At 39.6% G+C, this 72089-nt stretch overlaps 1 long non-coding RNA gene across 1 annotated transcript; it reads left to right on the top strand.

Annotated features, from left to right (window-relative positions):
• Positions 1–21710: 21710 nt before the first annotated feature.
• LOC126469969 (uncharacterized) lies at positions 21711–68462 on the top strand. The gene is made up of 3 exons (XR_007586101.1): positions 21711–21980; positions 47191–47260; positions 68191–68462. It is a non-coding gene; the product is annotated as an uncharacterized LOC126469969 (long non-coding RNA).
• The last annotated feature ends 3627 nt before the right edge of the window (positions 68463–72089 follow it).

The following is a 72089-nucleotide window of genomic DNA, read 5'->3' as shown; positions in this document are numbered from 1 at the left end:
TCAGAGGTCATGTGTTAGTTGATGCAACATTCTCTACAACACAGTTCATTCTTTCAAACTCTATAAACTGCACTTTAACACTTCTCGATGTATTTTCAATCCATACCACAACACACCAGACACCGTGCACTGATGCTTCTACACCAGTATTTAAGTGCTTTGATCTGCTAGCTGTTAAATTATAAGTCAAAGTGAAAATCAGTAGAGCAGTGGGAGAAATTGGCAGCTTCTCATCCACCGCATCAACACTCTGCCCTTGCAGTGACATTGGAATGTTCTGGGATGGTGCGTATGTCGGAGACCAGTACTGACATGCACTGTGTGATGTTGAGTCCCAAGCACAGTTCTTCTGAGAGTCAGGGACTCGTTGCGTGTCTTCATTAGATAAATTAATGAGCAGGATAGATAACAGCAGTTCGTTGTCCTGCTCCAACATGTTGCTCAGTTGAGGTAAAGGATCCCATGGTGCTGCTACCACTGCTGGTCCAGACATGCTGGATGTTGCTGCCACTCCAGACACACCAGAGGCCTCTGAACAAAGAAGAAGAAACAATAAGCGTCCACAGACTATGACATGGAGTTAATCAAAGAAAGAAAACTTGGCAAAGAAGAGGAGTAACTCCTACATGCGGTGATAGTAGCAACGACTTATAATGAGTACTAATTTTTGTGCTTCTTCTGTGAAGATTGATGAGTTACCATGCCAGGCCTTATAGCCCCTACATTACGATAATGTGACTGGAAATTAATTAGTCAATCAACTTATTGACTTCAGCAGTCTTTCTGGATCTATTCCCAGTCAGGCATTTGCCTCGGAAGGAGTTCTCATGTGCACCAGTATCCTGCAGGCTTGGGGGTTTCTCAGGTAATCGCTACTTTGTTTGCAGTTTTGTCCAGGCACAACTTATAGCGTGTGCAGGCCCATCAGTGGCATGCAACAGGAAATGGCCCCTTGAGGCGTGCTAATATCGCGAACCTGAGTGGGTGTACTGCAGCCTTTTGGTAGGCTCAGATACTGGCGCATGGTGTAGCACAGCAAAGCGGCCGGTGTGCCAACTGAAAGTTTTTTAACAGTGTAATTACGTGCAGTGAGTTATGTTGATGTCGATTTCGTAACGATATTCCTTGAGCGATCAGACAAAAAGGCGATCTATTTAATTACTTATTTTCGATGTATTTTACAAGACCTGCATATTCCAAAATAGCAGAGAAGGATGAGCTTTTCCCACCAAATAAAAGAGAGAACCTACCCCTGTGAACTGAATTTTATAAAAAAATAGCCTGTCAGTTGCAATGTAACAGACACTGACTTGAATTTCTTGTCGTGAGATCCTTCTTCTCAAGCACAGACTGAGTCCTTTTCCCGCCAGTCTCCAAATGAGGGGAAGGGGGTGGAGGGCAAGTGGTGGGCAGGGGGCAAGGACTGTAGGATTTCCCAGAGGGGGAGGGGTTACTTAATTTTTCGATTTAGTTAATGGATCAATTAATTTGATATCAAAGATGTGCTTGTATTGGTGAGTGGATTTCCCAGAGGGGTAGGAGAGGTGGAGAGGGAGGGGGTTAGGGGGGTTCTCAGAAGAATGGATTATCCCCAGGTGGTCATAAATTAATTAACAGGGCAAGGGGAGGGTGTCACAAATCAATCAAGTTTGCCTCCGAATGTGAGCAACCTGGACTGACAACTTGTTTCAAAACATACATTATCCTACTATTCTCACACACTCATTTGCTTCTGTATGCAACACACTTTCTTCGTTTGGCATTTCAGATACTTAAGACTTCGCATTTACACATGATATTGGAGCTGACACTACTAGATTACTCTCTGTTATTTCCACACTGCTAGTACTTTGTGAATGAAGTAAAGTTACAGGATCTTCCACAATCCTCGATTCGATTCCTGACACCTGTTCGCATTGTCTAGTCTCATACGAACGTTTTGCAACCGTAATTCCTCCTCTCTCTGTCCTCTCTATTACTTCTTCCCATCTTCTCTGTAATAATCTTGCTCTTCAAGTCCTGGGGCCCAGTTTCAATCAACGAGTCCTCACAACCTCTCTGCACCTCCTCTGCTTACTCTGGCATCTTGCAATAGGCTATTCCCTTCTGACTCTCTTCTCCCACAATTTTCCTCCCTCTAAAACTGTGCAATCTGCACCTGTATCCTTTACTTTGTTACACATATCCTAGTGCTTACGAGTTGCCCTGCAATGCAATCCTGCAGCTGAAAAATCCTCAATGTTTCCTCTCGGGTATCACCCTCCAGAATACTGGACTGCATATATGACGTCTTTGCAAATAATTCTTGAGCTTGACAATTCTACAGCTCGAGTTGTAGCTTAGCTTTCAATATTACCTTCTATTTTATGCTGATTTTAAGTAGTGATGCACACAAATGGAGCTTTCTTGTGACTTAACGTTCTCATAGATACACCATTTGCTTCAGATATTTCTCTCATATGAATGATGTTTTCTGAAAGTTTCGAATCTCATTTTCTATAGTAGATGAGATGATTCATCGTAATTTGCATTACTTAATAGTTCTGGTTCTACATTTACACATATGTATTTATAGTTTTCTTTGGATCTTCTGTCTGTGACTCTCATGACATTTTGTGTGTTCTCATTTCGATCCAATGGCATCATCAATTATGAATGTAATGACCACATGGTCATTGAGATTGGACCATATATAAAATGAAATGTGTTGCCTAGTTGGATAAATCACGTTTACTGTTACACGTGGTTCGTGGTTGTGTCAGGAAACACTATCGTCCAGGTGAATGGGTGCTCAAAATATGCACTGTACCACAGATATAGGACAATGGGGTAAGTATTATGATATGGGGGATCATCACCGGGGCTACCATGTGATATGTGGAAGTAAGCTAAGGCACAAGACAACTGTGGACTACATGAGCATTATTGTGGATAACCTGTATCATTCATGCTCGATGTCTTCCCTGTCAGAGAAGGCATCTTCCAGTAGGATAACTGTTTGTCTCACAAGGCCATAACTGTTGTACAGTGATTTAGGAACATAATAGTGAACTGATATTGATAACTCGGCCACTAAATTGGCCCGATCTGAATCCAATGGAACACATATGGGACACAATATGGACACTAGCTCTATGCTCACGAACCATCGGCCCGTAATTTACGGCAACTGCGTAGCCTGTGCATAGGAATCTAGTGCTATGTACATCTGGAAACCTATCAAGAACTTGTCTAATTCACACCACGTAGGATCGCTACCGTATAGTGTTTCAAAGGTGCACCAATACGGCATTAAGCAGGTGATCACAGTGTTCTGGCTCACGAATGAGTATGGTGTAACAGAAAGATACCGACGAAGTTCGAGAGGTTGTAGAGGGTGGCTTCAGGAATAAATTTAGGACGAGAACCTACTTCCAGAAACCTCATCCGCACGACGCTCAAGATCAGAGAAGTTATATGGGCCGTTGCCTACCTCTAGGCCACCCTTCTGATAATAATTGTGAGCCTGTATGCTCTAAAGAATTTTAGATAGACGGTTGGACACTTTCGTTGCCGTCTAACTTAATACTGTTAGGCTCACTGCGAGGAGCTGTGTTTGTTGTCTACCAGTGTACAAACTCATGTTATCTACCACTGTGGTAGCCCAGTGGCAACTGTTGACCCGTATAACCATGAAACTTTGTAGTGTTGTCAGATGATGTTTCTGGTTATTAATTTATTCCTCAAGACCCCTCAAAGTTTGCCATTAATGTTTTGTTACAACCTGTATATTTAGAATTAACTGTGATTGGTATACTGTTGGATGTTCCACAGTATCTGTCTCGTTACAGTAATCATTTTCTACACACGAATCCAATACATTCCTACCACTTCACTCAGTTTAGAGACAGTGTTGTGGCACTGTAATCTGGTTTTATGTTCTTTAGCAGAAAATCAAATGTTCTATTTTTATTTTATTTATTTATTTATTTATTCATCCTTAGATTATTCAGTACAATAGTTTCAGACATGTCAGATATATCAGAGAAATAATCTACACATCCTTCAAACATGAACAAAGTAAGAGTGGATTAGCTGAGGAGTGGGCAGGAAGTCAGCCATGGCCTAGTCAAAGGTATCATTCTACCATTCACCTTAGCAATTTGGAAAACCATGGAAACCCGAAGTCAGGACGGCCAGACAGGGAACAAACCCCATTCCTCCCAAATGCTCGTCCAGTGCATTAAGACTGACAAAGTCACCTCACTCGGTACATGAGTGGAAGAGGAGTCACAAATACATAGACTACATTGCAACTGCCACATGCGATAGAAGTAAATCAATTATATAACTAGAACATAAAATTTTCAAATAACAGTAAACTAGTTGCAAAATACAGGTTTATTAAACCTTAACCATGGTTTCAATAGTTTATTATAGTACCTATTAAAAGGATTACGACATTTATATTTATTTTTAGGGTATTTTTATTCTACCGACAACATCGTGATTTTGAGGCATTTACACTAATTAGCGAGGCTCAGTTTACTATTGTACTAGTTATTTAATAACACACAACCCGTCCTAGTATATTTGTTCATATAGCATGCTTTATCAGTATGAACACTCCCCTTACTATGATACTTTATGAGTGATCTGTCCCATTACTTCCACACCAGTTCTCTCCGTAATTTGCATTTCTCTATCAATATTTGCAGTTTCTGTGTCATAGTGTGTCCTTTTATAGTAGTCCTGTGGGGCAGGGCTCAATTGGATATGTCTAATGTTGGGCCCCTTATACAATGATAATGCTCCTTGAAGCAGTTTTGCTGAGATACACATGCTTGTGTTGGTTACATATTCACACACAAATGCTTCTTGTGTGGTTTGTAGAGTCTGTAAAGAATCTGCTATGTTAACCTGAACCTGTGGGCTCTTTATAAGCTATTCAACTGAAATGGCACTCTCTTTACCACCTCCTCTCCCTCTTTTCCACTATTTGGTTAAGATATTAATTCTGTTAATAATATGTAGTAGTGAAATCACACATGCTGCTCATTGAAGCTACATGCATATAGGACACACAGGAACGTCACCAACCAGAGGTGGCATAAAGCTAATGCCTCTACTCTTTAGCCAGTTGCTGCATGTCAATAGCTCTGAACATGACATATTTACGCTCTGTAGGATCTGATGCCACGTTTTATATTTAAATGTCAGTTTTATACAAATCTTTCAAGTAGCATATTATATGCTGTTGTATCTGGCGTAAAATTCGTGATATTTAGAAAAAAAATTACGAAAGTTTTAAGACGAATCCATTCAGTGGACGGTGACTACTTCATGTAACGTATTCTAAATGGTGATAAAGTGGATGACATGTACTAGACAGAGTCAATGACTCCCACATTGACTATAGATAATGTGATATTATATGAGTAAACATTTCCTCTAATTTCGTTTATTGTGATGTTCCTATATTTGTTCCATACACAATGCTGTAATCTTGTTAATAGGTACTACATCTTCAGAAGAAGACGGTTTTAAAACTGTTGAAACCTGGCCAAGGTACAGTAAATCTGTATTTTGTAACTGGTCGGCTGTTATTTCTAATCCACTGAAGCTCTTGCATGCATAGTAGCTGAACCACGGCCATATTCAAAATCTTGACATGACTTTTGATAAACGCCACTGAAAAATGATAACGCATAAATACATTATGTAACACTGCTAGAAAGTACAATATGCATAATAAGTAGATCAATGATATAACTAGAATGTGAAACTTTGATATCAAACACATCTGAAAAAATAAAAACACACTAACATATTATATAACACCGCTGAACAGTGTAACACACGAATACATGATACCTGCAGACACTATATCCATCACAACTAATGTAGCACCAGATCCCTTCTCAGAAGAGGGTATCGCACTGCATCTGAATCAGTGGAGAAAGAAAACCAGCAGCAGGAACATTCTTTTGCAAAAACAAACGTAACATAGATGGTGCATCAGTTAACAGAATCAAAAATATACAATTGATGAGGGCCTAGTATTACTGCAAGCTAACTCATTCACTTACACTATAGAAACACTATTCAACAAGAAATGATTTTGACTCTTCCTTAAAATCCTTTTCCTTCTCCAACCTCTTTATGTAAGTTAACATTGCATTATGCACTTAACATTTGCATTATAAAAAATGACATCAAAGTGTCTCGCAGGTCTTTGAGTATGGGTTGTTCTAACTTGTTCCATATGACGGGTCCCACAGCTGTGAGTATTATAACTGTGGTAATCACAGTTGGTTTCCAGGTCACCAAATCTAGCTCTCCTCATCAACTCACATTTGTATATTAACAGGGAGGGTACAGTAAGCAAACAGAACTTTTTAAGCAGGGGCTTCCAATGAGCACTAGCAGAGCTATGTGACAAGATTCGAAAAGCCCTTTTCTATAACGCAAAAATTTCATTTAATTGACTATTAATTTTACCCCAAAAACTATTCCATAAGCTACAAGGGGCTGGAAGTAACCAAACTATGTCATTCTAGCAATGTATCAGGAGTAAATTTAAGAAATAATTCTCAGGGAAAAACGTAGAACTGACTCTCTGGGAGAGTTTAGTTACATGGTCTTCCCAGTTTACGTCTTGATCAACATATATCGCTAACAGTTTTGTGCATTGTACCCTTTCTAACTCATTTACATACAGCACCAGTTAGAGATCTTGGTTTTGATTCATCTTTCCAATTTGAATATAATTAGTTTTCTTCATGTTAAGGGCCAGCCTGTTAACACTGAACCATGAATACAAGTACATGAGGACTTGATCAGTTGTTGTGGACAGAAATTCTTTAACATCACTCATTATTACACTAGTGGCAGTTGCAAATAACATGAACTTGATGTAATTCTTCATGCTTTCCAGGCTTTCAATACCGTTAGTCATGATATTCGTTTAGAGAAGTTGGAAGCATTGGGAATAAAAGGGATAGAAAACAAGTGGTTGCAATCACATTTGAAAAACAGTTCACAGTTTGTGGAACTCATGTCAACTCATTCTGATCATACAATCAGATTAGTATCTGATACAAAGAAAGTCAAAACACAGTGTAGTATGTCAAGTCCTCTTCTGTTCCTTATTTATGTAAATGATATACACATGTCAGAAACTCCAACCAAGTTCATGTTGACATCTTGGATATTTGGAAACCCAAGGCTCTGTTGAAGGAGACGGGCCTGCCTGAACAAGTCGTCAAGAAGCTGCATCCCAAAGTGCGGGCACCACCAAGACTGTATGGACTCCCCAAGGTTCGCAAGGAAGGGGTTCCTCTGCGACCTATTGTCGGCAATATTGGTGCAGCAACTTACCCTGCTGTGAAATACCTGAAGAAGATGTTGACATCACATGTAGGTAAATGTGCACATCATATCCGGAACTCAGAGGATTTCCTGCAACGGCTGAGCCAGCAACACATCACAGACTCAGACATCATGGTTAGTTTCGATGTGGTGTGTCTCTTCACACGGGTACCACTGAAGGAGTCACTTGAGCTAATTGGAGGGAAGTTCAATGGGGCTCTCCTTGACCTATTCAGGCATGTACTGACCTTGACATACTTCCTATATGGGTGTCAATTTTACGAACAAACAGAAGTGGTGGTGATGGGTAGCCCTCTATCACCAGTGGTGGCCAACCTATTTATGGAGAGGTTTGAAGAGGAGGCACTCTCTTCAGACACATATCAACCCAAGTGCTTTTTTTAGGTATGTGAATGATACCTTTGTCATCTGGCCCCATGGTAGGGAGAAGTTAGATGAATTCCTGCTACATCTGAACTCTTGCCATCCGAACATTCAGTTCACAATGTAAATGGAGAAGGATGGACTACTTCCGTTCTTGGATGTTCTAGTGAAGAGAAGGGCAGTTAGCACATTTGGACACAGTGTGTACCGCAAATCTACGCACACTGACTTATACCTACAAGCCAGCAGTTGCCACCATCCGGCACAGAAGAATGGAGTGCTGAAAACACTGTTCCACAGAGCACAAGCTCTGTCAGATCCTGATAGTCTGGCCACAGAAATAGAACACTTACGATCAGTGTTCAGCAGGAATGGTTACTCCTCTAGAGATATCCAGAATGCTCTTCAACCTGCCAGTCAGCCAAAGAATCCAGAAGAAGAACCAGAAGAGCCAAGAAGATGGCATACCCGCCATACGCCAGACCTATCTCTGCCGAAATCAGCAGGATTCTCCAGAAATATGACATCAAGAGCATATTTTGCCCACCCACCATAATTGTGGCTGTGCTGGGGAATGTAAAAGATGTCCTGGAGCTATGCAAGTCAGGTATTTACAACATACCATGCCAGTGCAGGATGTCATACATTGGCCAGACCACCAGAACTGTGGACATCAGGTGTAAAGAACACCAGAGGCACACCAGAGTCAGACAGACAACTAAATCAGCCATAGCAGAGCATTGTCTGGAACTTGTCATTCAATGGATTACCATTGTGACACGGACCTCAAGATTTTGGGACAGTGTCATTAAAGAAGCCATTGAGATGAAGTTCACAGACAATATAATCAACCGTGACTCGGGATACCAAACCAGCACTGCCTGGAATCCAGCGCTTGAGCTTGTGAAAACTCAACGCAGGACACACCGGGATTCTACAAGAAATAGAACTGGAGACCGAGAGAACAGCCGTGAGAAAAGGTGTCGGACATTAGAGACCAGATTTGACACACCCCAGATCATGAACTCCATTTCAGAAGACGGCCAGGTCGGGCGTGGACGGCGGTCGGAACACCGGCGACCAAAGAGGGCCAATGTAGCCGCGTCTGGCGGGCGCGGACCGCAGACAGAACACACGACGCGGCGCGGACCGATTAGGGAACGCCTAGCTCCTTCCAGGCCAGTCTTAGGTAGCACCTGAAGAAAACAGCGAGGCATGCTGTTGAAATATCGTGCGAGAACGACGCGAACATCTGGCTGGATTCCCGAATATCCAAGATGTCAACATGAACTTGGTTGGAGTTTCTGACATGTGTATATCATTTACATAAATAAGGAACAGAAGAGGACCTGACATACTACACTGTGTTTTGACTTTCTTTGTATCAGATACTAATCTGATTGTATGATTAGAATGAGTTGACATGAGTTCCACAAACTGTGATCTGTTTTGCAAATGTGATTGTAACCACTTGTTTTCTATCCCTTTTATTCTCAATGCTTCCAGCTTCTCTAAACGAATATCATGACTAACAGTATTGATAGCTTTAGAAAGAAATCTTGATGACTTCAAAGAAAGCTTTAGAAAGATCTAAATTAACTCCTAAAATACAATTGTTGTTATCAAAGTTTCTAACTATTTCATCTATGTAAGCAGTTACCACTCTTTCTATACTTCTACCTGTTTTAAAGCTGTACTGATTATTATTCGGGAGACTATGGTCGTTTCAGTTACTTTAGGAGTGCTGAAAGGAGTGAAATGGATCATTAATTTTCTATTTTATGTTACCAATCTTGCATAAAAGTATCCCTTTCTATATTTGTAATCTATGGGGAACACTCTCTCACCAAACGATAAATTAATAATTATGAACAAATGACTTTGCAATTTGTAGAGAAATACCGATTTTCAGTGATACTAGTAAATCATTTACATCTGCTGACATTTTGTGTTTGAGTATTTTAACCACCTTCACTACTCCATTCATGTTCATTAGTTAACTAACCTCATGCTGTATGCTTGTGTATGATAGCTAAGTTTAACCAGATTTGGGAAATTAAGCTAACTGTTTGGAAAGGATTAATAAAGTAATCATTTATATAATTTGACAGTTCTTTTTTGCCAATATTTATATTATCAAAATGTGTAGGTGTTATTTTGTACTCTTCATCCATCTTACCTGTTTTACTTTCTAAAATATCCCATTGATTTATTGCCTGGCATTATTATTACACTATTGTTAATAAGTAGTTTTGGCTTTACAATTGCCTGTCTTTTCTTATAAGACTTTACATAGCCTATAAAATGGAGACATGCGGATCTTTTCATCTCAGAAATCAGCATTTTTAAAGTCCTACAGAAAATTTTAATTCCCGATGTAATACAGGAGCTATATTTAGTAATCCAACATGAATCGTCTCTGGTCAGTTTCTTCAGAAAATATGTTTCTAAATTGGACATGAATATTGAAGCAAAACATCACAAGGTTGTTAGTACTGCATCGTGAAAGCAAGTTTAAACAGGATTCATTACTTAGACTACCAACAAAACTAACACAGTTTTGTGCAGAAAAAGCTCTTCCATACGAAAGAAGTGCATCCCTTTCTTTCACTAGTTATGTCTGGAATTGCAAGGATGAGGGCGTTATGATCATATAGGCCCAAGTCAGTATTAATAATTTGTATCTGCAGGGTGTCTGCCTTTGAATGTGTTGTCTATAAGACTTTCCATTCTATTTGTTATTCTTGTGGGGCTATTTATAAGAGAAGACTTGTTGAAGCTTTGTAGTACAGTGAAGAACAGCTTCCTTGATGCAGAATCGTTCACAATGTCTATATTAAAGTTCCCACAGACAAATATAGTGGCTCTTTCAGTAAACAGTATGTCTACCTAAGACTCCAGTTTACTAATGGAGGTGTTTATGTGCCCACTAGGTGATCTATATATTGCTATATTTATTACTTTAGCGAGCTCTGCATGTGACTGAACAGCAGCAGCTTCCAACTGCTTTTTAATACTCAGTGCTTCTGCCTCACACCTCATTTTATATTCTACATTGGATTTAAGAGAAATACGAACTTCACCACTTTTGTCATCCTTCCTACAAATGTGACTAGGCAAATTATAATGATTAATGTTAACAATGCTTAGTCCAAAATACCTTCATCAGTGCTCCATGTTACAAATACAGTTATTATTAGCATCGCTAACTGTTAACTTCATGTTCAAAAGATTTATTTCTCAGAAAACCTCCAGAACAGAGACTGGTAAAAGCTGTTTTCACACTTCTCTGTGTCATATAGCTAATCCTGTTTTGAGGAAGGGTACCAAAAATCCGTGAACACTGTGGGTTTTCTGTGTCTTGAAGGTCTTCCCTTTGGCTGCATTGTAATGCTCTCTGCAGCAGCTACTGGTGAGGCTGGATCAACTTCTGCCAGCGAAGGGTCTCCTTCTACTACTGCTGGTGTCTGATTTCCAGCTGCCTGTGCAAGTCCTCTGGTGGAAGTGAAGGGTCTCTCACTGCCAGTAATGTGTCCTCTGCTACAAGTGAAAAGTCATCCACTAACAATGCAGGGTCCTCTGCTGCCAATGCAGGGTCCTCCAATATCGATGCAGGGTCCTCCGTTGCCAGTGTAAGATCTTCTGCTGGAGGTATCCCAACCTCTTCTGTAGGTGACCTGGCCTCTGTTGTGGATGATCTGACTTTTTCTGCCAGTGACCTGACCTCAGCTTGTGTCACCTGACTTCAGCTGCAACAGTACATGATTTCTAGCCCCTTAGAATTTCATCTGCCATAGGTTCCTTCCCCTTTACATTCCAGTGAAAACATGTTAACCGAAATGGGAAATGTGCTGCACGATACTCATTAGATAAAATGGCACCATTACTAAAATATTTATCTCTTTCTTTAATTAGCGTTTTTGAAGTGTCAGTATGTATGAACGCACTGATTCTAATTGTTTCTATCACATTTGTGTATAGCCATCTGGGTTTATTATTGTTTTGGTGCCTCAGATTCCTGTGCCCTGTAGTTATATAATACAGTGCTATAGACAGTGAGAGTTTCCTAGTAATTCAGTTAATATTTCGTGAGCAGCTACTTGAAGTAGCTTGTTAAAGATCTGTTTCCTTTTTTTTCCAATTTAAATACACCAGTGTTACATTTCAGTCTCTGAATCTTCTGCCTTTCATCTTTTTTTGTTTCTTTGTCACCTCGTTCCTTTTTTTTTAATTTTTACCTTCCATCTTCTCCCTATTGCATAAATAAGTATCGGAGTAACAGATTGGACTGATAATATAGTTCTCATAAAGAGGACACATGAAGACTGAAACCGTCTCGTGAAAAGTTTCTTTAATTTCGATAGGATAATTACCTACTCCTTGCTGTAAGGGATTCTGAAACGCTCCTCAAAACAAGGTATTACCATAGAGTATGTACTGCATATCTACAGAGTGAGCATAGCCTACTGCACATGTTCTCACCCTGCACCTGGCCTTGTCACGTGATTATTTTTGGGACGACACTGCTTGTCTACAATTCGCGGCAATATTACACGTATTCACCTTGTTTTATATATGTTCCTGCACATTTGAGCTTTACTAACAGCTATGGTGTAGTACTGTCATTGCTAGAGATATTAAGGGAAGTGTGTGACAGGAGGACCAGTCACTTTTCATAGGTATGTACAACAAACATATAATTGTGAATGCTGTACTGATTTGAGGCACTTTATATGACGAAAAATATCGAAACATGGTACTATAAAGTCTTTTATTGTAGATATAATTTGTGCGATTTTATGGCCAGGTGTTTATGAGACAGATGCTAGATGAATTTGAAAGTGTGTCTGAGTAAACATCCAGTCAGTACATACAGACCAGTGCTATGTTCATATGCAAATAAAGTTTATACATGACAGTTTGATTAATTTCATCTTTATGCAGGTTCTTAAAGTCTTATATGTATCTGAGTATTTCTACATGAGACAGTTTCCTATACAGTGTCATTGTAATGTAATTAATTGGAACAAATTCGACAATATGAATCAGTGCAATAGAAAACGTAAAAAAGTATTTTTGGCTGTCACTTCTGCCATTACTCCAAAGTTCGATCCCTGATTTAGTATTTGTTTATTGTTTAGTGTGTAGGGTATGATTTTACTTTTCTGATGAGATGGCGAAAAAAATGTTATAGGTGTTTTACTTGTCTATAAAAAGCAGAGAGGTAAATCAAGAAAAATTGAAAAAATAACGGACAAGCAGGTGGCGCAAATGACTTGCTGTGTTTACTGTAACAGTTTTATAGTTCCAAACGAGTTGTTTCTCCATGACACTTTGGCACCGTCTACAGTGTCATTGAAATATTGTTAATTAGAGCAGAGATTCGACAGTATTAATAAATGCAATAGAAAACGTAAAAAAATATTGTTGGCTGTCACTTCTTACCCAGTTACCAGAAAAACGTAAATAAAGTGGAATCTGCGCTATGATACTGTGGCAAAAATCATATCATTACTCTTTACATCTTTAAGCCAACGTCAGTTCTTGATACCAAATTGTTACGATGTCTATAAAACATGTATACGAAGTTTTACTGTACTTCTGAAGGTTACCTATCGGTAGCAGCTAAGAAATAACACTCAAATACGCTAAGCGCTATATGGCCTACAATGCGCTGTACCAAAATCACGTGACTTGAGCAGTAGCAGATGTTGCAGAAACAATGGGTATATGAACGCTCAGTTTATAGATATTTAAGCAGGGATCACACACAAGACAAAAATGTCACCACAGTAAGTGGCATATTGCAGGTATATGTGTGGACTCCCAGTTTTTAGTGGCGCAGTTCGATTTTGTTGAACTTTGTTGCCCCACTTTCCTTCCACCACTCCTCCCTGGTACAGTATTTCGGAACACGAGTATTCTGTTGCAGTTACCGTGAATTAATTGTTGCTGCACTCCATTCAGTTTCAGAGGAACTACAGGATTTTCTGCGTCAATATATGTATGTGTGTGTGTGTGTGTGTGTGTGAGAGAGAGAGAGAGAGAGAGAGAGAGAAAGAGAGAGAGAGAGAGAGAGGGAGGGAGAGAGAGCAATATTTGCAAACCAATAACATATCTCAAATTCCAAAAGATTTTTGAGTCAATAAATAAATAAACATAATATACATACCTAAAAAGTGAGTTGTATAAACTTTGTGATTTTTAAGACAAAACATAGTATAAATTGTTGATTATATGTAGGAGAAAGCTGATGTGATGTGGCAGCTGTTAACTGAAAGCTGGTTATCAGAAGTGCCTATATCAGCGAATACAATAAGATCTAAAGTCTTGGAAGAGCGGTGTGTCTGTAGATGGTATTTGCATGTCAGGATCCAAGATTTGGGTTTTGTCTTCCTTGAATTTAACTCTTGTCACAGCTCTAGTGCCATGACCTTCACTATAACATCCACACCCGCCCACGCGATTTCAGTTGAAACAAAACTGAAAGCTATGCAACTACATAGAATCTATGGCGTGAACGTAGCTCAAGATGTCATTACAAGAAACCACAAACTGTGGGGCCACATTAGCTGCATTTGTGAACCCAGCTTTATGGGCATTATTTGCTAAGAGTATCTTGCACTAATGAAGTGCCTGGCCACATAGATGTCTCGGACCAGAAACCAGCATCACATGACTAGCTGCTAGGAAAGGTGGACAGCTAATGTAGAACTCTATGTCCGAATTGAATATGATTGTATATTCATAGCTATAAAATTTGTGCAAGTTTCTTCGAACAATACTGTGTATGTATTAACATTCAAAGGTTAACAGATAAATTTGGTATGTGCTGGTTTCATAAAAGCACCTAGTTATTATGGGTATAGCTCAACACTGAATGAACTCTAATCTCATTAATTTAACTTGTATCCCAAATTTTAAAGTACATTCTTAGTTTTGCTGCACAAATGAAAAGAGAGACTACTCTGTCATTTTAGTTAAGAATCATCTCAAGCCGGCCGGTGTGGCCGTGCGGTTCTAGGCGCTTCAGTCTGGAACCGCGTGACCGCTACGGTCGCAGGTTCGAATCCTGCCTCGGGCATGGATGTGTGTGATGTCCTTAGGCTAGTTAGATTTAATTAGTTCTAAGTTCTAGGCGACTGATGACCTCAGAAGTTAAGTCACATAGTGCTCAGAGCCACCAATCATCTTGCATCTGAACCATGCCTATTATAAATAATTCAGCTACCAAAGAATTTTTTGTAGTGTCTGCCCGCTACATTTAACTTATAAAACAGCAATTATTTGTATTTACAAAACCCCAAGATTACACAATAAGAAAAAATTTCTCAAAATATTTGAGACACTCTTAAAATACATTATTTGTAGTGAAAGTGAATATAATTATAATGGCTGATTTTAATATTGATTTCAACCTGAGTAATTCAGATAATTTATAACTAAATAGCCTAATAAAAAACTATGGTTTAAACAGTATGCTGAAAAACGGTGTAACTAGGCCTAGCCACATAAACAGTGGAACTTGTGCACATAATATTATTGCTACTTTTCATCCCCCAAAATATTGCACAAACATTATTCACACACTGTATTCCAACCATTATTCCAAGCATTATGAATGTAAATACAGAAACAGTTGTTAGCAATAATTCCAAGTCATCTATGGTGTATAAGATCAGCAAAGTATTAGTGACTACGATATATCTGTAATATTAGGCCATCCCAGGCAAATGAACTGGCTATCTGTGTATGGTAATGATGAGACAGATGAGCATTTCAATAGGTTCCTTGAAAATTTTAAGTGGGCAGATAATTTAGTTTTGCGACTAAAGAACAAAATTGTTACAACAAATAGTGCATCAGTTACTAAAAATATGCATAGGCGGTACACACCAGGATTACAAAAAACTTAAAGACCAGTGTGTTAAATAGTACTCCTTAGCAAAGAACTCTTGTTTGCTTGCCTCAGCAAAGTATCAACAACTGAACCTGAAATACAGAGTGGGCATCATAGGATGTAAATTAGAATATAATTGCCAACTGGTTGCACGGGCTATCAGTAACCTAGACAAATATGGAAGATAATGACAATTTAAAGTAAAGTAGCAGAGATCCTGATTATGTCCAAGATTAGTGCAAGAACTATTATTAATCACTTTCTAAATAGTGTAACCAATGTTATAAGTAATATATCCAATAGCAAATTTGAAACTAGCTATTATTCAGGTGTGGCCTATAAAATGAAAAATGTTATGCAAAATATGTTTCGTTTTGAAGATGTGCACTCAGCCATTCTTTCAATTAGTAACAGTCATATTAATTCGTAGATACTGACACTTAGTAGTTGTATTATGGCAGAGGTCTTTGTCACATAATTAATAAGTGCTTTGATGAATGCCATTTTCCAAAAAACTTAAAGTTGTAAAAGTAATTCCAATCCACAAAAAAGTGACAAAAATATGGCTATCACCTTCAGCCACTTGCACCCATTTTCTCTAAAGCAATTGAAAAGTTCATGTGTGCTAAAATAATAAGATTTTTGGAAAATAATCAATTACTCCCGAAACCATTTCAGACTTAGGAAAAATTTATCAACCAGTGATACTGTTGTGAACTGCATAGCTAATTGTCTTAAGGCAAAGGAAGTAAAATTTGATGTAAATAGTAAGTTTTTTGATTTAACAAACTTTGTTCACAATGCTTCCTAGAAGATTCTACTATTCAAACCAAAAAATGCTGTTATGAACTACATAGGTAATTGCCTTGAGGCAAAGGAAGGAAAATTTAATGTAAATAAAAAAGTTTTTTGATTTAACAAACTCCATTCACTTGGTGTCCCAGAATACCATACTGCTCAAACTAAAAACTGACCCTGCTGCTGAAATTATCAAGTTATACTTATGGAATGGAACTCAAACTCTTTTCTTCAGCAACTTCCTGTTTCTTCTGTGTCATTCATGGTGTACCACAAGAGTCAGTCCTGGGCCCCTCCTCTTCTTATTGTGCATGAATGACCTTCCAAGCAATATGACAGATGATTTTTCAAACTGCTGTTTATGTGCATATGATATCTGTTTAAGTGTGACATCCAGTACTCTCAACAACAGCACTGATGACACTGCCTTACTTAAAACAAATATACTGTCTGACTGGTTCAATTCCAATAAACTATATATGAATAGAAAAATGCAGGAATTAAATATTTCCTACAAAAAAAGAACAACAGAGAATGCAGAGCTGTCCATTAAGTTCCTTGGGATAGTGTTACAGAATAACCTCAGGTGGCAGGAACATATTAATTATTTGATGTCAGCCATTTCTAAGTGTATTTTTATGATTATAATATTGCAAAAGACAGTAGATGAAAAAGCCCTGCTTTCTGTATACTATATCTGCATTCATTCCCACCTGACCAATGGGACTACCCTGTGGTATAACAACTGTTACTCCAAATGACTCTTTATAGCACAAAAAAGCAGTCAGACTAATTTGCAAAGTACATCAGCGTTTTTTATACATCAAGAAAAACTCGTCCACTTTTACTGTAAATTCTGATGTATACAGCTATAACACAAGACAATGTAATGATATTAAAAAGAACACAGTTTTTATTCTAAAATATAACACAGGTTTAAGATCACATCAGTTTTTCTGTTCAACAAGCTACCACACTTAATTAAGAGCTGACGAACTTTAAGGACTCTGTCAAGAATTTGTTGATTCAAAATCGTTTTTATACTCTGTAGGAATTGAATGGCCATAAATTCTAAATGTACCTATTTATAATTTTATCATGATTTAAATTGTATACTGTTGCATACATTTATACCTTGACATTGCTTATGCAATCTGTACATCCATGTATCGTTCATTGGAAATAAAATAACTAAATAAATAAATAATAACAACAAATTTGTTCATTTCGATCCCTAAGTTATCTATAGGCACTAAAGAAATTAGCGAGCATACTAAAATGGCTGACTGCTACTGAAGGGAAAAATATTCTGTGAATTATGTTTTAAGTTGTGCATAAGACCGTTCACTTGGCTGAAAGAAACCGTGTGTTCATCACTTCTGTAACACTTGTGTAACCTTGTTGTAGAAGTAGACCTGAGATCAAATGAAGGGCTTATTTCAATAGTGGTCCAAGCCCCATTTTTGTTGATTGTGAGACACAGAGCCCTAAAGTTAAATGAGCGCTGAAAAATCTGGAGTTGAGATACCAGAAATATTCGAGCATATGGCTTCTTGCTAGAGATGAACCTTTCTTTCTGTTTGTTTGGATCATTAATTTCAGAAGCATTATAGGCAGAAAAGTGGAGGTAATGGACTTGTACCACTATTGAAATAAGCCCCTCAAATGGTAGTCAACATCTGTTGTAACGTACATAGTCAAGTTAATTGTCTGCATATTAACTACTGAGAAATGTATTATGGCATTGGAGATATTCACACAAAATTAAAACAAGACCATACAATATGCTGCTGGCACATTGAGAATTACTTTAAATACATTTGATGGATATTTGAAATGTAATTATAACTCTATGCCAAGAAATTACTTTAATATTGTCTAACTGAGTGTCTAAACCAAGTAAAAAATCTTCAAATTTCATAAACACGTCTCTGTTAGCGTTTGGTGCCTGTCATATGTAGAGTAGTGTCTATGTACACTACGTTTTTGTGATAATCACTCACCTAATTTTGTTGCTTTTGGAATTAGGCATTTTTTAGAGTACAGTGGTAATATAATTAATGTTGTAAATCACTGAAAAGAGTGCTCTATATGATTCAGTCACGTATTTAATATTCCTTAGATAGCTCTGGTTGTTTCCTTTTGCCACAGGAATACTGTTACTGCTCAACATACACTGAAGAGACAAACAAACTGGTACACCTGCCTAATATGGTGTAAAGCACCCACAAGCACGCAGAGGTGCCACAACACAATGTGGTATGGACTCTACTAATGTCTGAAGTAGTGATGGAGGGAATTGACACCATGAATCCTGCAGGGCTGTCAATAAATCCGTAAGAGTACGAGGGGGTGGAGATCGCTTCTGAACAGCACGTTGCAACACATCCCAGATATGCTCGATAATAGTCATCTCTGGGGAGTTCGGTGGCCAGCGGAAGTGTTTAAACTCTGTAGTAATTCTGGGCGTGTGGGGTGTCCCATTGTCCTGCTGGAATTGCACAAGTCCATCGGATGCACAATTGACATGAATTGATACAGAAGATCAGACCAGATGCTTATGCATGTGTCACCTGTCAGAGTCGTATCTAGATGTATCAGGGGTCCCATATCACTCCAACTGTACACATCCCATACCATTACAGAGCCTCCACCAGCTTGAACAGTCCCCTGCTGACATGCAGCGTCCATGAATTCATGAGCTTGTCTCCATACCCAGACACGTCCATCCACTTAACACAATTTGAAATGAGACTCGTCTGTCCAGGCAACATGTTTCCAGTCATCAACAGCCCCATGTCAGTGTTGACGGGCACAAGCGAGGCGTAAAGCTTTGTGCTGTGCAGTCATCAAGGGTACACAAGTGGGCCTTTAGCTCCGAAAGCCCATATTGATAATGTTTCATCGAATGATTCACATGCTGACACTCGCTGATGGCCTAGCATTCAAATCTGCAGCAATTTGCAGAAGGGTTGCACTTCAGTACCGTTGAACGATTCTCTTTAGTCGTCAATGATCCCGGTCTTGCAGGGATCTTTTTCCGGTCGCAGTGATGTCGGAGGTTTGATGTTTTATGAGATTCATGATATTCACGGTACACTCGCGAAATAGTCGTACGGGAAAATCCCCGTTTCATCCCTACCTTGGAGATGCCGTGTCCCATCACTCGTGCGCTGATATAACATCATGTTCAGACTCAAATGTTGATAACCTGCCACTGTAGCAGCTGTACAGACGCAGACGCACATAACTGAGGCTTGAACCTCGGCTGTTGGTGAAGTGCTAGTGCCCCTAGGGCGCTTCTCCTTCTCGCTTGATGTGGTGTGGGGGAAATTACATGGTGGTGCTAAGTTGGAATTGGCGTTGAGCTGTTTTTTTAAGATGAAAGAATAGTTATAGGGATAGCAGAAGAAGCAGGAAAACGAATGGCCCAATTGGCTGGCCATCGTAATATTTAAAAATGACAGTAGAAGGAACAGTAGAAGTAACAGTAGGAAAGTGAGGAAAACGGACGGCCCATTGGCTAGCTGGTAGCTTGCAAGTATATGACAGATTAAAGGAAAGGAGGAGGGACAGTAAGAGTTGAATGAAAACGAAAAGGCCATTATCCTGGACTCATCTTCATGGCGGCGTCGGTGACGGCAGTGGCAGACAGTCATGAAGAGACAAAGTCGGGGAGGGGGGGGAGGAGAGAAAGAAGTCGGAGAGTGGCAAGTGGAGAAGTGAAAAGGGAAGGGCATTTAAGGATTACGCCGACATTGGGGGACGGGGGCGTGAGGGATAGTGGGGGTGGCGTGAGGGGGGCCTGGATGTTATGTCGTGGTGATGAGATGGAGCGATGATATGAGATAGATAAGATGACATAAAATGAAAGTGCCTAGTGAATAGGGAGTCATGAGGAGCGGAAGAGAAGGTCAGGCCAGCGGGTGGTGGCCAGACGGTGGACACGGGTGCCCAGGGAAAGGATTAAAGGATTGGGAGAGTGGCGGGTTTATTGGTAGAAGGAAGCGGCTGCGGAATGGATGCGGGAGTGAAGGAGTGGCACCTCGGCCAGGATGTGGAGTTCTTGGGTAGGGAAGTCGAAAGGGAGGTGGAGTGCACGCCGGAGAGCCCGATTTTGGACAGTTTGGAGTCGGCGGATGTGGTTGGGGGCAGCATTGCCCCATACCACCGCCGTGTATTCAAGGATGGGACGTACAAGGGAGGAGTACAATCTGACAGCAAGGTGTGTAGGGAGTGAAGAGGTGGGATTGATGAGGGGGTAGAGCAGGCATAGCCGCCGGACACTTGTTGTCTTATATAGGCGTTGCCGATCGCGGCGCCATATTTTGCTGTTTACATATCTCTGTATTTGACTGTGCATGCCTATACCAGTTCCTTTGGCGCTTCAGTCTAGGTTCCACAGAGACTAATACAAAGCAGTAAATGTTATCAGAAGAAAATGTAACATGTAAGCAACTGTTTTTCACTTACAACGGTTCCTAATTTGTGAAGGATGAAACCACTTTTAATAGCTTGCTATACACATTTTGAGTGTGCGCCTACCATATCAAATTGAGATGTATGTGAATGACTAGCCGTCTAAATGACCGTATTTATTAAGTCTATCACAGTTTGTGATGGCAAACGTAAGCAACGTCAGCTTCAATGTTATTTAAAACATGGATGTCATGTGAAAAAAAAAAATTAAGAGTATCTATTGTGTCTGCTGTGTTTCCCATCTTGAATATTCCCATCTTGAATACTGGGTGGCAGCGAAATTAATTTTCAGAATAAAAAAAGGCCATTAGGATCATAAAGGATGTAAATCTAGAAACTCCTGTAACCCCCTTTTTAAGTTTCCAGGTATTCTACCTTTACCATGTTTTTACAGTATGAAAACACTCGTTTCTTAAAACCAACGTAATGGACAAGGAATAGTAGACTATTTAAACTGTGACGATCATCTCCATAACAATGTTGTTGTTACCTTCCGTCCTAAGACTAATTTGATGCAGCTCTTCACGCTGCTCTATCCCGTGCACAGCTCTTTATCTCCGAATAACTACTGCAACCTAGATAATTTTCGACCTGTTTACTGTATTCATCTCTTTAATAGCGTAATGTATATAAAAATCAGTAAATTCCGGCAGCAAATATAAAACAGAAACAAAAAAATAATAAAGAAAGCGAGCGAAATGAGAATAAGCAAGCGACATGGGAGTAGGCAAGCGTAGCACACGTCTAGAAGATACTTTTAGAATGGTAGACCGCGCGCAGCCAGCTGTTTTGTGAAGCCATGTGAGTGTGGCCACGTTATGTCAGTTTTTGGTCTAAAACGTCAGCGCAGCCAGACGTTTCACTGGCGCGAGACAATCCCAGTATTCTTGGGACTACCTCATGTTTTTTGTCTCTGTTGATACGGCAAAGTTCTTGTAGAAGGCAGGCGTCGTTTATGTTGGAGACTGGATCAATAGTGAGTTAGTGAGTCAACTTCGACGTCCGACGAGCTATCATTGCATGAAGTAGTGGACAGAGATTCGTTGCAGTTGCTTCGAGAAAGACAGAAGTAAGGAAAGCTTAAATTTTAAATTTTGTTTTGCCTTGTTTTTGTAGTAATGCTTTTGAAGATATAGTGGTTTTGTGTGAATAGATTGCTGAGTAATTTCATAAAAAGTTAAATGAGAGTAGGAAAAACTGTACTGTTTTTGAGTAGAGGTTGTGTACGGACGCATTTAAAGAATATTTCAAGGTTGTGTTTGTTCATACGTGAGTACATTTTGTAATTGTCATTGTAACTGCAAAGTTATGTTGTATTGCTGCTGTGATTGAGAATGAGACAAAATCATAACATTTTTATTATTGTTTGAGGTACTTGTGGACAACAGTTTGCTTCAAAATAGTTCCATTGTTAACACTGAAAAATTCTTGTCAGCTAGTGTGCGATGTTTTGTGTTGTAGAATTATTTATTTCGCAACCGCCTCATTGTACATACGATACTGGAAATGTCGTACATAGAAATTAAAAACATGGAATGAACTAAATGAAGCTGCCAACGATACTAGTAAATTTACAATTTCATTGCATATGAATAATCTGTAATAATTTGTTTCCCAGTAATAACTACATGTCGAATAAATAGTAATATAGATATCATGGCAGTACATTGTAAACTGAGATATATGCACACAGAAACTTCTCACAGGATTTATCACATACATTACATATATCCGAGATTAATTTATAAAATGAGTTTGTTAATCTTAAAGGATATGAGGCAACAGAATGAAAATATCCAAAGTAAGCCATTCTGATGCCTTCTAAGATGAAAACATTTGTGATAATTCTCAGTGCAGAGCAGACAATAATTAATTCTGTGTGTAAGGAATCTTACATGGTGTTTTCAATTTGTAACTTCATATATATGCATTGCCAACAGTTTTACAAACTGCACACTCTCCATTAGTCTGCTGTCCAGCTCTGCATTAATGTCTTCATCCTGGATCATTTTACCAAATTGTTTTCTTTGCATTCAGCATAAGTTTATTTGCACTGAATGAAGTCCAAATACTTCTTGGATTTTATCAGTAGTGAATGTAATGCATTTTCAAAACTGCTCACTATTAGACTTGTCAATTGTAGAGAATACAGTTTTGGCTGTATTGTACTGCAACTTTAAATCATTGACAAATATGAGAAAAAGTAGTGGCCCAAAGATGCTGCCCTGGAGTACTCCTAAAGAATTCTTTTTGCCTCTGAAACTAAGCGTATTTTTTGATTTGAATTAACAGTGGGAAGCTGTACAATCTGAAGTTTGGTTGTGACGTATGACTGAAACCACATTTTAGCCCATCGTCTAATACCTGTTGTTTTCAGCTTACCTAGGAGGATTTCATGGCAGATGGTACTGAAGGCTTTAGACACATCTAAATTGATTCCTGGTACATTTTTGTTTTTCTCCAAATTTTTAATTATTTCCTGGGTGTAGTCTAAGACTGCCATTTGTATGCTGTTTTTTGCATGAAAATAGTGTTGATAACAAGTTCATTATTGTGTAGGTAAATAGTGACTCTAAAGTTTACCAGTTTTTCTAATATTTTTGAGAAAACAGATATGGGACAGTAGTTTTATATTATGTCTGTCTCCAGATTTAAGTAGTGGTCTCACTTTTGAGACCTTTTAGCAGGTAACTTTTTAGCAGCATCCTTCACTAAAGGATAAATTTTGAATATGTGCTAAAGGTTTTGAAATCAGCACAGAATTTTTTTTATTACGGTTGAAACTAGTACCTCATCTAAAACTGCTGCCATTTTTGCTTTTAAGCTCCTAGTCACCCTAATTACTTCCTGTTCATTTGTTGAAGGAATGTTCATGCTACAGGCAACCCTAGGAGCCTATATTATTATTATTATTTTTTTTTTTTTGTTTTGAAAATTTTAAGTTAACATTTGGAATATAGATATTAATGTAGTATGCCCTTTTCTTCTTTTCTGTATTATAATTTTCACAATTGTAGGATGTTATTTGTTCCTCTTCTCCAATGATATTAGTTCATTTCTTATAGTTTCCCATGTAGTTTTTGATTTGTTGTCAGAGTTTTCCATAAAATTGTCAATTTATAGCAACTCTCTTCACTGTTGTCTTTTGGTTTATTTCTCTATAATGTTTTTACATATTTCACAAACTGTGGATCTGTGTATATTTTGATTTCTTTGTTCAGTATTCTCGTGGTTATACTGGAAATCCTAATACCTGTAGTTATCCAAAGTTTATGTATTTTATTATTATTATTTTGTTCTGAACAATTAGCCCTCACTGATTTCTTAGGGAATCACATTTCAAATTGTGGCATGAATCTAGAAGAAAATATATTGTATGAATTTCTCATATGTATCACATTGCACTGACTGTCACTGGATTTTCGGCATTTTGTGTAAGCTTTACTAAATACTTAGTATAGCTGCTTTAAAGACAATTCTTGGTGGTGTTGTATCAAAGCTGTAACTTTAACAGCTTGTTTCCTTTATGTGTGATCTTCGGTCTATGTAAAACTATGAAGAAATTAATAAAAAGTGAGAGTATTGGCACTGTTACAAATTTGTGTATCATCAGAGTATCTAATGTAAATGAGATGATCGAAATATTCTGTGTTTGTTGTGCCCGTGAAATTAAACCTGGACCGGGGTCAATGTATTTATGCTTTGTTTCTCTTGTTTGCAAGAAGTTAATTATCTTCTCTATCTTATGTCTTTCATACTCACGAAAATGACATTGGACGTGAGTTAATCATTCTATAATACCACAAAACACTAAAATTTCTTCTACATCATTTCTTATTTTCAGCAGAGCAGTCAACACTTAGCTACAAAACTCTGCAACATATACCTGCTTTGAAATAGTTGGACACCACTTGTGAAGGCAATGAACATGAGTTTGTGACAGCAACAACAGTAATGAAGGAAACTAAATATGCATGATCACTACAGAATTAAATCAATACCTATAGCTTATAGAATTATAGCAATCATTTTGCAGCTAACCTTTCAGTAACTTTCTTCATATGTTATGTAATTTAACCGTAGATTACTAAACCCTTGTCAAATTTGATTGCAGTGGCGTATAAAACAAGGCATTTTGTACTTATTTTGGTATGTAACATACCATTGGAGATATACTAGTTGTAACTAACTAATGTATAACTTGCAAATTATGACTTGAGTTGACTAAATTTATAGTAGTGCAATTTATGATGATAGTTTAGTGGCAGTGCAACATTTTCTCTTCATTAGTGTTCTGGGTTTAATGTGGCCTGGTTGTACTTGAGGCTTTACATTTATAAAACAAAATAAATTACAAAATATTTGTTAAATTATGAGAAATAAGCCTCTAAGACATGGAATTCAAATATTCTATAGATTATTATGCATTCTATCAGTAAATATGCTACCATTTGAAATGATTGTTTCTCAACATATTTATGGAAATGTTCCTTCGAAGAACCTAGCTGAGATAAACATGTTGGACCAATTTTGACTCGTTCTGATGATTTAACTGTCAATGTTGGTGCTGTAAGATGCATTATTTGTTTATGATGCTATGCGTAGAAACTGCCAAAATTGTTGTTGTTGTTGTTGTTGTTGTCTTCATCATTATCGATTTCCTTCACCACTATTACACATAGCCCTCGTACTATCTTTCTGGTGTTTCCTAGTTTCTGATTATCTGATAGCAGGATTGCCATTTCAGTTATTCTGGAAAATAGTTTCGTTGCATGTTACCTCTTATTTACCAATGATGTGTGCAAGACCAGACATAACTTGATATGTAATTTTCCAACTATGGTCACTAGTCTTATGAATTTAAAAAAGTTTATGCTTCTTAACTCTTACTGCAACTAAGATTGAAGTTGGTAAGTCTGTCCTTTAAACTAACATTTTGTCACAAGCATATCTCACTTCATGGGTAAAAGCATTTTTTGCCTCAAAATATCTTACGAATGAGTGGAGGCCAGAGAGGCTAGCCCTTGCTGCTTTGTACTGTATCCGGAGGGTGAACTGTCCAATGAACGCATATTTACACAAGTTGGCTTGCTTGTTGGCTAGTTTAGGAACCAGGTATAGTAAAAGTGCTGTAACAGTGTCTGATAGAATGCACAAATTAAAATATTGTCTCAAAGTTTATCCTACATACTCTAATTTAATGGTTCTCAGCAATTTTACAATTCTTAGTGATGTGCGAGATATATCGAGAATTTAACAGAGGATCCCTTCTGAATGACAAAATTATGGGTAAAAGTTATGTACTGGACCCCTTCCCCTCCTTCCCTTTTTCATGGCGCAGATGTAAATGTTAAGCTTTGTTACCAGTTAATTTGTTCGTACAACCAGATTTTCTACTTCAAGATTAATTAGCTTCACCAAATTAAAACGATATTGTCACCTTCCAACCTAACTTAGACCTCAGGATACACTACAAATCAGTCTCCAACAACAACCCTATATTTCAGGGTGGGTCCAGTTTGTAACTTTAGCCGGGTACTGAGCTCTAAAATGGACATTAAGATGAGAGCTCAGCTGTGGTTCTTATTAGGTAGTCCATGCTGCCAGAATTATGCTTAAAACAAAAGGTATGTATTTCCCATACCCTTCTACTTCAGAGCCGTTTCATCAAAGGCACATTATACATGCCATAAGATTAACGTTACTGTTGATTCACCAATGAATATTCACCCTGTTGGCTATCATTGATCTCACTATTCATGATGCCTTCATTCAGAGTTTGAAGATTCCTTTATGGGATGCTGGACTCATATTCAGGAGGACTCCATTTTTAATTCCTGTTCGTCCATCCTGATAAGTTTTCTGTGGTTTTTCTAGCTTGCCTACAACAAATGCCACTTGAAAAGGAGTCAACTGTTTCCTTTCCTAGGTCCAAACTTTTTGCTCCATATCTAACATCCTTGTTATCAACGAGATTATAAACTCTAATCATCCTTTCTTCTGCAAAGATTCATTGGCGAAAAGTTTCCTGTCTTTGTCATTGATAGCTCCACTGTTGTCTGAATAGTTGTCTTGGTGAAAATTTAAGAAGTGTAACTTAAAGAAGTGTCATAGCACTCCAGAAGGTATTTTTGTTAGATATTTATAGTTTTCTGTTTTTGTGCTTTTCCAGGCTAATTTCTGATCACCTGTGAGATATTGGGAAGTTCATCCTTGAACATCTTATATATCTACAGATCAATGGAAAAATCCATTCTTTATTTTGGACTCGCTAAAGTTTTAATTTCTACTACAGTTACAGTCTTGTCTTGTCCATTGTTTGGGGAAAGAAAATAAAATTAAAACCCACTTTTCATGAAGAACAGTATAAATTTGCTTCCCCACAGGTATAGGTTGTTAAGAAATTTCCATTACAAACTTCTAGTACTTGTAGAAAAGCATGAGTACATAATAATTTCAGTAGAAATCCATCTCCAGAAATATACCATTTCTGTTCTATAATGGTTTCAGTTCAAATGTTTAACTCATCCACTTGTGCTTGAGGAACTGATTTAGGCATGACACAGTAAAATTATTAGATAACATTCAAAAGGAAACATAACAAAACATCCATTTATGATTCTAGAATGTTTGTTTGTATTAACACTTAAACATTACATTCTGTGTGTACAGTGTGTTGTGTTCCTTTTTGTTTTGCAATAATGTAAACACACTATGTGGAAGTGTTAATACAAATAAATGTGCTTAAGTGATAAATGGATGTATAAAATGCATGTTCGACAATCAGCTGCTTTTATTTTAAACTCAAATATCAGCTGGGTTCAGTCATGGACTATCCTTAAGGATAAGGGTTAAAATGGTTTAAGCAACCACGTAACATTTGCCATTACTTAAATAATGTGTAGAGCATGACATGAATATCAATAAATGACACAGGACTTAAGCAAACATACCAAGTGTACACAGAGCAATGCTGAAGAGTGTTGCATAGGTACAATGTAATACCTATAGTTCTGATCATATCTTCAGAACTGCTCTGTGTACACTTGGTATGTTTGCTTAAGTCCTGTGTCATTTATTTATGTTCATGACATGCTCTACACATTATTTAAGTAATGAACAATATAATGTGGTGGCTTACACTGGACTCGCATTCGGAAGGACGACGCTTCAATCCCGCGTCAGGCCATCCTGATTTAGGTTTTCCGTGATATCCCTAAATCACTCCAGGCAAATGCCGGGATGGTTCCTCTGAAAGGGCACGGCCGACTTCCTTCCCCATCCTTCCCTAATCCGATGAGACCGATGACCACGCTGTCTGGTCTCCTTCCCCAAAACCAACCAACCAACCAAGCAACCAATGTGGTGGCTTAAACCATTTTAACCCTTATCTGTGAAGATAGTCAATGACTGAAACCGGTTTATATTTGGGTTTAAAATAAAAGCAGCTGATGGTCAAAGATGCATTTTATACATAACTTGACTGCTGTTGATAGTCACCTTCCAAAAATAATACATGGATCTTTCATTAAGTTTCCTTTATAATTGTTTGCTAATAATCGTACTGTGTCATGCCTAATGCAGTTCCCGAGATAGAAGTGGATGAGGTAAACATCTGAATTGAAGCAGTCGTAGAATAGAACTGGTATGTTTACAAACATGGGTTCTTATTCAAAATATTAAATACACCCTGTTGTTGTTGTTGTTGTTGTTGTTGTTGTTGTTGTGGTCTTCAGTCCTGAGACTGGTTTGATGCAGCTCTCCATGCTACTCTATCCTGTGCAAGCTTTTTCATCTCCCAGTACCTACTGCAACCTACATCCTTCTGAATCTGCTTAGTGTATTCATCTCTTGGTCTCCCTCTACGATTTTTACCCTCCACGCTGCCCTCCAATACTAAATTGGTGATCCCTTGATGCCTCAGAACATGTCCTACCAACCAATCCCTTCTTCTGGTCAAGTTGTGCCACAAACTTCTCTTCTCCCCAATCCTATTCAATACTTCCTCATTAGTTATGTGATCTACCCATCTAATCTTCAGCATTCTTCTGTAGCACCACATTTCGAAAGCTTCTATTCTCTTCTTGTCCAAACTATTTATCGTCCATGTTTCACTTCCATACATGGCTACACTCCATACGAATACTTTCAGAAATGACTTCCTGACACTTAAATCAATACTGGATGTTAACAAATTTCTCTTCTTCAGAAACGCTTTCCTTGCCATTGCCAGCCTACATTTTATATCCTCTCTACTTCGACCATCATCAGTTATTTTGCTCCCTTAATAGCAAAACTCCTTTACTACTTTAAGTGCCTCATTTCCTAATCTAATTCCCTCAGCATCACCCGACTTAGACTACATTCCATTATCCTTGTTTTGCTTTTGTTGATGTTCATCTTATATCCTCCTTTCAAGACACTGTCCATTCCATTCAACTGCTCTTTCAAGTCCTTTGCTGTCTCTGACAGAATTACAATGTCATCGGCGAACCTCAAAGTTTTTATTTCTTCTCCATGAATTTTAATACCTACTCCGAATTTTTCTTTTGTTTCCTTTACTGCTTGCTCAATATACAGATTGAACAACATCGGGGAGAGGCTACAACCCTGTCTTACTCCCTTCCCAACCACTGCTTCCCTTTCATGTCCCTCGACTCTTATAACTGCCATCTGGTTTCTGTATAAATTGTAAATAGCCTTTCGCTCCCTGTATTTTACCCCTGCCACCTTTAGAATTTGAAAGAGAGTATTCCAGTCAACATTGTCAAAAGCTTTCTCTAAGTCTACAAATGCTAGAAACGTAGGTTTGCCTTTCCTTAATCTTTCTTCTAAGATAAGTCGTAAGGTCAGTATTGCCTCACGTGTTCCAGTGTTTCTACGGAATCCAAACTGATCTTCCCCGAGGTTGGCTTCTACTAGCATTTCCATTCGTCTGTAAAGAATTCGTGTTAGTATTTTGCAGCTGTGACTTATTAAGCTGATAGTTCGGTAATTTTCACATCTGTCAACACCTGCTTTCTTTGGGATTGTAATTATTATATTCTTCTTGAAGTCTGAGGGTATTTCGCCTGTTTCATACATCTTGCTCACCAGATGGTAGAGTTTTGTCAGGACTGGCTCTCCCACGGCCGTCAGTAGTTCCAATGGAATATTGTCTACTCCGGGGGCCTTGTTTCGACTCGGGTCTTTCAGTGCTCTGTCAAACTCTTCACGCAGTATCGTATCTCCCATTTCATCTTCATCTACATCCTCTTCCATTTCCATAATATTGTCCTCAAGTACATCGCCCTTGTATAGACCCTCTATATACTCCTTCCACCTTTCTGCTTTCCCTTCTTTGCTTAGAACTGGGTTTCCATCTGAGCTCTTGATATTCATACAAGTGGTTCTCTTATTTCCAAAGGTCTATTTAATTTTCCTGTAGGCGGTATCTATCTTACCCCTAGTGAGATAGGCCTCTACATCCTTACATTTGTCCTCTAGCCATCCCTGCTTAGCCATTTTGCACTTCCTGTCGATCTCATTTTTGAGACGTTTGTATTCCTTTTTGCCTGTTTCACTTACTGCATTTTTATATTTTCTCCTTTCATCAATTAAATTCAATATTTCTTCTGTTACCCAAGGATTTCTACTAGCCCTCATCTTTTTACCTACTTGATCCTCTGCTGCCTTCACTACTTCATCCCTCAAAGCTACCCATTCTTCTTCTACTGTATTTATTTCCCCCATTCCTGTCAATTGCTCCCTTATGCTCTCCCTGAACGTCTGTACAACCTCTGGTTCTTTTAGTTTATCCAGGTCCCATCTCCTTAAATTCCCACCTTTTTGCAGTTTCTTCAGTTTTAATCTACAGTTCATAACCAATAGATTGTGGTCAGAGTCCACATCTGCCCCTGGAAATGTCTTACAATTTAAAACCTGGTTCCTAAATCTCTGTCTTACCATTATATAATCTATCTGATACCTTTTAGTATCTCCAGGGTTCTTCCATGTATACAACCTTCTTTCATGATTCTTAAACCAAGTGTTAGTTATGATTATGTTGTGCTCTGTGCAAAATTCTACCAGGCGGCTTCCTCTTTCATTTCTGTCCCTCAATCCATATTCACCTACTATGTTTCCTTCTCTCCCTTTTCCTACACTCGAATTCCAGTCACCCATGACTATTAAATTTTCGTCTCCCTTCACAATCTGAATAATTTCTTTTATTTCATCATACATTTCGTCAATTTCTTCGTCATCTGCAGAGCTAGTTGGCATATAAACTTGTACTACTGTAGTAGGTGTGGGCTTCGTATCTATCTTGGCCACAATAATGCGTTCACTATGCTGTTTGTAGTAGCTTACCCGCATTCCTATTTTCCTATTCATTATTAAACCTACTCCTGCATTACCCCTATTTGATTTTGTGTTTATAACCCTGTAGTCACCTGACCAGAAGTCTTTTCCTCCTGCCACCGAACTTCACTAATTCCCACTATATCTAACTTCAACCTATCCATTTCCCTTTTTAAATTTTCTAACCTACCTGCCCGATTAAGGGATCTGACATTCCACGCTCCGATCCGTAGAACGCCAGTTTTCTTTCTCCTGATAACGACATCCTCTTGAGTAGTCCCCGCCCGGAGATCCGAATGGGGGACTATTTTACCTCCGGAATATTTTACCCAAGAGGACACCATCATCATTTGATCATACAGTAAAGCTGCATGCCCTCGGGAAAAATTACGGCTGTAGTTTCCCCTTGCTTTCAGCCGTTCGCAGTACCAGCACAGCAAGGCCGTTTTGGTTATTGTTACAAGGCCAGATCAGTCAATCATCCAGACTGTTGCCCTTGCAACTACTGAAAAGGCTGCTGCCCCTCTTCAGGAACCACATGTTTGTCTGGCCTCTCAACAGATACCCCTCCGTTGTGGTTGCACCTACGGTACGGCTATCTGTATCGCTGAGGCACGCAAGCCTCCCCACCAACGGCAAGGTCCATGGTTCATGGGGGGGGATACACCCTGTATAAAAAGTAAAATAGTGTTGTGAAAATCTGTCCCTTTACCATATCATATCCCACTGTGCATAACAGTTGCCTTATGTTGCATGTTGTGACGATTTTACAGATTACACTAATAGAAATTCTTCTGTGGAGAAACTTATTCAATTTTTTTTCCTAATATTACTTTGCTGTCTGTCAGACATTTTATATTACTGGGTAAGTGATCAAAAATTTTAGTTTCAACATTGTGTACCCTTTTTTTTTTTGCTAAAGACAAACTTAATGTTTTATACTACACACACACACACACACACACACACACACACACACACACACACACACACACACACAGCTCAGCAGCCACACTGTGTGTGCTTTGTGCTTCTGTTGATGTGTGTATGTTTTCTAATTCAAAAGACCTGCTGAAAGCTTAAATGGATAGATTCAGTGTCTGTTGGCAATTCAACTTCACCTGTATATGGCAAGTAGTAATCTACCCTTTTCATAATGTATTTGTTATTCTATCCTAGACTTTCCATTGTTTCTTAAAGATGAGTTATCTAAGAACATTATTCTATATGACATTATTGATTGAATGGGCCTAATCCAAAACGTCAACTTACTGGTTTCTCTTCCCATTTTTTGATATGGATACCTAAGAATTTTGAAGTTTTTACCCTGTTTATTATTTCCTTACCGTTGGTGTAATACATCTAGATGAACTGAAAAGATTGTGCTGGGTCATTTTAAAACTGAGGGTGAGATCATTCGCAGGAAACCAGTCACTGATACTTTTGAGAATATTGTTTACCTTTTCTCTTGTTTCTTTACACATACTTGGATTGATTACAATAGTAGTGTCATCGGCAGAAAAAACTAATTCTGCTAATTAGTGTTGCAGATAGTCATATATAAAAGTACATTGCATTATCCTAGCTTTCAGAAATATTAGTGGAATAGATTGGGAGAAGGTTGAAAGGGAAGGGCAAGTAACTGTTGCCAACAGGTGGGCTGCTCTCATCCTGGGGTTTGAGTGACCAACCCTTCCTAAATATTTTGGAGATGGAGTATAGCTGTTGCATAAGTCACAGCTACAGTTAAACTTTACTTCTACACAATTTGAGACATTTACCTCATCATTCAGTTTACACTGCATTGTTTTATGTTGTTGTGGAAGCTACTCATCTGACCCCGATACATTTCTATCCATAACCACACAATATCTTGAAAACTAGAATGGACTGGTGATTTTCATAGTAGTTTCTGTGATTGAGTCCACCTTGATGCGGAACAACTGATATTTTATGGGTATTGCTCCACTCTGGTTAAGATAAATAAATAAATAACGATACAAGAGGAAAACATAAGTTACATATACGATTATGGAACACTTTCATGATTGCAGAATGAGATTTTCACTCTGCGGCAGAGTGTGCGCTGATATGAAACTTCCTGGCAGATTAAAACTGTGTGCCCGACCGAGACTCGAACTCGGGACCTTTGCTTTTCGCGGGCAAGTGCTCTACCATCTGAGCTACCGAAGCACGACTCACGCCCGGTCCTCACAGCTTTACTTCTGCCAGTATCTCGTCTCCTACCTTCCAAACTTTACAGAAGCTCTCCTGCGAACCTTGCAGAACTAGCACTCCTGAAAGAAAGGATACTGTGGAGACATGGCTTAGCCACAGCCTGGGGGATGTTTCCAGAATGAGATTTTCACTCTGCAGCGGAGTGTGCGCTGATATGAAACTGGCAGAAGTAAAGCTGTGAGGACCGGGTGTGAGTCGTGCTTCAGTAGCTCAGATGGTAGAGCACTTACCCGCAAAAGGCAAAGGTCCCGAGTTCGAGTCTCGGTCGGGCACACTGTTTTAATCTGCCAGGAAGTTTCACTTTCATGATTCATCAAAAAACAGGTTTTGCCTGCTGTTTCAAATAAAATGGCGTGCAATTAACTTTAAGAAGGAACAGAAGATAATAAATCATTTCATGTGATGGAATTCCCTTTGTGATTTTGACCATGCAAATTCTTGATGGTGTCAATCTGCAGATTATAGAGTATAAAAAAGCTTTTTACACACTATGTTTCATGTTTGTTTGGAAGACAATATATTGCATGAGGCAAATATTTCACTTGTTTTGTGATCAATGTAGGGATAAATGATGCTCTTGCTATAAATATATTTAGTGAAATATTGACCTCCAGCTCCTGCATTCTACACTGCTGCTGAAAACCACTACACAGTGTATTAGAAACCTTTTCACTCAAATTGAAATGGGTGATAGTGGATCTACAACTGATAACACTAAGATACAGAAAAAATTGTGAGAAATGCATATTTATTGTGTTATGAACATCCACAATGTAACCACATAATAACAACAAAGCTCATAATAATAGTTCAGAATGATTACCGCCAGTCTCAGTGCAAGCTTGTCAATGGCGCATGAAGTCCTGCTGCATTCTCTCAAAGATCCCTGGTGTCCATTCTACCAGGAGGCAGGCAACTTGGACGTTAGCAAGCAGATTTTCATCCATTTCTACAGGGTTTTCATACAGCCAACATCTTGACATAGTCCCAGAGGAAAAAGTATAGAGGTGTTAGATGTGATGATTGTGCTGGCCATGGGACAGGACCTCCCCTTCCAGTCCAGCGATGAGGGTACAGTTTGAAATTTCCTGGCAAATTAAAACTGTGTGCGGGACCGAGCACGGGTCGTGAGTCGTGCGTGGGTAGCTCAGTTGTTCGAGCAATTGCCCACAAAAGGCAAAAGTCCTGAGTTCGAGTCTCAGTCCGGCACACAGTTTTAATTTGCCAGGAAATTTCATATCAGCACGCACTTTGCTGCAGAGTGAAAATCTCATCCAAGGTACATGTTGTTTGGGTGCTCACAGATGTTAACATCAAAGTGGACTGGTGCACCATCTTGTTAAAGCCACATCCTTTCATTGACAAAAAGTTGTATAGTCTCCAAGAACTCTGACAGTACATCTTGTAGGAACACCAGCTAAAATGGGCCAGTGGAATTAAGAGGCAGAAAATAAGGTCCTGTTAGGTGCTCTTGGACAATGCGCGCCCATACATTGACAGAGTATTGTTGCTGGTGGCCACCAATGTGGATGGCATGGGGATTGTCCTCATTCCAGATATGACTGTTGTAGCTGTTGAAAACACCATCTTGGGTGAATGAGGCCTCTTCGTACTAAAAACAGTACGAAATTCAGCACTGCAGTGGATAGTCCATTGACAGGAGTGAATGGGGTGGTCAAAATCCATTGGTCCCAGTGGTTGCACTCACTCTTTATTATAGTGGTGTTATACCTGTTCCACCAGTACTCTCCTTACTGTATCCTTCAAATCATACATTTCACGGGTAAGTTGATGGCTCCTTATTGCTGGGTGGTCAACCACATGATCCAATGCCAGTCTGGTGTTCGGACATGTCCTTTGTGGGAATCTTATCCAGCTCTCTATGGTGTGAATGACCCCCCTCTCTCGTAAGATCCAGGGAGATACACTTCTTCCAGTTAGGATGACACATTGGGGAAAGTGTTCTATGTACATTCTTGCTACTTTGTGGGCACCACATCCTGCCCCAAGGTACATTAAATGCATGTCTGCCAAGTCTCACGATGAGTAATGTTCCATCTTTAACTATGTGTCATGCACAGCGCCCCCCCCCCCCCCCCCCCACACACACACACGCGTGCGCACACGCGCTCGCGCACACACACCTCCGTGGGTGCATCACTAGGTGTCTGACATGATGGGCAACTGGCACCAGCAATAGTGGCGTGCACGTGGCACAAGTTAACATGTTGATGGAATGCATGCAATTGTCGCATGACATACATGCTGCGCGCTAAGGTGTGTACAGTATGCCTGCTGTGATCAGTGGTGTATAATGTTTATCGCTTGCTGCCTGACCTAGCAAGGTGGCACAGTGGTTAGCAAATGCTGGAATGGTTCCTCTGAAAGGGCATGGCCGAATTCCTTCCATATGCTTTCCTAATCTGCTGGGAGCGATGACCTCACTTTCTGGTGCCCTCCTGCAAATCAACCAACCAACCTTTAGTGATGATCCTCCTGTGATGTACAAACAAACTCCCTGCGTGTTCCAGTGTACAACAGACACCTGGGGTCTTAGTGAGATTGTGGCAGAACTGCATGCACCATTAAAGTGATGGTAGTTGTGATAGTTGTCATATTAGATGGCACCTTCTTGCAGGTGTAATCTTACTAGTTTGTTGAGATGAAAGTTTGGTTGTCTCTGTGACAGTTTTTGTATTCAATTTGCATTGTTCTTGATTTAAAATTCCATTTTGTTGGAAACATGAGACTTCCCTACTCACTCTATCGTGTAGTGTCATAGTTCATATGGAAGAGGTGGGTAAGGGGAAGCTAGAAATCTTACTGGTGCCAGCAAAGGGGGAGGGGGGAGAGGAGGGGAACTGTTGTTGGTGTTACGTTTATGAGCACAACTCCTAAAATAACAAGCATGTCTAAAACGCTTTTTAAGAAGTGTCTGTACACCTAAAGAATTACTGTTTGTGAGAGATGCACCATTGTAACTCTGAGAAATAAAGTTACATAAAATATCCACATCAGCTGGCTAAAACCTCATAAGAACAAGAGAGGGTGAAAATCTTCCAGTTGATTTGCACTTGGGCAAAATATAGCTTATAAATATAATAAATAATAAATTTGGATTAGTACCAGCAAGAATATGCAATGGCAGCATTCACATGGACAGGAACAAAATCTACATCTGGGGGGCTTGCTGTTTCACCAGCTGGGATGATGCCATATGAATGGATTATAGATGTTCGTGTAGATAAGTTTGATTGATTGCATGGTACCATTTTCCTCCTAAAGTCAGAGATACATACAATTAAACAACTGTTACGTTGTATTAAAAGGACACTGATGACACTAGGAAACTGTTCTGTGCATCCAGCAGAAACTGGTGTGTCTTAAGTTTCAAAGTTACTATTGAATGTCTTACTAGCATCTGCTGAAGTGTCCAGAGCATATTTATTTGATGGGTAATGGGTGCTGTGAAGAGTCTTTTATATTTGGGGATGCATAAAGGCAGTAATTTACTTTCCATTATGTGTCCTATCAGTGTGGCTTTTCTCCAGTTACAAAGTGGGATGATCCTTTGCAGGAGGATTGGACACACAGTTTGGAGGTATATGCTCAAATTCCAATCAAACTGACCTGTTGTAGGATGTCTGTGTTTTTTCTTGCCAGTAAAGGTTAATTCTGGGACTATGGGTCAGAAAGTGAGCTCTATGGTTAGTAGTGTGGCCCAGGCTCTTTTTAAATTTGAGAAAGTATGGCACAAGAAATCTTGTGCACCAGATTTTATTTTAAATGAGCTATTTATGAATTCTTAGATGAGCACTAAAATTTGACAGTTATTTACATTCATAAGTGTAAACAGAGACAAACTAATCGCCACTCAGTATTTTCCCCTGGTAGTGGCATTGTGATTAGACTTCCAGATGTGTACAGTCTTAAGGAGCAGATGAAGTGCAATTGATGGAATAATGCTCTCACTTCCTCTGATGCCCTAAGTGTGATATAGGCCATTCAGCAAATGTACCCAGTAAACAAAGCAGTTCAAAACATACAAGACACCTTTCACTTAGTACAATAGCAAGGGAAGGAAGTATCATTCTTCTGGGTGTCAAACCATGCAGGAATCCATGGAAATGAGCAAGCTAACAGGGCAGCAAGGGGTGATTGCAACCAAATTAGTGTACTATCCCATGCTGCCCCCCTTGGCTGTTGCTACTTGTTTAGGAGAAGAGTTAGCTGTCAGTGGGAGATGAGTGGCTGGCAGTACAAAGTAAAAAATTAAGGCTGCTGAAGCCAACAATTTTCCATGATGGGTATCATTGCAGTCACAGGTAGAAATTAGTGGCTTTAACATGTCAGAGAAAAGGGCACTGTACTCTAACACAAAGGCAACTCCTCCAGCAGGATGACCCACCAAGGTACATAGCTAGTTGTGTACCAGTGCTGGTGTGCCACATTTTCCTTGATTACATTTAATATTCTGACAAAAGGGCAGCAGTTTGTCTTGATAATGATTTGTCCACTGTTTTAAATACAATGAGATGAGTGTGGAAAAGGGTTTAAAGTCTTTTGTGTTCTGCAGATTCTGTACAAAGTACTGAGTAGATTATTTTGATGTATCTTAGTGACTGATTCACCCTTTTAGAGTGAGTGTTGAAACAAGCTACAATTATTTTATAATAGTTTTACAACTTTGACTGTGTGTCCATTTCGTGCTGCGCTGTCCATGTGTATGATCAGGCTAATCTCAGGAACTCCGTTCACAGGTCTCAGGAAGTCTCAATAGTACCAACTGACCACTGTGTCATCCTCAGCTGATAGGTGTCACTGGATGTGGATATGGAGAGCATTTTGTTAGCACACTGCTCTCCCAGCCATTGTCGGGTTTTGTGACCAGAAATCTCAGGAATCACTGTAGGGATTTTGATCCAATTTTGACTGATGGGTAGACTGATTCACAAGGAAGGTCTGTGTGTATATTTTATAAATACTTTATGGAAACTGGCTGAATTATCATGATGTAAAGTCATCTGCCCTTGTCAAATCAATACCATTGCCACTTAGCAGTACAGCTGCCTTAACTCTTGAGAGCATTGAAGCCTGTAGCTGTAGTGTGTGCCCGGAAACTGAAAGGCCACCTGATCAGATTCCAGCTGGACAACCAGTTTTTAACTCTACCTTTTGACCTTGCATTCACCTCCGTATGATGTGGAGATTCACCAGAAATGAAACAGGATTTGGACTCCTTTCCATCGTAAGAGAACTGGTTAGGGACATTTAGGTCCTCAAAGTGACATCCAATTGAATGACTTGCACCAGTCCATTGAGCCACATGGAATTATTATTATTACCAGTATTATAAATTAATAATGTTTCAGAGTTACTATTGAATGTCTTACTTGCATCTGCTGAAGTGTCCATAGCATATTTATGATGGTTAATGGGTGCTGAGAAGTCTTCTATATTTGGGGCTTATGAAGACAGCAATTTAAAACTGTGCAGCTATAAATTAAAGCCCTTCTTCATCCTTCTTGGCCTGTACATGAAGGCTAATCTTGGGAATTAGTATAAGGATTTTGATACTAGCACCAGAGTGCCACTGGAGCCTGCAAGTTCTTAGAAGACACGAATGTTCTCTATGCAATAAGTATTTCATTGGTGTTTGCAGTGACATCTTTTAGCAACGATTGGAGCTGCAAGTTACCATGCCATCTGCAGCAGCCATGGTGGTGTGGTGCCTTTGATGCCCACACACTTGCATGTAAAGAAAATTACTGCTGTGCCCAGACGAGTCATTTGGGGTATCACTCCTAATAGTCATCAGATACATTTTCTCTGGTGTTTGAGGAGATATTTGCAGTTTTGTTTTTGTGATGTTTAGCTAGAGTCAGCCCAAACAAATCCTGTTCATGACATGGACAGATAGGGTCAGTTTGTTTCCCAGCACAAACTAAATTCTTTGAAGTGTAATTTTACATGCATGTTCAACAGAGCCATCTCAAATAAGTGTTGTGTGATATTTGTTTTATCGATCTGTACTAACAGAAGCTGAACAGTTCTGATGCATGGGTGGTAGCTGTCAGTGCTGGCCATGACAGCACACACAATGCAGTTTTCCTTAATTTCTTTGCTTTCATTTATGATGACATCTAAAGAATCCTCTACAACAGACTGTGCACTTTGCACAGTCTGAAAGGAGGCTGTGTGATGGCGTTGAGCACAATTTCATTGTATTACTTTGGTACTGTTACTATTTTTCTAGGACTAATTATGGTTAAGAATAATGTGGACAATTTTAATGGATAAATACAGGGTGTACATACCAGGTGAACCGGTATGAAATGAGCGTTTTTTTGTGAAAATGAAACACTAATTTTGAATTGAAAAGTAAAAACACTTTATTCAAAGTACTGACCATTGCTTTCTATAGATTTTGACCACCTTTCTGGCGATTTGTGGACACCACGCCAATAGAAATGTTCATCTTTTGAAGCAAACCAATAAGACACCCAATTTTCAACTTCTTTGTAGGAATCAGTGTTCCTCAGCCGATGCGTGTCCCATTGATGAAAGCAAATTGTAGTCTGAAGGGGCCAAGTCTAGTGAATACGGCAGGTGGGGTAGCAGCTCCCAGCCAAGTGTTTTGATTGCATCCTGAACCAGTTTTGCTTTGTGTGCAGGTGCATTGTCATGTAAAAAAAATTACTTTGCCATGTCTTCTGGCCCATTCTGGTCTTTTTTCGATCAATGCATAGTTCAAATTGATCATTTGTTGTCTGTAGCAATTGGTATTCACAGTTTCACTGGGTTTTAGAAGCTCATGATACACCACACCTTTCTGATCCCACCAAATGCAGAGCATTGTCTTCTTGCCGAATCGATCTGGTTTTGCAGTCGATGTTGATGGTTGTCCCGGACTAACCCGTGATTTTCCCCATTTAGGATTCTTAAAATAAATCCATTTTTCATCACCAGTAACAATTCGATGCAAAATTGATTTTCTTTCATGTCTTTGAAGCAAAATTTGATAAATGGTTTTTTAGTTTTCCATCTGTCTTTCATTCAACTCATGTGGCACCCATTTTCCACACTTTTGGATCTATCCCATAGCTTTCAAACGGTCAGAAATTGTTTGTTGTGTAACATTTAGCATTGCTGCCATTTACTTCTGACTCAAAGTAGCATCTTCATCCAATATTGCTTGCAATTTGGCGTCTTCGAACTTTTTTGGTGGTCTTCCACGTTCTTCATTTCTTACATCAAAATCATTATTTCTGAACTGTTGAAACCATCTTTTGCATGTTGCTTCTGACAACATGATCACCATATGCCTCGACAAGCATTCGATGCGACTCTGCAGCACTTTTTTTCAAATGAAAACAAAAAATTAATGCTTTCCGCAAATCATCACTTTCTGGTACAAAATTCGACACTGTTAACACAATGAAAACATATGATGTTGTTTGTTCCATGACTTGATGTACACTAAATATCTTTGACAGATGTCATACCAACCAAACAAAAATATTAAGGCTCGTTCACAACAAATGTTCCTTATTGACACGTTTGTATCTTAACGCTCATTTCATACCAGTACACCTGGTAAAGTCTGGCAACACTTTCAACTATTTATTGCACAAAAACCAAACATTGTAAAGATATCATACATATGTCATTTTGAAGAGAAACCCTGAATTTTTTTTTTTTTTTTTTTCTGTGTGTTGGAGTTCGACAAAAACAAGTGTGCTACAGCTGTTCAACAGAGTTTTAGAACAAAGTACAGTAAGAAGCCACCAAGAAGGAAGGCCATTTTCCACTGGAACAGTATTTTCCTTATGTAGAGGTCCAAAGATGTAACTGGTGTGTGGTTCAGTGGCTAAGTGTCAGATTACATATCCAAAAGTCCAGGGTTTAATCCACAGTTGGTTTTTTTCTGTCAGATATCAGTTCTTTCACATCTGGCAATGATTAGCTGTGTATACCACCACAGCGTAGTTTGTAATTTGCCAGTAGTCAGCACTATTTGCCAACGTGGCGAGTTCAGGTGCAGAGCAAGCTTTCTGTGTGTTGGAGTTCGACAAAAACAAGTGTGCTACAGCTGTTCAACGGATTTTTAGAACAAAGTACAGTAAGAAGCCACCAAGAAGGAAGGCCATTTTCCACTGGAACAACAAATTTGTTACAATGGGTTGCTTGTGCCCGGCAAGGAGAAGCGAACGTCCCAGTGTGAGTGAAGTGAATGTGGAGCGCATGTGAGACATGCTGGGATGGGTATGGCAAGAATTAGATTGCCATATTGACTTCTTCCAGGTCACACATGTTTTGCATACTGAATGTTATAAAAAAAAACTTTCGGAGCATTTTCTTCAAAATGCAATATGTATGACATCTGTACAATGTTTAGTTCTTTCCCTGACTTTATGTACACCCTGTACTTCTATGGCATGTATGGAGAAAGCTCACTTCTAAGATGATACATCCTTAATGTTCTGTTAGCTTTGCTCAGACATGGTTTGATAAACATGCATATAATCTTGAACAGTTCTACTGGCTCACCCTGTAACTTTACTTCATGGGGCATATTTGAATGATTATACAGGAGATAACCAAGTGTGTGGTTCCTCTCCCACCACCTCTACATACTATACTGCATGATAAATAATATGAAGTTCAACTGAAAGTTTCAAGTTTGCATTCTTTCTGTTTCAAATCACAGTTATTGAGAAACTGTTAATTATAATCATTCCAGTATTTTCCTTATGTAGAGGTCCACAGATGTAACTGGTGTGTGGTTCAGTGGCTAAGTGTCAGATTACATATCCAAAAGTCCAGGGTTTAATCCACAGTTGGTTTTTTTCTGTCAGATATCAGTTCTTTCACATCTGGCAATGATTAGCTGGTTTGAAAAATGTCAAGATTCACTGTGACTTGGAGTCTGCAATGAACTGTGGACTCTCATGTGACTAGGAAAGTCAGGTCAATGTTGGAGGAAGCAAAGGAATAACACCTCCATGTGGACCATGCTAAATAAAGCACTTCAGTGTTCGAAACAACGTTTGGGTTGAGGACAGCTTTACTATGTGAAAGTGTCAAAGTGACCTACTCTCCACATCTACATACATTCTCCGCAAGCTGCCATACAGTGTGAGGGTACCCTGTACCACTGCTTGACATTTCCTTTCCTGTTCCACTCACAAATAGAGCAAGGGAAAAACAGCTGTCTATATGCCATCATATGAGCCCTAATTTCTAATATCTTATCTTCGTGCTACTTACGCCCAATGTATGTTGGCGGCAGTAGAATCATTAAGCAGTCAGCTTCAAATGCTGGTTCTCTAAATTTTCTCATTAGTGTTTCTCAAAAAGGTCATCTTCCCACCAGGGATTCCCATTTGAGTTCCCAAAACATCTCCGTGAAACTTGTATGTTGTTCGTACCTACCAGTAACAAATCTAGCAGCCCGCCTTCAATGCAACGTGATACAAATCCCAGACACTTTAGCAGTACTCTATTAGGTCGCACCAGTGTCCTATATGTGGTCTCCTTTACAGGTGGACCAATCTTTCCTGAAATTCTGCCAATAAAGCAAAGCCGACCATTCGCCTTCCCTACCACAGTTCTCACATGCACGTTCCATCTCGTATTGCTTTACAATGCTAAGCCCATATATTTAAATGACTTGACACTGCCAAGCAGGACACTAATAATACTGTATCCAAATGTTACAGCTTTGATCTTCCTACCCATCTGCATTAACTAAAATTTTTCCACATTTAGGGCTAGCTGCCATTCATCACACCAACTGGAAATTTTGTCAGAGTCCTCCTATATCTTCCTGCAGTTACTAAACGTCACTACCTTATTGTACACCAAGGCATCAGAAAACAGCCGTACATTGCTGCCAACCCTGTCTGCTAAATAATCTATGTATATAGACAACATCAGCAGTTCTATTACACTTCCCTGAGGCACTCTTGATGAAACCCATATCTCTGGTGAACACATGCCACTGGCAAGGACAACATACTGGGTTCTATTACTTAAGAAGTCTTTGAGCCACTCGCATATCTGTGCACATCTTGTCATCATCTGACAACCTAACCAAAGCAAAAACTTGAGGGACTGAAGATAATACACACACACACACACACACACACACACACACACACACACACACCTTTCTCAGTATAGTAATAAAGAACCAGATGCCGGCCGCGGTGGCTGTGCGGTTCTAGGCGCTCCAGTCCGGAGCCACGCTGCTGCTACGGTCGCAGGTTCGAATCCTGCTTCGGGCATGGGTGTGTGTGATGTCCTTAGGTTAGTTAGGTTTAAGTAGTTCTAAGTTCTGGGGGACTGATGACCACAGCAGTTGAGTCCCATAGTACTCAGAGCCAACCATTTTTGAACCAGATGTATAACATAGAACTTTCATTAAAATGAAAGTACTTTACTACCTACCATTGTCTGGCACCGGTAAAGTAATGTCACTGTGTTATCGTAAGAATGACACATACATATTTCCTTTATGCATGCTGAGAGGGTCATCACATTATAAGCTCTATATCTGAATGACTTGGAGTTTATTTCACAGATATTTACTTATCATTCTATTTTCACAACTGTTGTAGGTATCCCTTCTACTTTGATGCACTTTTCACAACACTTCTGTAAGTCCTTGAATACATAGCACAATCCATTATTCTTCAGGTCCTTTAGATTCAAATGCTGCCTTGAACACTGTTGCAAACTTATCAAATAAATGCCCCTAAAAAGTGTTTTTCCAAGATTACCATTATGAGATGGATGTGGTACTGTGCATTGTGTCAAGTCTTCCTTCCTTCCTTCCTTCATTCATTCATTCATTCATTCATTCATTCATTCATTATATATAGGATGAAAACAGGGTGTGGGACATAGTGTGTTACTGCCAACCAAATTATATGGCATGTTGCTACCAACTAATACTATACGTAAAACATTCCACTATCAAACTATGATATGTAACTATCAAGAAAATATTGTAAAAACAACTTTGATCCCCCAATCCCCTCCAAACGTCCATGAATTTCATCTTTGACAGCCATAGTTAGTTTTACATTGTGTTGTGCAGATATAACTTTCCTCTGCCATGGACTACTACTTTTACAAGTATATTTGTACCCCACAACCCACCTTAAAGTTTGCAGCAGAGGGTACAAAGTGTGCTTTAATCATTTCCTTCCTTTCTATTCCATATGTAGATGGAATGGTTGATGGCCAGTTGTCAATACCCCTCTGTTTAAGATCTCATTTCTGTAACATTCCTGTAGTGGTCTTTATGCAAGTGTTAGAGAAGGAAATATGTTTATTGGTTGACATCAGAATGTGGTCTCTCAGAATTTTGAGACTAAGGCAGTCTGTGTTGCACAATAACATAGCACCTACTGTAGTTTATTGAGTATTAAAATTGTTTTCACACTGATTAAACAAACCTCTGATGGATTGAGTACATCTTATTTCAGTCTTCATCACCTACAGTAATGCAACTCGGTGAGGCTGATGAACAGCACCCAAGGATTGATTACTCCTTCATGAGTGAAATGCTGTTCTGTGAGATTCTTCCAGGAAATCTCCGTTTGGTATCTGGACTTCCCATGCCAAAATCAGTATGATAATTACACATTAAATTCATCCAGCATCTTATTGCTGATCACATTGTCAAGTGGTGTTACATTTTTTTCAAATTATCTGAGCAGTTAACAGCAAATATTTAACTCTGGGAACACGAATGTGAAGAATTTAGTAGTAGTAGTAGTAGTAGTAGTAGTAGTTAATTTGTCCAGAAACAATGTACACTGCATAGATTTTGTCAGAAAATACTACACACACACACACACACACACACACACACACACACACAAAAAAAATTTGCAAGGGTGCATAGAGCCCTGCACAATATCGCATTCAAAATTGCACATACAACTTTAATTAATTACAGAAATGTATGCAAAATTTGATATGTAGCATATGGATGACATTTACATGCAAATGTGATCTGAGTTATAACACTTTTATTTAAAATACTCATTCACATAAAAGCAAACCCTTGATTAGAGATACTGTTGACATACATTACATGAGAAGTTACTTGCTACAAGTTTATTGCAGGTATTCATTTACAATATGATAGCAATTGGTCATAAAAAATTTGAATACTGCTTCTTAAAATGAAGACAATTTTTTAATTTATTTTATTTGTGACAGAAATTTGATGTACAATTAAGTGCTCTGAATGTCGGTCTGTTTGGTTCTGTGCTAAAGTCTTGTTTAACTGTTTTGTATGGATGACATTGCACATTCTTGATGAAGATTTGAGTTAATTTTGAAACTGCCATAGTACCTTTTTTTTATATTAATTACACTGTTTGTATATATAGACATGGCATGGGTGAAATATTTAGCTGTTGAAATAATTGTTTGGAGGGTGTTAACCTTGAACTACTGGTAATTATTCTCATTTTTTGTATAGTGAAGATGGTTTTTCAGGTTTGTTCTATTGTGACCCCCAGAAAGTGAGGCCATAGGATATAGCAAAATGGATGTAAGCAAAGTAGACAATTCTGCTATATTGTCAACTACACACAGTACTAACTACTATGCAATGCAAGCAGAGCTTAGCTCATTAGTAAGACAGATGATGTTTGCTTCATTGATTTGTGTATAGGATCTTGTGGCTACATCAAATGTACAGTAAGATGTTGGAAACCATTTAACACATTGTTTCTATCATTATAATACATCCTTTATTACTTACATTTATAATACAGATTACCGGTATGTTATTTTTAGTATTCGTTCAGTTGTTACAATGCTACTATGCCTAATACTGATACATTATTGTTGGTAATGGTACATTATTATTTACCAAAAATATCTTTCAGGATACAGAATTGGTCAGTTAGATATGCCCTCACTGCAACTTGAATCCTGTAACATTATTGATTGACTATATGTTATTTGATAACTTTCTAAATATCTTTTTTGAAGATGCACATCTTCATTTTGGCAGAGCTCAGTTTTTGCACAGTTCATATGGAGACCCATTGTTTGTCTTTTATTGTGGATATGTGACCTCCATTGTTGAGGACGAGTGAGATTTTTGGTTGTCCACTGCTTCAGTAGAAGGATTTGCAGTTTTTTTTTAAGAGTAGTTTGCAAGATTTTGTGATTGTGATACCTCTGTTATTCATATGATTCTTTTTGTATTCTGAATAGCTTAATACTGTTTGGGAAAGCTCTCCAGAAAATGACTCCATACATAAGAAGTGACTGAGCATTTTCATAGTACATGGTCTTTACTGCAGCAGCTTTCAATGATCCTCATCATGTAGCAGGATGTGCTCATATTTTTTTTGTGAGGTTGTCAATATGAGTTCGCACCTGACATTATACTGGCTCCTGATCCCAAGAAACGCTGACAGGTCAGCTGTTTACAGCTTTGTTTGACAACTGGATATTTATAGTTTATGGGACATTTTCCATGACATTGAGGAAATAGTGTTACAGTTTTCCCGTCATTTGTGATCAGTTAGTTTCATGTGAACCATTCTGCTATGTTATCCATTGTCTTTGTTTTTGTATAGTAAGGTCTCTATCTTTGCACTGATGAGAAAGCTTGTAGCATCAGCAAACTGATCAATATTTTGACAATATATGTTTGTTTGCAGGCCATTTGCACATAAGAGGAACAGCACTGCTCCCAGTACTTATCCTTGGAACATCGCGTTTCATATCTTGGTAAGCTGAGTAACGGTTTGTAATTTTGATGCATGCAATATGTTGTATTTCCATGTTTGTTAATGTCTGCAAAGGTGTGTCTTTGATGCCTAGTTGATTTTTATTTTCGTAGTAATGCCTCATGATCTATAATACTGAATGCTTTTAACAAACCCAGGCATACACCAATAATACAAGGTTATTCTAAATGATGGACCCATTTTCAAAAGTTCGTATTTACTCAAGTACAAATCCAAAATGAACACGCCTTATACAAATGAAAAGAGGAAGTGTCAAAGTTTTTTTTCCATAATGTTTTATGTCAATTTAATAAATGTAATAATTAATAAATATTTGCAATTAATTAGTTTTTAATAATTATTTAATAATTAGAAATGTGATACATGTTATAAATGTTCAATGTGGCCTCCGTTGGCTGCACGGTGAACATAGACGCTGTAGTCGAACTTGTCCCACACATGTGAAAGCGTATCTGCTGTTACTGAATGTGCGGCAGCAGTGGTCCAGTTCCACAGATCATTCAGAGTGGTTGGTAAGTAGCTTCCTTCACATAACCCCACAAGAGATAGTTGCAGGGTGTGAGATCAGGAGATCTCGGTGCCCAGAAGTGCAGACCCATGTTCCTAAGTCCCCTGTAACCGATAGAGCACTGAGGAAGGGAGCCATTCAAAGCCTCATACAACAATGTGCCAATGGGGCACAGCTCCATCCTGTTGGAAAATGAAGTCATGGGAATCTTTCATAACTTGAGGAAACAGCCATTGTTCCAACATGTCCAGGTATGTGATACCCATTACAGTTCTTTCTATAAAGGAAAATGGTCTATAAAACTTTGTATGGGATACAGCACAGCTCTTCAATAAGTCTCTTTGTGTTGCAATGGTGAATGTGGATTTTACAAACCCCATATATGAACATTGTGTCTGCTGACTTCTCGACTAAGGCGGAACGTCGCTTCATCACTAAAAATTACACACTGTAGAAATGCTTCATTCTCAATCTTTGATAGCACATAACCACAAAATGCAAGACGCTTCCCATTGTAATTGGTTTTGAGATCCTGCACAAGTTGTAATCAGTAGGGCCTGTACAGCAAACGCCATCTCAGAACTTTCCATACAGTTCGTTGGAGTATTCAAAATTCTTGTCTGGCTTTATTGGTAGACTTACTTGGACTGCGCACAAAACTTTCTTCACTCCATCGGACAACATCGTCTGACACACACAGTCAACCTGTGCTTCTTCCTTTGCATATGCTCCTGGTTTGTTTAAATTGCTTAAACCAATGGCTAATGCTTTTGCCAGTTGGTGGTTGAACACCAAATTTAGTACCCCTGCCGCCACCAGACAGACAGATCCCCAGGATGGGGATTCTGCACAGCTAATTGGCGTTTACATATGTCTGTTGTGCACTTGGGCACCTCTCTCTGAAGCATTGATGCGGCTGTGCAAGACATTGACACTCTGCTGGCGCTGCTATCCCCCTATCAACAGATTCCCCTCATTGTTGATCAGTACTGTGGTCAACCAAGGATGTAGCAGTCACTGTCCAGGACGCAACGATCTAAAAGATACCCTTCAAAGACCAACCTTATCACTTATAAGCGTCTCCATGCTAAGACCCACTATCTTTTTAAGCAGAGTAAAAAAGAATGCTGGGAGTGCTATGTTTCCTCCTTTGGTACATACCCTTCTTCCTCGCAGGTTTGGTCCTAGCAACATAGCCTTCTGGGCTGCCAGTGACAATCAACTGTCCAGTGTCTTATCCTACTGGGTGCTCTGTGTACTGATTCGTCAGTCCGTGCAGAACACCTTGCGACACACTTTGCGATAACATTGCTTTCTCTGACGGAAATGACAAGTTGAAGAACCCCCCCCTCTGATTCAACCCCCACCAAGCTGAAGCCTATAATGAACCCTTCACTGAACTGAAATTTGTGCAGGCTCTTATCTCTTCACATGACACGGCCCCAGGCCCGGATTCCATCCACAACCAGATGATCCGTCACTTGGACCTTACCTAGAAGCAACATCTACTCAGTCTTCAACCACATTTGGCTCACAGGTGCCTTCCCCCTTGCAGTGGTGAGGCAGCATAGTTATCTCCTTCCTTACTCCCAGGAAGAACCCAACACCTCTCAACAGCTTCTGACCTATTAACCTGACATACTTTGTAAACTGCTTGAGAGGGTGGTCAGTTTACAATTATGTTGGGTACTTGAATCTCGGGACATTTTGTCCCTGTATCAGTGTTGGTTCCGGGAAGGATGATCTCCAACTGACCATTTACTCAAATTGGAAACAGCAATCTGACAGGCTTTTACTAACTACAGACACCTTCTTTGACCTACGTAAGGCATACAACATAGCACGGCGCCATCACATTTTAGGTATCCTCCATGACTGGGGCTTTCGTGGCCTGCTTCTAATTTTTATCCACGAGGTTTTATCGCACTGGCTCTTCCGGGTTGAAGTCAGCACCTCACTCAGCACCCCTCAGACCCAGGAGAATGGTATCCCATAGGGCTCTGTGTTAGAAGTCACACTTTCCCTCATCGCTATTAATTGGCTTCTACCTTTTGTTGAGCCACTAGTACCCGGCGTTGTATGCCGATGATTTTTGCATCTGGTGCAGCTCCCACTCAGTAGCATCTGCTGAATGCCAGGTCCAAGGCACCATCCGATGGACCTTTGCGTGGGCCCTTTCCCATGGCTTCCAGTTTTCTCCCTCCAAAGCACAGGTTATGCATTTTTGCCGTAGACCTACAGTACACCCTGATCCAGAGCTTTATTTAGGCAACCAGCCCCTAGATGTTGTAGCAAAGTTCCATTTCTTGGGCCTTATTTCTGATAAAAACTGACGTCTGCCCCATATTCACCACCTGAAGATTACAGGCATCCGGAAACCTATGCTCTCCACCTCCTGGCACACACATCTTTGATTGCTGACCATGCTACTCTTCTCCATCCTTACCATACTCTGGTTTTGTCCAGACTAGATTACAATTGTCAGGTTTATGGTTCAGCTGCTTCTTCGCGTCTGAAACTGCTTGACCCTGTTCATAATTATTGGGTGTGTACGGTTGTCAGAGCCTTCTGCACTAGTCCCGTCCAATAGCCTCCTCATAGAAGTGGGGCTTCCCCCTCTACAAATAAGACAGAGCAAACCCCTGGTTTCTTACACAATCGCCATTCAGATTTCCTGACCATCCTCTTTGCAGATGGGGGGGATGTCTCCCTCCTGATACCTACTCTCGGATGGGATTGCCATAGACCAACACAAAGTATTTACAGAGAATGTAAAAACTGGTAGAAGCAAATATTGGGGAAGACCAGTTTGGACTATGGAGAAATGTAGGAACACATGAGGCAATACTTACCCTGTGACTTGCCTTATAAGATAGTTAAAAGAAAGGCAAACCTGTGTTTACAGCATGTGTCGACTTAGAGAAAGCTTTGGACAATGTTGACTGGAATACTCTGTCAAATTCTGACAGTGGCAGGGGTAAAATATAGGGAGCAAAGGCTGTTTATAATTAGTACAGAAAGCAGACAGCAGTTATAAGACTCAAGGGGCACAAAATGGAAGCAGTGGTTGAGAAGGGAGTGAGACATGGTTGAGTCTATCCCCAATGTTATTCAATCTGTATTGAGCAAGCAGTAAAAGAAAGAACAAACCCCATACAGTTAGTATCTGCCAATGTCCCCTATCAGTCATTGGAATCTTTGTGCTCTGAATTTCAGGATATTTTTGTGGAAGGCCTAGAATGCACCACAAACTTTAAAGCCCACATAACCTTGAAGCAGTCAGCTCAGCCTAGATTTTTTCATGCTCAGCCAGTTCAGATAGCCCTCCACTTCCAAGTCAAGGTGGAGTTAGTTTGGCTTGCATCTCTCGGGATTGTGCTTCAGAATTTACAATCTGCGGTCAACACATACCCATTGCCACATTCAGAGGAGCTGTTCCCATGCTTAGCAGGGGGTCAGTTTTTCTGTAAACTTGATCTTTCTGAAGTGTATCATCAGTTACCCCTCGATGACGAGTCCATTGTGTAACAGTTCTTAATATACCTTTCGGCCTGTATGAACACCAATGTTTAGCGTTTGGTGTGGCAAGTACCCCTACAATTTTTAGTGCCACCTGGAGCAGGTCATATAGACTATTCTGCAATGTTTCAACTACCAGTATGACATTATCATTACCAGACATACTAGGAGTGACCACCTGCATGATCTCCAGGCCCTTTTTGAAAACTTCGGGCCATGGGTCTGTGATGCATTCTACAGAAGTCTAATTTTTCCAATCGTATCTTGAGTATCTGGGCCACATCACGGCAGGGTGTCTAACCCCTGGTGAGTCTGGTTAGGGCCATTACAGACCTGCTGCATCCCTCACCTTGCAAGAACTGCAGGCTTTCTTGGGTAAAATTGCCTGTCACCAACAGTTATCTACCGTCTTCGCTGCTAGGGTGCTGGTCTCCCACGTGTGACCAGGCCTTTCCTACAATGAAGGATTGCCTCAGGTTGGCACTGTGTCTAGCTACTTTTGATCCTAGCAAAACACTGATTTTGGCTATGGACACCTCACAATATGGCGTGGGGCTAGTCCTCGTCAATCAGAATACAGGTGGCTCAGAACAGCCACTGACGTTTGAATCCAAAACTCTCACTCCAGCACAGGTCCATTGCTCTATAGTGAAGAAGGAAGCTCTGGCCATTGTGTATGCAGTCATCAAATTTCAAGTGTTCTTGTATGGCACCAAATTCCAACTCATTACAGAACACAAGCCATTAGTTTCATTATTCAGTCTATCTGCATGGGTCCGCGATAAGGCAGTCCACAGGTTGGCATTGTTCCTCTCCAAATACTGCTACGACATCCATTTTCACCACACAGGACACCATGCCAAGGTGGACACCTTACCCAGGCTGCCCGTCAGTCTGGACCCTGAGTTTGATAGAGAGGAGCTTATGTGTTTCCATTTGGATGTTGTCTCCCTCCAGGTGGTAGACAGCTTTTCGATCACTAGTACCAGCATCGCCAGGCCATAGTGTCTGACCCCATTCTCAAGCGTGTCATCCACCTCATCCAACACCGTTCGTTGTCTTGACTTCTGGACTGCACTTCCGATCAACTTTGTAACTATTTTGTCTTGTACCATAGTCTCTGTCTTAGCCAAAATCCTTCTGCTGTCCACGGGATGATGCTGCTCCCAGGGTGGTCATTCCCAGGAGCTTGTGTGGGAGCTCTTACAACTGTTGCATCGGGGTCACTGGGGGGTTTCCCCACACCAAAGCCTTGGCTCACATACACGTGTACTGGTCTGGCATTGACTGGTAGCTGGAGCATTTGATGGCTGCATTTCCCCAGTGTGCTAGTCAGAAGGTGGCTCCCAAGGCTTTGTTTTCCCCATGGCCTCCAGCAACCAGCCCTGGGAATGCCTCCATGAGGATTTTACGGCTCAGTTTCTGAATGTGTTTTGGCTGATAGTCACTGATGTGTGTTCACGTTTTCCATATGTGGTCCGGTGTTTCTTGGCCACTACTGGGATTGCTGTTCAGGTTTTTAAAAGGCCCTGTCAAGCTTCTCCACAGGTGCCAGCTGCAGACACACTGCTCCACGTCATCCACTGTTCCATGCTTTCCACCAGGGATAACAGTCTGAGCATGTGGTTTTGATTGGTTACTGGCAAACATCATGTGTTGGAATGGCCTCCATGTCTAAACTATCTGGATGGGAAACCGGGTGGTCACCCATCAACCCCACCTGGCTGCACCACTACCTTTGCTCCTTCGCTGGTGCCCCCCTCCCCCCCCGGTCACTTGATGCTTCCTATATACCGAGTTCTAGCCTCACTTTCTGCCTGAGTCAGTGCCATCCAGTGGGCCTTAAACATTACAGCTGGCGCCCCCCCCCCCCCCCCCCTCCCAGCTGACACTCACACCCCTCACCTGTTCAATGTCTGCTATGTGGCCTCAGTCTGCAGCAAAGTCACGTCCACCTTCCCCACCACAGTCGGACGTTGTCTCATATCCTGGTTTTGATTGCCCATCACCAGTCCTGTCATCTCGTGCTCCTACAAGGGAGCATTGGGGCACTCTTCATGCTGGCCACTTTCGTTCATATTCTAAGGTCTCTGCCAACCAGAAGTTGCTCTCCCCTCTCCCATCTTGGCTCACAGATGTCCATGAATGTGGGATCCATCTCCACAACTTGGCCTCGGGAATCAGTGATGCTTCATTCTCAGCAGGTGTAGTGACCCGCATAATGTTCCACACCTGCAATCCTGGTGTGCAGCTGTATGGCACACGACAGAGGTTGCACAATGCCAGCACCAATAGATGATTCCACTCTTGGATGCACATACAGTGTTTCTGTAGTGCACCCTACCAGGTGGCTGATAGCTTATAGAGTTGGGCACAGCCAGCCTTGCTCTGTCTGATGTTTACTTCAGCCAGTGTAAGTAGGGCTATACTGTGTTTATCATAAGAATGACTAGTACAGTCAAGTATGATCACAAGGATATGTTTTATGCTGTGTTACAGGCATATAGACTGAGCAATAAAACGGGACAACAGCTTTACCGTCGCATTAAACTTGGGACAGCGGTCCAACTAACATGTAATGATGTGAGCAGTTGCAGTTCAAGTGTAAAAAGGGACAAGCAAAGAAACAATATAGCATTGAATGTCATTTAATTTTTTTAAAGAGAATGAAATAATATTCAGCAAAACTCCAGCACTGCCGCGCGCTTCTTAGGTGACCAGACGGAAAGCATAAAACGGTCTCTTTCTCACCTGACATGGTATTCTAATTACAAACAAGAGTGATGAAAATTTCTAACTTAAGCACAGGGTAATTTTTCTGAGTGTGCTGCAAAAGCATACTCCAGGGATGTCACCGTACTGTTGAATACTGAAGCCACTGGAGGTATTAATGACAGCCAGTCATCTCGTAATGTAGCTCCTTCGTTACCCGAATCGGAGAAATACATTTCAGTTTTGAAAGTTTCACCTGCTTCATTGATAATAAGCCTATCAACAACAGAATCCACAAAGATGAGCCATTCTATATTGCACCAGCATTTGGCAATGAGACTGAAAAACCTGCATTTTTTAGTTCCAGTGCGTCTGGCAGCTAAAAAGTCTTGTTACTTCTCAGCTCAAATCTTGTAACTTGGCTCCAGACCAGTTCTGTTTGATTCATATTGTAATGGTACAATGGAAAACGTAAAAATGCATATTAAGTATTTCGTAAAATATCGATAATTAAGAATTTATATTTGAAATGAAAACAGTAATTTCATGTACAATATGTAATTAGAAGCAAGATGATGTGCATTGTTCATTAAAAAAAATCACAATGAATTGTATAGTTATGAAATGTAGGTATTTCAAATTGAAAGAGAACAAAAAATGACTCTGACAAGATTTGAACTAGCAAACCACGAACTGTAATACTTTTTACAGTCTATTACGCTGCCGACTCTGCTATAGAATCAGTATGTGTTTGTGTCTCAATGGTATCTAATACAGCCCCTTCGTAAACTTCAAAGCCAACTATCTCTGTAAATTTATGAAAAACATTAAGAACAACCTATTTCTCGGCATTTTTAACCGTGATCGAGATGCATTTTTCACTACAGAACAGGTACCAATCTCAACCATTTCCATACTGTGCAATAACAGCATGACAATCTGAGCACAACAGTGGGTACACAATTTTTTAAATATAAACTACATAACTAAATCATGATTAAGAAAAACGTTGATGGCTGTTAATACATTTGAATATCATAGTTTCATTTAATATAACTTAGTAATAATATATCTAATACATAAGTAGAATCTACTTCAAAGAGCGCAACACCAGTGTACATGCGCTACGGTTTCTGAGCAATCATTGCGTTTGTGTTTGTTTACATCAGGTTTATTCTTATGATGACTGAAGTATAGTTGCGCAGCCACTCTGTGGCAAGTGTTTTTTTCTGTACCAAAATACTTGAAGTAATAAAGTATTGTTCACTATTATCTGTGTGTTCTTGTAGCTTGAACAGTTTTTTATATTTTACATTCTTTGTTTTTTATTTTTAGTTTGCCATTTTACATAGATGTATTTTGTTTATAATAAATAACTCATTGTTATGATAGAAAATAATTACCATGATGATAATATGTAAGGAAATGCTTAAAACATAATGTTTTTTGTGCCATCCACATAAGATGTATGAAATTTCTTCATGTAATATACATGATGGAGAAGACATTATGAAACAAAATTCAGCGGGATTTCAAATTGTCATCGGTGATCATCTAAGTATCCCGATTTGTATCGAGCATATTTCAGTATATTGGTAAGTCTTCATGAGGACAATTGATTACATACTAGTGACTGCAGCTTGATTCTGTTGTTTGTCAAGTGGAGATTGGCATCGTAATCAATCAACTGAAATAGGTCTGAAAATCTTCTCACAAAGTTTTTCCAATATTAGAAGCCACATGTGGTCCACAGCTGTACCAGTGACATTGATCCCTTAGGCATCACCAGATGTTTCTTGTTCTCAGGTGTGTTACTCAACAGTTTGTCACACTGGCCACTCATCTTGAATTGAGAATCCGAGAATCTCTATTTGAAGTCCCAAATGACATTGTGCCACTGTCAAAATGTGGTAAACAAATGGTGTTTGGGCAGGTCCTAAGATGTTAGCAAGATATTTTCTTTCCAGCTGAGGGAGAAAAAACTGTATTATTGTTAGATTCTTGTAGTGGTCATTGTGAAAGAACTGTTCTGAGTATCACAACCCAGGACAAAACACTTGTTCATCTGGTGATTCCAAAGACTTGGTGTCACAGGTATAGCTGAGGGACGTATGCAGCTTTCAATGTTTCTAGACTTTCAGATCTCTGTTGACTGATTATGATGTTAATCTCCACTTGAGAAACAATATTATAAATCTGCAGTCATTAGTATGTAACCAATTCTCTTTGCCAAGGCTAACTAGTGTACTGAAATATGCCGCAACACAAATCAGGATATTTAGGGTATTCAAGTGACAATTTTGAAATCCTGTTCAATTTTGTTTTATATTGTCTTCTCCACCGTGTTTATTACATGGAGAAATTTCATTCATTTTGTGTGTATAGTGTAAAAAAAAGTTCTGTGCTTTAAGTTTTCTACACAGGTTGTTATTATTGTAATTATTTTCTACCATAATAATAAGTTACTCATGATTTTCAGCTAACAACAACACGTATGTAAAATGGAAAAAAAAGAAAACAAAAGAAGGAATGTAAAACATAAAATAACAATTTAGAACATAAAACAAATACAAGTAAAATAAATAATTAGAATAGTAATGAACATTTAGATATTTGAATTAGGTATGTTGAAAATACTGAGATAGTCATTATGTACAGCTTATTTTCCAAAAACAGTATTTCAGAAACTGGCTTTTTCATAGGGTTATATGTGGTTTGAAAACTTCTTTAATTTATGTTTGCAACAAAAGTTTCCTGTTTTCACCATAAATCAATTAATAGTGGTGGGGTATTTTGCAGAATTTCACAATATTCCAAAAGCTAATTATACAGTTTTGGAGAACATTAATTACATATCAACTTGTATATGAAGACACTGTTTTTTGTATATCATTATTCTGAAGATATTTCCCCTAAACCTAAAATGCCAACTTAACCTTTCTGCGTGTGTTTTACTCTTTAAAAGTGAACCTGTGTACAAACAAAAGCGTTCATATTGTACAATTTTGTTTTGAAAATGCATTTTCCCACGTGTCTTTTGCTAATATTTTAATAAACATAGTCACCTTTTCTATGTTGTAGTGCTTTTCATATTCCCCCAGGTTTTTTAATATCTTTGGTGTAGAACAATTTATGTGTGTTACTAATGTGTTGTGATCTGGAAGACCTAAATGTACATTTATAGCCTCAGTGACACAATACTCAATATTTGTGAAGATGTTTTCTAATGGGGAGGATGACAACTGTTATTCTATTAACGTTTGAAAAGAGTGGTTTCATGTGAAAATTGCTTATAGTGTTCAAAAATTTCCTTTTTTCTTTATTTTCAGTGAACGAGTAACATTAAAATCATCACATAATAATAATTTCACTTCATTATTATAGAAAGTGTTTAATTCTGCTTCCATGTTTTTAAAAAAATGTTTTTATCACCCAGTGGTGATCTATATATCGATAAGGACATTTAGTTTGTTTCTTTTCTCCTCCCTTTTTCTGTTTATAGCATGATTCAAAATGGTTTTTCAATATTCAAATTGTCTTCTTCTGTTTTTACTTTGAATTCTAATACAACTCTTGTGTAAATGCATATACTCCACCATTTTTAAACTCATTGTGGCACTAATGAGATGCTAATTTAAAATTGCTTGTATGCTGTCCAGACACATTAATGTGAAGACAAAAGCCTGAGTAACCACCTTTTTCAGTGCAGATGGCTGTAAGACATGCAGGAAGAGTGTTAGTAAGGTACTGGAAGTTACCGACAGGGATGTGGAGCCATGTCAACTCTGAGGCCAGCTGCACTAGGTTTCTTGGTTAAGGATACATGGTGTGAACATGCTGATCAAGGTGGTACCGCATATTCTTGATTCAGTTTAAATCTGGGCAGTTTTTAGCGTAGGCGAGTGCAGTGAACTCCCTCTGGTGCTTTTTGAGCAATGCGCACACACTGCCAGCTGTGTTGCACAATGCATTGTTCTGCTACTAGGTACCATCATGCTGAGGCAAAACACAACTGCACTTAAGAGTGGACATGGTCCCAAAGGATAAATGAATACTTGTATTGAGACATTGTGCCTTCTAGAAAGACGAGGGGATGCCGCTAAAACATTCCTCAGACCATAACACACTCTCCTCCAGCCAAGACCATACTGACAATTGTTACAGGGCTGAACACATCAACGGCCATCTGTCCAGTGGAGAAGGGAATGTGATTTATCTGAAAAGGCCACTTGTTTCCACTCAGTGGAAGGAGAGTTGCGACACAGACATGCAAATTCCAGCCTTCATAATTGACAACCAGCAGTCATTGTGGGTGTATGAACCAGAAGGCCTGTACGTAGCAATGTCACTGAGTTGTTATTGAGGAGACACTGTTGGTAGCCCCTTAGTTCATCTGAGCTGTCAGTTGCTGAACAGTAGCACTTTTATTCATCCATACACATCTCTGTAGCCATCATTCACCCTTTCATCTATAGCATGTGATGCACTACAGTTACATCAAAGCTGGTTTTGGGCAGTGCCATTTTGCCATACTCGGTACACTTTAACCACCGTGACATGCAAACAGTTTACACACATAGCTGTTTTGAAAATGCTTACACCCTTGTCCCAAAAGCCAATGATCATGCTTTTTGGACTTCAGATGTGCATTATGATTGCAGTTTTGCGCTCTCCCCCTCTCAACATGCTTTATATACCCTCCATTACTAATGCTGCCATCTGAGAATGGTTATTGCATGCTGATATCAAACATAGGTGGTGGTTACATTAATGTGACTGGATAGTGTGTGTGTGTGTGTGTGTGTGTGTGTGTGTGTGTGTGTGTGTGTGTGTGTCTTGGTTCATAAACCTGGTATCAGTGTTCACATAAACAATTGAGAAAGAGAGAGAGAACTGCAAAGTTATTCATAGCTACTTCTAAATCTAACACTTTGTTCTTGAGGCACTAAATATTCTGAGGCATTATCCAGTTTTGCAAGTATTTTTACTTTTGCCATTAGCTGATAATGTATTGCTTTTTCTTGGTTCCTGTCACTTATTTGCAGGCTGCCTTGTCACACTCCCCCCACCCTTGGTTTGAAGCCATAAGAATCTTAGAATGTTTTTTTAAGGGAAGTTGATATACTTGGCCTTTGGCTCCTTGTTCAGTAATTTTATGCTGCTGCTGCTGCAACTGTTGTTGGTGGTTCTGCTGCTGCTGTTATTTTTGCCGTTGTTGGGGCTGCTACTTTTGGTTATTTGCCAAATTGTCAAAAATCTCTTAAAAAGCAAAGAGCTTATTTAAAACCAATTAGTGGACCAAAATGAACTGTCTGCATTAGTGTTGATTATGAGTGCAGTGAAACAAACATGACAGATTGATCTGAGATGACAAGAATGCAAAAATGACAGATATGGAACTATTAGATTCTGTATCAAGTAGGTGGAGTGTCATTTCAAATCGAAAGAAAGGCCACAGGTCATATGTGCAGAATCACATAGCTACCTTTTTTCTTTTTTCTTTTTTACAGAAACTGTAGCACTGAGAATGTAAAATACTGTTTGTTTCATTTGGTCTTGATCTAGATCCGGAAGCATGTAGGTAATGGACCCCACACTAGTGCTGAATTTCTTAACTTCTTGAAAGCATTCAGTATAGTTCTTCACTGTCACACAAGACACATGTGAATAGAATATCAGAACAAATATGACATTTAGAGTTTCTTAATAGTGTAAAATTATTTTTGCTGTTGACAATATTTATAAATTGTGTGGCAGACCACTAGCTGGTTACAAACTCATAGACTGGAAAAAGAATAATTTAAATTAGAAATGAAATGGGTGTGCAAAGATTACTCAGACAATAAAGTAACACTGAAAGAAATGGCACAAATACATTCGAAGGATGGCAGATGAGTGGATAACTAAACTAATATGTAAGTATACACCTTAAGGGGAAAGAAATTTTGGGTGTCATAAGAAGAGATTGAAAGATCAGTTGCATTATACTTGAAATTGGAACATGCAATGATGCCTAAACCAGAACTGCATATAACGGTGGTGGTGGTGGTAAATCATTTGTATATGAGAAGCACACATCATTAAAAATTGTTATGGGAAGTGGGAAGGGGGGGGGGGGAAGAAGAGAGAGAGAGAGAGAGAGAGAGAGAGAGAGAGAGAGAGAGAGAGAGAGAGGGAGGGAGGTGAACAATTTGTGACAGAGCAGAACAGAAATTCTTAACAAGTTCCAGTGAGAGGCATTACGAGATAGGAATTGTGTATTGTGATGAACATTAACCTTAAAATCCCGAGAGCCAGTTTTCAGTATGAGTCAGGAAATGTATACTTTCTCCAGTGTACATTTCGTGCAATCACCATGAGAGTAAAATCAGAGGATCTCTCCTCATACAGAGGAGTGACTACAATTATTCACCTGTTCCATCTGCCAGTGAATGAGAATGATTCTGGTATACTCCGTATCCTCTGCCACATATACAGTGGATTGAAGATAGCTGCAGCCAGAGCATTAATAGATGAGGTAATTGTGCTACTTGCAAAATCAAATACAAAATTCTTTTTCAGAGCTGACTTACCCAACTTTCATGTTCTTTGCTTAGGCAGTGCTGACTCACTGTCATGTTGCAAAGGAGATGTGACAAATACAAGTGGTTTGATTCATGTGTATACTATTACCTGGACCAGTAAGTTAGATTGCAGATTATTCGGAAAAAAATATTGTGTTGTCTAAAATTATAAGGTCACTGACTATAATTGCCACCTGTGTGCAGGTATATTACAGACACTAAGAATTTTATATTACATAGCAAGCAGTGATGGTAAAATTGAATCTGAACACTTTTTAATATGGTTCAGAAATTGGCTAAAATCAATGTTGGGAACATATGTGGTGTTTCTTGCCTCATAGCCTGTACATTGGCTAGCCGCACAGGACTCGTATGCAGGAAGTTGACAATTCAAACCCACGTCCAGTTGCCCTGATTCAGGTTTTCCATGCAATCATAAAGCGGTTACTGCATTGATGATTTCAGCCGTAAATAGAAATATTAAAAAAGGTAGGAAGATTTTTCTGTTTAGCAAAAGTGACAAAAAGCAGATTTCAGAGTACCTGATGGCTCAACACAAAAGTTTTGTCTCAAGTACAGATAGTGTTGAGGATCAGTGGACAAAGTTCAAAACCGTCATGCAATATGTGTTAGATGAGTATGTGCTGAGCAAGATCGTAAGAGATGGAAAAGAGCCACTGTGGTACAACACCCGAGTTAGAAAACTGCTGCGGAAGCAAAGGGAACTTCACAGCAAACATAAACATAGCCAAAGCCTTGCAGACAAACAAAAATTACGCGAAGCGAAATGTAGTGTGAGGAGGGCTATGCGAGAGGCTTTCAATGAATTCGAAAGTAAAGTTCTATGTACTGACTTGGCAGAAAATCCTAAGAAATTTTCATCTTATGTCAAAGCGGTAGGTGGATCAAAACAAAATGTCCATACACTCTGTGACCAAAATGGTACTGAAACAGAGGATGACAGACTAAAGGCCGAAATACTAAATGTCTTTTTCCAAAGCTGTTTCACAGTGGAAGACTGCACTGTAGTTCCTTCTCTAGATTATCGCACAGATGACAAAATGGTAGATATCGAAATAGACAACAGAGGGATAGAGAAACAATTAAATTCGCTCAAAAGAGGAAAGGCCGCTGGACCTGTTGGGATACCAGTTCGATTTTAGACAGAGTACGCGAAGGAACTTGCTCCCCTTCTTGCAGCGGTGTGCCGTAGGTCTCTAGAACAGCGAAGCGTTCCAAAGGATTGGAAAAGGGCACAGGTCATCCCCGTTTTCAAGAAGGGACGTCGAACAGATGTGCAGAACTATAGACCTATATCTCTAACGTCGATCAGTTGTAGAATTTTGGAACACGTATTATGTTCAAGTATAATGACTTTTCTGGAGACTAGAAATCTACTCTGTAGGAATCAGCATGGGTTTCGAAAAAGACGGTCGTGTGAAACCCAGCTCGCACTATTCATCCACGAGACTCGGAGGGCCATAGACACGGGTTCCCAGGTAGATGCAGTGTTTCTTGACTTACGCAAGGCGTTCGATACAGTTCCCCACAGTCGTTTAATAAACAAAGTAAGAGCATATGGACTATCAGACCAATTGTGTGATTGGATTGAAGAGTTCCTAGATAACAGAACGCAGCATGTCGTTCTCAATGGAGAGAAGTCTTCCAAAGTAAGAGTGATTTCCGGTGTGCTGCAGGGGAGTGTCGTAGGACCGTTGCTATTCACATTATACATAAATGACCTTGTGGATGACCGGAAGTTCACTGAGGCTTTTTGTGGATGATGCTGTGGTATATCGAGAGGTTGCAACAATGGAAAATTGTACTGAAATGCAGGAGGATCTGCAGCGAATTGACACATGGTGCAGGGAATGGCAATTGAATCTCAATGTAGACAAGTGTAATGTGCTGCGACAGGACCAAACCTGTGGTGTTAAGAACAATCTTGAGATTGATGATTGCTTTAATTACTTATCCCTTCCATTATAGGTTGTCTCATTCTGCAAGTTGCCACATTCCCGTAGCTGGTGTCATCATGTAATGTGAATCGGACTCTTGGTGTGCTTTATACAGGGTGTTACAAAAAGGTACGGTCAAACTTTCAGGAAACATTCCTCACACACAAAGAAAGAAAATATGTTATGGGGACATGTGTCCGGAAACGCTTACTTTCCATGTTAGAGCTCATTTTATTACTTCTCTTCAAATCACATTAATCATGGAATGGAAACACATAGCAACAGAACGTACCAGCACGACTTCAAACATTTTGTTACAGGAAATGTTCAAAATGTCCTCCATTAGCGAGAATACGTGCATCCACCCTCCGTCGCATGGTATCCCTGATGTGCTGATGCAGCCCTGGAGAATGGCGTATTGTATCACAGCCGTCCACAATACGAGCACGAAGAGTCTCTACATTTGGTACCAGGGTTGCATTGACAAGAGCTTTCAAATGCCCCCATAAATGAAAGTCAAGAGTGTTGAGGTCAGGAGAGCGTGGAGGCCATGAAATTGGTCTGCCTCTACCAATCCATCGGTCACCAAATCTGTTGTTGAGAAGCGTACGAACGCTTAGACTGAAATGTGCAGGAACTCTATCGTGCATGAACCACATGTTGTGTCGTACTTGTAAAGGCACATGTTCTATCAGCACAGGTAGAGTATCCCGTATGAAATCATGGCGGTGAATCGAGGAAGTACAGTACATACTGACGAAACTAAAATGAGCTCTAACATGGAAATTAAGCGTTTCCGGACACATGTCCACATAACATCTTTTCTTTATTTGTGTGTGAGGAATGTTTCCTGAAAGTTTGGCCGTACGTTTTTGTAACACATCGCTCAAAGGATTTTTTTTTCAGTCCTTTGTTACTCAGGGCTCTTGGTGAGGCACTTTAAAGGTGTGTTTGCATCACCTTCTTACAGTCTCTTTCGTACAGTATAGTACATGCATTCAGTAGAATTTTGACTCCAAACTCTTTGACCAAATTGCTGTTCAGTTCTTTACTGGAAGCATCATTTAGTTCAGAAATATGCATGTGTTTGTGAAATTGCTCATTTTGTTACATCTGAGTTACTTAATCTGTTTCATCATACTATAGATGATACATGTATATGTCAAAAACAAATGCAACCGTGTGATCAGTCATGTTCTTTTGACACCTCTGTGTGACATATTTTCCTGCTAGCTTCGTATATTGTTACACAACATACGAAGTATTGCCGTACCCAGATAGGTGAAAATAATATCGGGTATGAAAGGCACGCACAATACTTACAATTACTAGCCACATACCTCTTTGTATAAAATATATTATGTCTTCTCGTCACATCAAATTTGGGTAGAAAATCAGGCATTTAATTGGGAAGAGCAGCAGTAAGCTTATGGTTAGTTTATACTGAGTTAGAAGACTGAGAATGTTCTACTCAAGGCTAGTGTAATAAAAGAACTTGACTCTCACTCATCTAAATCTTCATAGGTACTCTGCAAGCCATCATACAGGACATGACTGAGGTTACAGTGTGCCACTAATAATAATTTCCTTTCCTGTTCCACTTGCAAATAGAAGAGGAAAAAGTGACTATCTGTCTGCCTTTGTATGGTCCCTAATTTCTCACATCATATTTTCATGGTCCTTACACACTGTGTATATTGGCGGCAGTAGTCGTTCAGCAGTCAGCTTCAGGTGCTAGTTATCTAAATTTTCTCAATAGTGTTTCTCAAAAAGAACATTGCCTTCCCTCCAGGGATTTCTATTTGAGTTCCCGTAGTGTCTCTGTAACGTTTACATGTTGTTCAAACCTACAGGTAACAAATCTGGGAGCCTGCCTCTGAATTGAATTGCTTCGATGTCTTCCTTTAATCCAACCTGGTATGGATCCCAAACACCCAAGCAGTACTCAAGAATAGGTTGCACCCATGTCCTATTTGAGGTCTCCTTTATAGAGGACCACACTTTTCTAAAATGCCTCCCAATACACCAAACTTGGCTATTCGCCATCCCTACCACAGTCCTCACACGCTGTTCCATTTCATATCACTTAACAGTGTTACACCCAGATGTTTAAATGACGTGACTGTCCAGTAGGACAATACAAATGCTGTATCTGAAGATTTTGGGTTTGTTTTTCTTACTCATCCACTTTAGCTTACATTTTTCCACATTTAAAGCTAGCTGCCATTCATCACATCAACCAGAAATTTTCTCCAACTCGTCTTGTATCCTCCTACAGTCACTGAACTTTGACACCTTTCCGTACACCATTGTGACACCAGCAAACAACCACAGACTACTGCCCACTCTGTCTGCCAAATCATTTATGTATATAGAGAACAACAGTGGCCCTATCACACTTCCCCAGTCCACTCCTGATGACACACTTGCCATCGAGAACAACATATTGGGTTCTATTATTTAAGAAGTCTTGGAGCCACTCACATATCTGTGATATTATTCCATATGCTCGTACCTTTAACAGCCTGCAGTGGGACACTGTGTCAGATGATTTCTGGAAATCTAGAAGTATGGAATCTGCCTGTGGCCCTTCGTTCATAGTTTGCAGTATATCATGTAAGAAGAGGAGAAGCAGAGTTTTGCATGAGCAATTTTTTCTAAAGCTATGCTCATTCATGGAAATAAGCTGCTTTGTCTCAAGAAAATGTATTATATTTGAACTGAGAATATGTTAAAGGATTCTGCAGCAAAGTGAAGTTACAGATATTGGTCTGTAATTTTGCAGATCCATTCTTTTACCCTTTCTATATACAAAAGTCATCTGTGCTTTTTTCCAGCCATTTGGGACTTTGCACTGGGTGAGAGATTCGTGATACATGCAAGCTAGGTAAGGGGCCAGTGTGAAACTGAATTCTGATTCCATCCATACCTGCTGACTTTTCTCAGATATTTGTTCCTAATGATATCTACAGTATATACCATATGTTATATTAAAGTTAGATTTGTCATTCCCAAATCTCTGTTTGTAGAACAACCACTTATGTATAAATGGAACTACGCCCTGATTTTTGTCACATGACTCTACAGCTCTGCCACATTTGCCATCAGCTGCTGTGTGGCTCTGTGGGACACAGATGGCATGGTTTATGTAGTGATGTTTCTTGTGGTAGTCATCATGTTACAAAATGTGGAACTGATAACAAAGGTGGAGGGTACAGCATTCTCAAGTATCAGAGGTGGTAGAATTATTCTTTTGCATGCTGCCACATGACGAAGCTTTATTCCCAGTTCTCTACTATTTTTCAGATTATGGCAGACCTATGAAGACCATGAAGAACTGACTCATCACACATTTTTAAATTGATTTGAAAAGCTTTTGCATCCAAATTCAGAAAATTTTGTCAGTAGTTATTCTTGATAACACTCAGTATCACATCATCATAAAAAATAAGGCCCTAATCCTTTGGCTTTGAAAGGAAGTCTTTTTTTCAGTTTTTGTGACAGTATGAGGTAACTGTTGATGACAAACTGATGTTGTATTGCTAGAACTAGTCATTTCACAAGTGACAATTCCTAACATACATGTTTCTCTACTTACTCCTCCAGGTGGGTACTGCAAACATTGTTCTGGGGAATGACCCACCTGGAGGTGGATGTAGAGAAATGCGTTAACAATAATATATGTTGGGAATTGTCACTTCTGAAATGACTCCATTTTTGGTAACACCCCTTTTTTTCAGTTAAATGTCATCAACAATAACTCTGCACTGCCATAAAAACTGAAAAATGACTTCCTTTCAAGAGCACAGGTTTAGAGCTTTATTTTTATAATGATGTAATATTGAATGATACCAAGAAAAACTACTGGCAGGATTTTCTGAATTTGGAAGCAAAGGATTTTCAAATAAATTTCAAAATATGCCATGAATCAGTTCTTCATGGCATTGTTTGCTATAATCTGAAAAGTAGTTCACACCTGGGACTAAAGCCCTAACAATGTGCCAGCAAGTAAAAGAACAATTCTACAACCTCTGACAGTTGAGACTGCCACATCATCCTTTGTGACCAGTTCAGCATTTTGTAGTGTTATCATCAGATTTACTCTTGTAAAACTTTGGCTTTTAAATTTGCGTCTTTCACTTTGTTGAAAGATATGTCTCCCAAGAAACATCGACCTCGCCCCAGTGAGGTGGCTTGCGTACCTCAACAGTATAGATAGCTTTACTGTAGGCACAATTACATTGTACGGGTTTCAGAGTGGCAGCAGCACTTGGCGTGACAATTTAGCCTCTGTTAGTTCTGAAATTTTCAGACCAAAAGAGGAAACTACAGCACTTATTCTGCCTAAAGACATGCAGCTCTACTATATGGCATCCTAGTGGTTAAAATATCCCATAGATAAAATAGCCCTCTATTTGGAATTTTGGGCGGGAACTCCTCAGGACAATTCCATGATCTGAGAAAACAAAACTGACAGTCTACAGAGAGAAGTATGGAATGTTAGATCACTTTATCAGGTTGTTAAGTTAAGGAATTTAAAAAGAGAAATTAATATATCTGTTTATTAGTGAAGTGTCATTTTAGCAAGAACAGAACTTCTGGTCACGTGATACAGTGTTACTAATACCAAGTTAAATAGGGGTAACACAGGGGTAAGTCTACTAATGAATAAGAAAACTGGAATGTAAGTAATCATTAGCAAGACAGATACAAAACCAATACCCACCTCACTAGTAAATGTTTGTCTGCTTAATAGCTTCACAGAAGGGGTAGAAATTGAAAGAAGTTATGACGAGATAAAATAATTTATGCAGATTATGAATAATGATGAAAATTTGTGATGCAGAACTGGAATTCAATAGCAGGAAAAGGAAGAGAGGAAAAACTAGTAGGAGATTGCTCAGCAGTGGTGGGTACGAAAGTGTAGGTCGCCTGGTAGAATTTTACACAGAAAAAATTTAATCATTCCTTAGTCTCAGTTTAGGAATAATGGGAAAAGACTGTATATGTGGAAGAGACATGGAAACTCTAGGTTTCATGTAGATTATGTAATTGTAAGGCAGAGATGTAATTGTAAGGCAGAGATCTCAAAACAAGAGTTCAAATTTAAAAAATTTCTGGAGCAGGTGTGGACTCTAATCATAAATTATATTGGTTACAAACTGCAAATTGCAGAAGGAATTGCAGAAAAGTAAAAAAATTAAGGAGATGGGCTTGGATAAATTGAAAGAATTCTGGGCAACATTACAGTGAGTGACTAACATAGTGACACAAAACCTGGCCGGCAGCCAGGCACCTCAGAGTCTGTCTGCACTGATCGCAAAAGGGGACAAATAACATGTTTAGGCCGATGATACAGTTAGTCTGGCTACCTGCACAATCTGGCAACACTGTAGGCTGCAGCAGTTCGTGGAGGAAGTCTTGTCTTCTGTTAGAGTTGTTATGCTATATTTATGCCCATGGTCTAGTAGTAAACAGCACATTGTCTTAATGCAAAATCTTGCAGTTGAAACTGTCATTGCTAAATTTTTATAGCACCTATTGCTCAAATGCTTGAAGTCCTTAGTGTAAGAATAGCACATTTACAACGTATTTCACTTTCTGATACACTGGTAATAATTCTGTCCAATAACACTTTTTTTTTCAAAAGATTTCTCACAGACTGTCTACCTGTGAATACCACGTGCGTCAGAGCTCTACGGTCCCCACTTGCTGCCAGCCAGCAGTGGCTCCGTGGCAGCACTCCACTCCCTCGCATTTCGTCGAAGACATCAGCTGCCGCTAATCACTTTGGAGAGTATAAAATGTTTGCTATTGTTGAATGATGCTCCACAAAAAAGTCTATGATTTGTATTTCATGCTCAATAGCATCAAAAGCAGACATGCACATACATCTCAAAATTGTTATAGTTTGTGATCCCATCTGACTACCTTACTACATTGTTTAGTTTTATTCTTAGTGATTTATATCTATTTTTTCCGTTTTATGAGGGATTCATCATGCAGTTTTTCTTCAGAAATTTGTAGGTTTTTGTCAAGCCACACTTAGTAATTTGTGTATACAGTTTTTCTGTCATAGTTTGATTTCTTATTGTAAATATATGTGATAAACTATGTGAATGTCTTGCAGTGCATACTCTATAGCAACACAGGAACACTGCATATTTTGAGGTTGACATATGGATTCATAAAGAAGTTAACACTGACCCAAAGTGATATTTAAGGTGTTGAATTAGATTTAAATCAACAAAACTGCCCATTTTTTTGTGTCATTCAGAATGGAAGGAATCTGCTAAACGTCAGTGTCAGCAAATGTTTACCGGGTGCCTGACCGCTATCTCACAGATTCAGCCCAAAATATGGGTCTTATATGATGAACAAAACTCTAATTAGTGTGGTTGACGAAGTTCTTCAGGGACGTTTATATAATGAAGAAGCTTGCTATTCACAATGTAGACATCTATGACTTTTAGCACAGTTTACAGAGTCGATCCTGCGGGAAGACTTACTGATTAAAGGTTTCCTTTAGATTTGGTTAAAGAATTTCTTCTAGCAATTTGCAGCTGCATTAAATGAAATGGAAAATAATACAGAAAGTGCACTGGTCTGCACCATGATCAGAAATAACTCACGCCGCAGTTTCATCACAAGACAGGTGTGTGACAACTTCTTTTTTTTCCCAGTGGAACCTTCCTGGCACCTTAAGGGAGGGGTGTGGGCATTGTGGACCAGGGTCCCAACCCAAGGCCTGGTCACCATGCCCTGTTCCTTCCCCCAGGGACCAAGGGAAGCATAGTGAATACCTTGCAGTGCATAAGGTACAAAGCACATCAATCAGACCAGATTTCTGATTTTTTTTTTTTTTTTTTAAACATCACCAAGCATAGCAGGAGACTGACATCATGAGGAAGGGGTAGTGTCAGTTCACCACAGTCGGTGAGGCTATTGATGCATAGTTTTCCAGAGAATAATATTCCAATGATCAGACAAGTCAGTGCTAAGAGTGGAGAATGTATGGAGTAACTTCCAGTAACGCCCAAAGTCTATGGTAGGTTAAGAAAAATGCTACAAAGAAAATTAGAGAAAATTTGTCGATGTTTGGGATTGCGGACAGCTGCACAATATCGTTCATTAAGGACGAGTCAAAATTAAGGACATTTTCTCGCCATCGGCAAACAAGTGTAATTAACTGTGGGTCCACAAACCCACTTCAGAGTTCATCTTCATTCGTGGGAAGTGTCCAGTGTCTGGAAAGAGGAGCGGTTGAGGTGGTTTCTAATGAGCAGTTGTACGGGGAATAAAGGCCAGCATCTCTCACACCAAGAACCAGACCCAATAGTTGATCCCCGCACTAGACAATGCTCGTTTGTGTCCAGAACATCACAGGCGACACACAGTGGGGTGTCTGCAATGTGAATCTTGTGAAACCATGACAGGCATACTCCCTTCCCATTGACCATAAGGTACCATGCAGATTGGACATCAGTGGCAAAACAAGGAGTGCATACTAGTTGCCATACAGCACGCCAGTCGACTTGGGGATGCTTCCCCCCAACTAAATTTGGTATCCTGTTCTGCTGGAGAAAGCAGTAGATTGCCTTTGTGGATGTCAAGCGTGTCGGCAATAGCACAGTATGGACATAATTCAGTTCAAGGAGAAAAATGGCGGAAGTAAAAGAAGGGCCACAGGATGTGTGAAAGTAGGATAGGAGCTGAGAGAGCATGGTGTAAGGGTCTCCAGCAAGAGGCTGGTGGGGCGTGTTGAACAGCAGCACTACACCACCATTTGAGAGCTGACAGAAAGGGCTGTCACTCTGTCAAGGAGGCAGTATAGGCCTAATCCACCCCTACACGGTGGGAAGGTGAGGAACTCTTATTGTATTTTGAACAGCAAACTGTGGCAAATATACGAACCCAGTGCCACTAGCATGTGGCAGGCAGTGGATGGTGGAATAGGGAGTGTCAGTGCCATGTGGGGGATACATAATGCCAAATATACATTAAAATACTGTGTCTGTTGAAGGTGAGAGTTATCATAAATGATTATCTCTGAGCCCAGCTCATAATTGGAACAGTTGGCACTGGCTGTTTAAAGGGCAATTGTGCCCCACAGATCACCTGTGAAGTAGTCATAGTTATCAAATAGTAACAGTTACACACAATGCAGCAGCCTGGTCCTCAAGAAGCCCCACATCTATAGCCATAGCACTTGATTTGTGGATGTTAAGGCAGCTACTAGAAGAGTCTCCGAAGGTGGTGACTCATGCCAAGGACTCTGACCTCAGCACTGTTATGAAGATATGAGGACAGCACTGTTATGAAGATATGAGGATGAGGTCATCCACACAAGCAGTGCAGCAAAAGACATGGCCACCGAAACACATGCCAGACAGGCATTAACAGAGGCTGCTGAATAGTGGTTCTCTGGTGAAGATAGCAGGCAGCCCTGACACACTAGTGATGGATCGGGATGTGTATTCATGAGGCTCATGAATGGGAATGAGGAGACCATCAGGGATTTGCATGGTTGTTGACATAAGCTCACGACAAATTTCCATCCAAGCTGGCCCCAGTAGAGGACAAAATGTCCAATAAAACTCCAGTGGGAGGCTGTCAGGGCTGGGTCACTTCTTTGTAGAACCTGCCTTGGCAGCATCATGGACTTGCTCCACTGTGACATCAACAAGCAGGTCCAGCATTGCATTCTGAGGAACTGTGGCAAATGAGTGTCAATGTTGGCAGAGTTATCACACTGTGCAGAGTACAGTGTAATGTAATTAGGTATCCAAGCACTGTCCATCATCAGTCATAAGAACATTAAAGTCCTCAGACAGTGGTGCCATTCTGCTGTCACATGGTACATTGAGGGACACTCATCTAACCCGTCATGTGTGCACGTCCTGACCATAGCTCCCTGAGGCTGGGACTGAGAAAGGGCAGTGAGCTGTTGCTTGGCACAATTCACTGTCGCCTCATGATCTGGTTAATACAGTTTCGTAGTGCATTCCTGGAGAATAGTGAACTAGAAATCCTGTGTTCGTTGCTGCTACACCGCAACCTCCCTTCCGTAACCAATCAAGGCCTTATAAAGGGCAGACATTGCGCAGAGGACCCACCGTGACGGGGCAGGGTGATGCGCATCGTGGTGTTGACAACAGGCTGTCCACATGTTCTTCGTGACCTGCCAGCAGTTGGATGAAGTAAGATGGATAGATCGATCATATCCAGTTTCATGCCACACCCTTCAGCAGCAGGGATTGATGGCACAGATATAGGCATGGGTGGTGGTCATAAAATGCAAAGGCCTGACTTCAGTATTTTGTGCACCACCAACAATATCGCAGAAGATATAAACACGATACAGATCACAGGAAGAATGACTAGTGGAATGCACAAACTTGCAAACCCCGGATGATTGCACCATGAAGATGCTCCAAGAGTCCACAAGGTTGAAGTGCTGGACAATGGCTGCTAACACAATGCATGTAGAGTGATGCAGCATTTGGTCAGCATCCTCCCAGCCTAGGAAGAGGGGTGTGAGCGTCTCTG

This window comes from Schistocerca serialis, chromosome 3 (genome assembly GCF_023864345.2).
Source record: "Schistocerca serialis cubense isolate TAMUIC-IGC-003099 chromosome 3, iqSchSeri2.2, whole genome shotgun sequence".
Classification (NCBI taxonomy): Eukaryota; Metazoa; Arthropoda; class Insecta; order Orthoptera; family Acrididae; genus Schistocerca; species Schistocerca serialis.
The sequence above is the reverse complement of the archived record's forward strand: the minus strand, read 5'-3'. Positions and strand labels throughout refer to the sequence as shown.